Genomic DNA, 72,089 nt, shown 5'->3' on the forward strand with positions numbered 1-72,089 from the left:
CGATACGGATACACCACGACCTACGGGCGTGGGCAGACACCACTAGTGGGCGGCATGAGATGGTACCCCGGACGCGGGAGGCCTGGACGTGGGCTAAAATTATTGATTATCACACCGTTCCGGCATGGACGGGCATCTTGCATATGATGCATGCATGTCATGAAGATGAGTATGAGTAAGATAGCATGCATTACTTCATTTATGATTATCAGTCAGATCCAGATGTCTCATGTTGATGTTATCCTCATATTATTGATGTTTCCTTGAATTATGTACGCCTCTCATACTCGGCACAATATTTGTACTGACGTCCTTTTTTCGGACGATGTGTTCATGCCCATAGGTAGACAGGGAGGAGCGCTTGGCCCGAGTCCCCAGTAGCTGTCAGCCGGTAGATAGCACTCCATTGTTCGGAGGTGCTTATGACTATTCTTTTGATGTACATTCATACATGCATATTTTGGGCATGATGGAGTCTTGTTCCGTCCATGTATTCATTATGTTAGTAGAGGCTCGTAGATACGCAGTGTGGGTTAGATGGTCTCACAAGATGTTTTCATATGTATGTATGTATGTTATTTTGATGGCCAAGGGGCAAATGTATATAAAGCATTTATATTATGATTAAATATGATTTTCCTACAATTGGTATGTAAATTGATAAAAGAGTATTAAATGAGCGAGACAAGCAGTAGAGTAAGCGGTGCTCGGTAATTGCTCCGGGTACCCGTCGCGGCCCCTAGCTGGGTCGTGACAATTAAGTTATGCAGATATTGAAATTAGATGTCGTATTAAGCAGTCATTTATAGCAAGATATCACACAGAAGCCGGCAAGGCTGGCGGAAAACACATCGCCCGAATATATATATACATCCATACACACACATATGGGCCGTTTCGGCCATCACAGCAAACGGGACGACTTAAGACACAAATCACAGACATGACCACACAATGATGACCCATGACCCATATATATGTCTACAGGCCTCTACAAACCACAACAGAAACATATGACGGGACAGGGCCCCGCCGTACCCCAAATAGTCATATATATACAGAAACATGTACAACAAACATATGTACCAAAAATATGGGCTTCGGATCAAAGGGAGCGCTCCAAAGTAGCAGAATAGGTATCCTACACTGGCGGGTCACCAGAACGAACGTCTGCACCTGCGGGCATGAAACGCAGCCCCCGAAGAAAGGGGGTCAGTATGAAATATGTACTGAGTATGTAAAGCATGAAATACAGTAATCCAAATCATAACTGAAATAAGGAGTATGGAAAATGATTACAGAATCAGTATATCAAAGTTTGTTCTGAAAACATAGATAATGCAGATAAAAAAAAATCATGCATATGGCTCAGGAACGTGGTCGCCACTCCGATACTGGCGCCATAACACATCATACTCCAGAAGGTTTCAAATCTCCGTACAATCCCGAACATATCGTATCATCATAACATATCACAACATCATAACACATCATATGCCATAACACATCATAATGCCGTATATAAGCGGTACCCGGCCCTATGGCGAGGGACTCGGGAACCATAACACATCATACTGCTGAATATAACATAGTGCGCACGATAACAAAACCGGCCCGGGACTCGGCTGTCACGACCCGACTAGGGGCCGTGACGAGTACTCGATACTTGTACCGAGCACCCCTTATCTGTCATATTACCTTTACTTCATGGCAAGCCGTGTAAACAGATCCATATATTTTTTTTTTCTTTCTGAACATTAACATTAGCAGCGTCACCATAAACATAAGTAGTAAGCTTTCCGCTATCGCGTTATACCGGGACGCGAACAATTCAAAATACAAAACATTTAACTTTACATAGCTGACTGTGCATATCTGTCTACGAGACTCTAGACATAGTACACTTATACATAGAAAGGGCCGAGTACTGTCGTGCCCGAATGTACATACACAAAATAGTATCGCTGGAGTGAGGCTCCGAAACAACTGGAGCGCTGTCAAGTGTGGCTGGTAGAGCTTCTAGGAATCACGTCCACCTGTCTGCTGACCTGCGCAGCATGAAACGCAGCGTCCACAAGAAGGGACGTCAGTACGAATAGTGTACCGAGTATGTAAGGCATAAAAGATAATATAAACAGTAACATAGAGTACGATTAACAATATCATGGAGTCATAGGACATATAACGGGGCAGGAAAGTAACCTGTACGTGGGAAGGCCTCTGTTTCAGGTCGGCTATCATGTAGGCTTGTCCTTTTCTCTTTGAGACATTTCTTTCTCGTAGACACAGAAAATAGGATTTATATCGTGTCATATTTTATCATATTATGTGCTGCTCTATCATAGCGTGTCGTATCACGTCATGTCGTAGCATCTCATATCATAGTATATCTTGGCATAGCGTATCATGTCATAGCATTGCCCCTTTTTCAGAACACGGTGTCCCTTATTCTCGTATACAGAAAACAGTACAATTCAGTAAACGGTATCTTTTACTCACATTTACAGACGCCGAATACATCGGCTCTCCCAACCCCCCTCCCCAACGGTGTCCCAACACATCATATCATATATATCTTACATCATATATATACAGACGCCGTGTACGGCTCTCCCATATCCCGCGTCCGGGCATCCCGCGTCCGGGCATCCCGCGTCCAGGATGAAATCCAGCTGAATCAGGTGGTGATATAACAGTGGCCCTTCCCCTTTCCCCATATACATATACGTGTACATTTACTTCGCTATTATACATATACATGTCTTATATACAAATACTTGTCCTATATACATATCCATGTCCATACACATATTCCTGTATCATATAACCAGCATGCACGAGAGTCCAAAGAAGTTACGTCTATCGGAGTGACATAAAGTCGGTAACCTCCGATTACATTATAGAATACTCGTGATCGTTTTGTCTCACCTTGAAGGAACGAGTATTTTAAGGTGAGACTATCAACGGAGAATAATATTAAAGTAAACGTAGAATGAAATCGTGGGCATCATAGATGACAGTTCATAGACTTTGAAAGCTTTTGAAAATAAAGTCATAGCTAGGAAATATAAATAGGATTCAAAAATTAGTTTATCATTTTCATGTTTACATAAGATACTTAGCCTAGTCATCTTAGTCATAGAGTCATTCCGGTAGTACGTATCATAGGCATATCCTCTTATCTAACATCATTGGTATCATTATCGTCATGGAAGTGCCCTCGTTAGAGGAGTCATAGTACTTATCATTTGGTAACGAAATCGGGATCAAAGGTTCCCTTTGGATTCACTTCAAGTAAGTCAAGCAAGACTGTAAGGAAAATCTGAGAGTAACGGGCCCACCTCGGGCCGGATGGGGTGGCGTATATGATTTACATATGTTACGTGTCATGTCATTACTTGTGAGGGTTCTAGGGTAATCGGGTCCCACTTATGCAAGTTCTAAGGGTTTAAGAGGTCTTTCCATCATTTGCACACTTTCTAGTTCAATTCTATTGAACAAAAAGTGGAAAACTTTAGGTGCGGATTCCGGGGACTAGGGTTGTCCCCGAGGCTCGTACCCGACTTATTACATCTAAGACATGCCATAGAAAGAAGGGTGAAGCCTTACATACCTCTTTCCGCTCCTTTTGCTATTCCAAATTCACGTCACAATTTCGTCAAAATCTGCAAATTGGTCATTTTTACCAAAACTCTCATTAGTATACTTAGAGTTAGAATCTTAAGGAAACACTTGGCTACCGAAATTTCGGCAGCACTTCCTCTGTAAATACACCATCCTCGACATTCAACATAGCCAAATCCTCATCAACCACAATCCGGGAATTCAAACCCGGCCAAACTATTAACATAATTCAACAACTACACTAGCGATTCACATATTTCATTCAATACACATGATCTCAATTTACCACTTTCTTCAAAGCCTTCCAACTTCAATGAACACGATAGCAAACTTGCAATATATATTCCATCAACATCATACTAATATCATTACATGCTATCCATGCGAGAACATTATTTTTCAATCTACACAATCTTCCAATTGCCAATACTTCACCAAACTTATCAAGTCTTTATTTGCAATATAACATCTACAACACAACAACCAACATACCAAATAAAACTTGCTCACATTCCTTCATGATTCACCAAATATACACGGCTATACATCATGCATATACAACTACAACCTCTCCAAAATCATTCAACTTCCATTATCAACATAACATTCACAACAATAACAACCAATTACTAGATAAAATGATTGAAACATGATTTCTACACACACACATGCTACCTCACGACCACCACCCCCACTTCCATATTCCTCATGAATTTCATCCATTTTAGCATACTACAACACATATAAACCATATATAACACATAAAACAAGATTAAAACTCACCTTTCTTCTTCAACTTCTCACTTGGCTACAACTTGGCAACTTGTATGATTGTGAGTTTTTCTTGCTCCAACAACAACTCCACCTTGTTAAGCACCCTTTACTTGGTAGAAAATAATTTTTGAAGGAATTTTTGCAAATTTTTCTTGTGGGGTTTCACTATGGCCGAATGGCCTTGAAGCTTTTCTCCTTCTTTCTCGTGTTGTTATCTTCTTGAAAACTCTAGAGATTTTTGATGATAAAGATGACTTAGTCATCTTTTTATTGACTAATTTTTTTTATTCAATATGGGCTTGGGCCATAACCATGGCCGGTTGGGCCTCTAATTGTTCTAACAAAAAATATTTCAAGCCCACTTATATTTTGGGCTAGGTCTTGTAATTCTTGAAAACAATTTTTTTCGAATTCCAAATTTGCCCTTCGTCTTTCTTCCATATTCCCACGAGTCATATTGCGAATTTCCCTTTATGCCCTTGACCTTCCTCATTAATTCCACTTCTAAATTTTTCATAAGCAACTCATATGTCAAACAAAATAAAATTATGGCCTTGCTTGTTGTCTTCCCGCGATTGTCTTGAATTATACGATTATTCGAAATGCGGGATATAACATCCTCCCCCCCTTTGGAACATTCGTCCTCGAATGTTAAACTGACCTCGTAGCGTAGTATAATACTTCAGGGAGGTCTCTTTTGTAGATACCTCATGTCACTTAGCATGTCCATATTAGAAGCTTAGGTTGCCCTTTTGCGATCTTTACAGTTGTACTTCCTTCTTCGTGGCGTCTGTCGCGTCTATCCCCTCACTAGACATGTTCCCGTATATCGCCATATCATGGATTTCTTGCATTAGCTAGTGTGGAATCAATATCGGTCTCACCCTGTGACATCTATACTTTTCTCCCTCATCGCATCCCTTAAGCTTTATTCAACTAGCATATTTCGTGTATCACGACACTGGTTGTTAGGGTTCTACGGCCACAAATAAGAAGTCAGGTACACATATACATTTTCCACCATCATGTTACTTACGAACACTCCCAAAAGCTAATCAAACTTCCTTTAACCTCAAAACTCCATTATGTCCCTCTTTCCATTCTGCTTGTCTAACCCACCTTGGCTTACACGACTTCTATAGGGTTCCTAACCACTTTTACACACTTCGATTTACTTCAGACTACCTAAATTCATGCTCGTCTCTTGTTCCCTCACTTTATAAAAATTTGGCATATTTCCCAGGGGGTCACCCATCATGAAATTGCTCCCACCTGAGCACGCTTAACCTTGAAACTCTGGTGCATTTTAATACGCGAACGCTGGTGTAATTTTACCGACTGCCTTGTACGGCCTTTGTCACATTATTTAAAGTAAGTCGGGGTTCTAACAGCTCCCAAAACGTCCTCACGGCGGGTCCCGCTCCTATCTTCACTTTCCTAACCATACAACTACCATATTGCCTCTGCTTAAATCTTCGCTATTTACTCCTATCCATACATATAACTATCTTTTACCGGGGTTTCTAAATTCACACTGGTGGCGGGGACATCTCAGTCGCCATTACTTATAACCGCTAAACCTTTGACCCCTTTTTGAATTTCTACCTGCCATTATTAATTAGTATCCCTGCAGAGGTTACGCATACATAGAAAGTTTTAAAGAAAATCTCATATACCTGTAGCCGATCAATCTCGAGCCTGGCCCGGGGAGCTACCATGTGAAGTATGTTCTTCATTCTCGTCTGTCTGCTCATCGCTCGCCCGACCCTCGTCATTTCTCGCGTCCGAATCCGAAGAGAATAGCGGTGATTCCTGGTTCTCTGATGGCCGGAACAAGGGACAGGAGAAATCGGTAGCACTCTCCGAGGTGGCCGGACTGGCACAGTCCTCCATCACGGGGGTAACTGGCGTACCCCCGGAAGCCTCCTCATCCGTCATCCCAGAAGAGTGCTCTGACGGGTCTGTGCCATGACTATCCTCCTCCCTGGAGGTAAGAAGCTCTGGGGGAGTCATCGTCGAATCCTCTGAGGGATCTGTATCATGGCCACTGTCTGTGGAGTCCCCTGACCTAGGGGTCAGAATCTCTGGAGGAATTGTCGCTGGGTCCTCCGACGGGTCTGACTCAATCGAATAGCCGAGGCTCCCCCTACTCGGCTCTAGAGATACTATAGGGGCCTTGCTGGTGCCCCCATCATCTGAAGCTGATCTCTTCATCGACAGTACTGAAACCATAGCATAGGATTAGGAAAGGAATGTGGAAACCTGGTAGCATAGCTCTATCGCACGATCTTAGAGGAAGGTCGTATTTCCTAAATGCCTTGTAGCCTCCTGTTTATAAGTGTGGCGCGCTACACACCCATAAACAGGACTCTACTAGACACGACTCGTAGACAATCCCCTAGGACCGAACTGCTCTAATACCACTTCTGTCACGACCCGACTAGGGTCCGTGACGAGTACCCGATACTTGTACCGAGCACCCCTTATCTGTCATATTACCTTTACTTCATGGCAAGCCGTGTAAACAGAGCCATATATTTTTTTTTCTTTCTGAACATTAACATTAGCAGCGTCACCATAAACATAAGTAGTAAGTTTTCCGCTATCGCGTTATACCGGGACGCGAACAATTCAAAATACAACACATCTAACTGTGCATAGCTGACTGTGCATATCTGTCTACGAGCCTCTAGACATATTACACTTATACATAGAAAGGGCCGAGTACTGTCGTGCCCGAATGTACATACACAAAATAGTACCGCTGGAGTGAGGCTCCGAAACAACTGGAGCGCTGTCAAGTGTGGCTGGTAGAGCTTCTAAGGATCACGTCCACCTGTCTGCTGACCTGCGCGGCATGAAACGCAGCGTCCACAAGAAGGGACGTCAGTACGAATAGTGTACCGAGTATGTAAGGCATAAAAGATAATATAAACAGTAACATAGAGTACAATTAACAATATCATGGAGTCATAGGACATATAACGGGGCAGGAAAGTAACCTGTACGTGGGAAGGCCTCTGTTTCAGGCTGGCTATCATGTAGGCTTGTCCTTTTCTCTTTGAGACATTTCTTTCTCGTAGACACAGAAAATAGGATTTATATCGTGTCATATTTTATCATATTATGTGCTGCTCTATCATAGCGTGTCGTATCACGTCATGTCGTAGCATCTCATATCATAGTATATCTTGGCCTAGCGTATCATGTCATAGCATTGCCCCTTTTTCAGAACACGGTGTCCCTTATTCTCGTATACAGAAAACAGTACAATTCAGTAAACGGTATCTTTTACTCACATTTACAGACGCCGAATACATCGGCTCTCCCAACCCCCTCCCCAACGGTGTCCCAACACATCATATCATATATATCATACATCATATATATACAGACGCCGCGTACGGCTCTCCCATATCCCGCGTCCGGGCATCCCGCGTCCAGGATGAAATCCAGCTGAATCAGGTGGTGATATAACAGTGGCCCTTCCCCTTTCCCCATATACATATACGTGTACATTTACTTCGCTATTATACATATACATGTCTTGTATACAAATACTTGTCCTATATACATATACATGTCCATACACATATCCCTGTATCATATAACCAGCATGCACGGGAGTCCAAAGAAGTTACGTCTATCGGAGTGACATAAAGTCGGTAACCTCCGATTACATTATAGAATACTCGTGATCGTTTTATCTCACCTTGAAGGAACGAGTATTTTAAGGTGAGACTATCAACGGAGAATAATATTAAAGTAAACGTAGAATGAAATCGTGGGCATCATAGATGACAGTTCATAGACTTTGAAATCTTTTGAAAATAAAGTCATAGCTAGGAAATATAAATAGGATTCAAAAATTAGTTTATCATTTTCATGTTTACATAAGATACTTAGCCTAGTCATCTTAGTCATAGAGTCGTTCCGGTAGTACGTATCATAGGCATATCCTCTTATCTAACATCATTGGTATCATTATCGTCATGGAAGTGCCCTCGTTAGAGGAGTCATAGTACTTATCATTTGGTAACGAAATCGGGATCAAAGGTTCCCTTTGGATTCACTTCAAGTAAGTCAAGCAAGACTGTAAGGAAAATCTGAGAGTAACGGGCCCACCTCGGGCCGGATGGGGTGGCGTATATGATTTACATATGTTACGTGTCATGTCATTACTTGTGAGGGTTCTAGGGTAATCGGGTCCCACTTATGCAAGTTCTAAGGGTTTAAGAGGTCTTTCCATCATTTGCACACTTTCTAGTTCAATTCTATTGAACAAAAAGTAGAAAACTTTAGGTGCGGATTCCGGGGACTAGGGTTGTCCCCGAGGCTCGTACCCGACTTATTACATCTAATACATGCCATAGAAAGAAGGGTGAAGCCTTACATACCTCTTTCCGCTCCTTTTGCTATTCCAAATTCGCGTCACAATTTCGTCAAAATCTGCAAATTGGTCATTTTTACCAAAACTCTCATTAGTATACTTAGAGTTAGAATCTTAAGGAAACACTTGGCTACCGAAATTTCGGCAGCACTTCCTCTGTAAATACACCATCCTCGACATTCAACATAGCTAAATCCTCATCAACCACAATCCGGGAATTCAAACCCGGCCAAACTATTAACATAATTCAACAACTACACTAGCGATTCACATATTTCATTCAATACACATGATCTCAATTTACCACTTTCTTCAAAGCCTTCCAACTTCAATGAACACGATAGCAAACTTGCAATATATATTCCATCAACATCATACTAATATCATTACATGCTATCCATGCAAGAACATTATTTTTCAATATACACAATCTTCCAATTGCCAATACTTCACCAAACTTATAAGGTCTTTATTTGCGATATAACATCTACAACACAACAACCAACATACCAAATAAAACTTGCTCACATTCCTTCATGATTCACCAAATATACACGGCTATACATCATGCATATACAACTACAACCTCTCCAAAATCATTCAACTTCCATTATCAACATAACATTCACAACAATAACAACCAATTACTAGATAAAATGATTGAAACATGATTTCTACACACACACATGCTACCTCACGGCCACCACCCCCACTTCCATATTCCTCATGAATTTCATCTATTTTAGCATACTACAACACATATAAACCATATATAACACATAAAACAAGATTAAAACTCACCTTTCTTCTTCAACTTCTCACTTGGCTACAACTTGGCAACTTGTATGATTGTGAGTTTTTCTTGCTCCAACAACAACTCCACCTTGTTAAGCACCCTTTACTTGGTAGAAAAAGATTTTTGAAGGAATTTTTGCAAATTTTTCTTGTGGGGCTTCACTATGGCCGAATGGCCTTGAAGCTTTTCTCCTTCTTTCTCTTGTTGTTATCTTCTTGAAAACTCTAGAGATTTTTGATGATAAAGATGACTTAGTCATCTTTTTATTGACTAATTTTTTTTATTCAATATGGGCTTGGGCCATAACCATGGCCGGTTGGGCCTCTAATTGTTCTAACAAAAACTATTTCAAGCCCACTTATATTTTGGGCTAGGTCTTGTAATTCTTGTAAGCAATTTTTTCCGAATTCCAAATTTGCCCTTCGTCTTTCTTCCATATTCCCACGATTCATATTGCGAATTTCCCTTTATGCCCTTGACCTTCCTCATTAATTCCACTTCTAAATTTTTCATAAGCAACTCATATGTCAAACAAAATAAAATTATGGCCTTGCTTGTTGTCTTCCCGCGATTGTCTTGAATTATACGATTATTCGAAATGCGGGATATAACATCGGCGAACGATATAATAGTAGTGTGCACGAGCGGAGTAGTGAGAAACCATATGCATATAAATAAATAAATAAATTCCAAGACTCAATGGACAAATATATTTACCGACATCTGAAAGCTCAGAAACAAGTATCGGGTCAATTGGAATTAGTATACGAAAGTTATAAGCCTTTGAAGTACAGAACCTTCTAAAAGCGTTACAGAAGCCATTTTTGGGAAAGTCAAGTAACCATCATATTAGGTACCTTTTGGATATCGTTATGGATCAAACTAAATGGATCTTTTTGAACCATGTGTACGTATCAAAATATGTATCAAAGACTTTAGTCATATTAATCATCTTTTGAACAACATTCGGAAACATATCAACTAGAACTCCAAACATCATAAATACGCATCAAACCATATGGAGTAGCTTATGGAAGTCAAGGATATTAGCCATCCTAATGGCTCTAAGAATAGGATTTTCTTTTAAATCATACATATATGTCATTTGCTCGTTTCATAAGGGTCATGCCAAAGAAAAGAAAGGTTAGGCTTTACATACCTCGCTCGCCTCCTAAGCTAATCCCAACTCAAGTCTCGGGCTCCCCAAGATCTACAATAACGTTATTAATTACCAAACGTTAGCTACAAGTACTTAGAAATTCAATTCTAACTAGCACTTGTCTACAGAAATTTCGGCAGCATCTCCCCTGTAAATACAACAACCCCGAGAATTCAACTCGGCCAAATTTATCAACAACCATACCAACAATCATTTCAAAAATACCAACAATCAATTTGGAACATATTCTAACATTAGTAACCCGCACAACATTCAAAACAATCCCACCAACTCCGCTCCACCCGAAACTATACAAATGCAACAAAAGCCACAACAATACATTTTCTTCCTCCAAATTCATAAACTACAACAACAATTCACACTTTAGCAACTTCACTTCTCACAATTACATAAAATCATATTAAAATCACATTAATTCCTACAACAACTCACAACAAATTTCAATGCCGACTTAAACCATTAAACCTTCATTTACATCATAAAGGCCACAACAACACAACTAACATGCTAAATAAAATTAATTCATCTTTCCTCCACCATACAACACCACACGGCCACAATCACACACACACACCCACACGGCCCACACACAACACATAATATTTCCATGATTTTCATTCATTTCTACATACTGCAACATACATAAACCTTCCATAACCTTTAAAAGAAGAGAAATTCTTACCTTTTTCCTCAATTTCCCACTTGACTAAAATTTTTGGACTTGCCACCAAGAGTAGTTTTCTTGCTTCAACAATTATACCACGTTAAAGAGGACCTTTGAATTAGTAGGAATACTAGAAGAATTAATTTTTTTGGATCAAAGATTGAAGGCTTCAAATTTTTCTTTTTTTTTTCTTGGCCGAGAGGCCCTTCTCTCTTGCTCTCCAATTTCTTTTTCTTGAAAGTTCTTGAATTGATGAATAATAGTGGCCCTTTTCTCTTTTTATTTACTCAATTTAGCTTCTACCTGGGCCTTGGCCCATTCCCCCTTTGGCCGGCCACCTTGGGCCTCTTCTTTTTTTTTTTTTTTTCCAAGCCCAATTATTCATGACTAATTTTTTTGTAATTCATGAAACTATTTTCCAAATTTCCAATTTTGCCCTTAGCCTTCCTCAATATTTTCGCATCAATATTTTCATGAACAACTTATGTATTAAATAAGATCAAAAATATTTCCTTATCTCTTACTAGTCACAATTATCTCAAATTATCCAAATGTGCAAATTACGAGATATAACACTTATGATCGGTATAAATATCCACATGGACACCATATAAATAATGTCTCCATATCTTTAATGCACGAACCACTGCAGCCAATTCTAAATCGTGGGTCGGATAATTCTGCTCATGTTTCCGCAGTTGCCTTGAAGCATATGCAACCACTTTACCGTGCTGCATCAATACACAGCCTAGCCCAACACCTGAAGCATCACAATAAACAACATATCCTTCCAATCCCTCTGAAAGTGTCAAGACTGGTGCAGAAGTCAACCTATCTTTCAACTCTTGGAAACTACGTTCGCAAGCATCTGTCCACTGAAACTTTGCCAATTTCTGGGTCAATCTTGTAAGTGGGGCAGAAATAGAAGAAAAACCCTCAACGAATCTCCTGTAATAACCTGCTAAGCCCAGAAAGCTACGTACCTCCGTAGGAGTTGTGGGCCGTGGCCAAGTATTCACAGCCTCAATCTTTTGGCTATCTACTCGAATACCATCGGCTGCAACAATATGCCCAAGGAATGCCACTGAGTTCAACCAGAACTCGCATTTGGAAAACTTTGCAAACAACTCTCGAGTTCGAAGAACTCCAAGGACAATACGCAAATAATCCACATGTTTTGCCTCGGATCTAGAATACACCAAGATATCGTCGATGAACACAATCACAAATAAATCCAGGAAGGGCCTGAACACATTATTCATCAAATCCATAAATACTGTCGGCGCGTTCGTTAGCCCAAATGACATCACCCGGAATTCAAAATGACCATATCTTGTTCTGAAGGCTGTCTTAGGGATATCTTTCTCCCTAACTCTCACTTGATGATACCCGTACCTCAAATCGATCTTTGAAAACCATTTGGCACCTTGCAACTAATCAAATAAATCATCAATCCTCGGAAGAGGATATTTGTTCTTAATCGTCACTTTATTCAATTGTCGATAATCAATGCACATTCTCAACGAACCATCTTTCTTTCGGACAAACAATATGGGTGCTCCCCACGGGGATGAAATAGGCCTAATGAAGCCTTTATCAAGCAAATCTTCCAATTGCTCCTTCAACTCTTTCAATTCTGCGGGAGCCATTCTATAGGGAGGAATAGATATAGGCTTAGTGTCTGGCAACACCTCAATAGAAAAATCAATCTCCCGCTCGGGAGGAAGGCCTGGAAGCTCTTCCGGGAACACATCAGCGACTCAGCTTCTACATCTTAAACTCGCACCAGATGATAAATACACCCTTTTGTGATCATTTTCCTTGCCTTTAGATAGGAAATAAACCTACCTTTTGGTGATGCCGTATTTCCTTTCCATTCTAAAACTGGTTCTCCCAGAAACTGGAAACGAGCCATCTTCATCCGGCAATCAACATTGGCATAACAAGAAGCCAACCAATCCATACCCATAATGACATCAAAATCTACCATCTTTAGTTCATGCAAGTCAACTATAGTACGACAGTCACATATCACAACTACACAATCTATATATACTCGGCTAGCTATTACCGATTCACCCACGGGTGTAGACACCTCAAAAGGTTTGATCGACTCCGGCTCAATTTTAAATTGACCCGCTATATAGGGAGTAACATATGACAATGTGGAGCTCGGATCAATCAAAGCATATACATCATGAGAGAATACCGATAATATACCTATGCCCACGTCAGGAGAAGACTCAAGATCTTGGTGTCCAGCCAAAGCATAAATACGGTGCTGAGGACCGCTAGAAGTGGGAGCTCTCCCTCTGCCTCTACCATGGCCGACTGGCGCATGTGAACCTGGCCCCGTAGGGCGTGCAGATGCTGAAGATCCGGCTGCCGACCCTGATGGTTGGGTCCTACCTCCACCATGTACTGAGGGGCAATCACGCATGATATGGCCTGGTCGACCACATGAATAGCAACCATCTGTGCCCAATCGGCATCGACCCCAATGCAACTTCCCACACTGGGAACATCGTGGTACAGGTGGCCTTGACTAGCTTGAATCATCTCTTAACTGAGGTCCTGAATAACTCGGACTCGGCCCTAAACGAGCAGATCTATCAAGGCTCTGGCCTGAAAACCGTGGAGATGCACTGGTCATAGAATAGCTTGAATGTCTAGGGAACTGCTGCCTATGTCCGCCACTGGACTCACTTATCGGGCCTGAAGATCTGGCCCCCTTGCTATGACCCCTATCCTGCTCGCGTTCACTTCTCCGCTGCTGTAGGCTTTCTTCTAAGTTCTGAGCATGTGCCTGAATGCGTGCAATATCCATACCGTCCTGAAGGGAAGCAGCAAGCATCTATCCATCAAGTATGGTCCTAAGCACTTCAAAAATCTGTGTACCCGGTCACCCATATCCGCTACCATGGCCGAAGCATACCTGGCCAAGGAATTGAAGCGGAGACTGTACTATAGAGCACTCATGCTACCCTGCCTCAAATTTAAGAATTTATCGGCCCTAGCTCGCCGAACTTCTGGAGGCATATAATGACGGAGAAAAGAATCAACAAACTCTTGCCATACTGGGGGAGGTGCATTGGCTCCCCGTGAAGCCATCCAGACTGTATACCACTGGATCGAGACATCTCTCAATCTATATGACGCTAACTCCACCGACTCGGTGTCTGAAGCATGTATCAATCGAAGCGTCCTCAACATACCATCAATAAAGTCCTGGGGGTCCTCATCCGGCTTTTACCCAAAGAATTCCGGAGGGCTTAAAGTAATGAAGTCACGGGCCCTTGCACTAACAGCCCTGTCACCCTGCCCTGTACTTTGCCGCTGAGTCTGAGCAGCAACCAACTGTGTAAGCAAATGTATGGCCTCTTTTACATCTTGGCCAGAAGAATCCGGTGGGGGAGCTGGAGGTGCTGGAGCTGGGGCTAAGGCTCCCTCACGCTCCTCAGTAAGAGGCACTGTCTGGGAGGACTGAGATTGAGCCGCACTCTGGGACTCATTTTCCTCTACTACCGGTGGCGGTGCCCTTTCAGCCCGCTTTTCTGCCACCGTCTTGCCCTTTTGGGCTGCTGTAGTCTTTCTCTTTACAGGCATTCTCTAAAATACACAACACACGATTTAGGAACAAGAATTTCTTACATCATATCTCTATCGCACGATTCTTATGAAGAAAGAAGGTCATTTATTCCTAAATGTCCGCAGCTTCCTGTTTATAAGTGTGGCGCGCAACACACCCATAACCAAGACTCTACTAGACACGGCTCATAGACACACCCTAGGACTGAACTCCTCTGATACCACTTTTGTCACGAACCGAATAGGGGGCCGCGACGAGCACCCGGTGCTAGCCCACCCGGGCACCCCTTAGCTTACACTTATGCTTACATTTAGGTGAGTCACATAATTAGACATACATTTCCTTTCATCCATCAAACTAGTCCCATTTGGACAACAACATCTTTATATCATCATAGGCATCTATGCCACATCAATGTACATGGGCCGACAAGGCCAACAAAATGACATACAAAAAAAAAATATAGGCCGACAGGGCCAAATACATCTAACCACATACACATGTCTACAAGCCTCTAAGAAGGTTATAACATATCACATGAGCGGGACAGGACCCCGCTATGCCCATAATTATGTACACAAAAGAATAAGTACCCAAAAGCTATAGCTCCGAATGAAATGGAGCTCCGCTATGTAGTCCCTGAAAATACAGCTATGGATCAAGCCTGTCTCCCTATGCACCTGCGGGCATGACGCAGCGTCCACAAACAAAAGGACGTCAGTACGAAGAATGTACTAAGTATGTAAGGCATGATCAATATCAATATGAAAGCTTAAGAGTCAACATATGAGATAGCATAACATGGGAGATAATAATATCGTCGTCATAGCACTTACTCGCTTTCCACAAGGACATTCCATTCACATTGCGTGTCCGTGTACATACATCCACATCCGTATTTATTTACCTTCACATTCATTTTCATAAAATATTCGTACTCATATTGATGTCATATACACACACATATATATATATATACTTATAGCCTTTTATAGCTTTTGTATAGCGTACCCGACCATAAAGGATCGGTGTGTCATACATACTTGGCCAACCAAGGCTCAAGGTCATACATACCTGGCCCTACCAAGGCTTCAGGGTTATCCGTACCTTCTGCAGAAGTGCGCGCGCATTTCATAATCATATACATACTCTATACATATTCATATACATACATTCTACCCGACATCATAAGCTCGGGGTCTTATCATAGCCCTTCATAGGCACACATACATACAATAGCCCATAGGCATCTTAATCATCACATTACTCTCATCATTATTACTATCATTATCACTATCTTCGTTGTTATCATTACATCTATCTTACAGGCCTACTCGTCATACGAGGAACTTAGTACTATCGTAGCACATCAAGCATCGTGAGCTTATTAGCTCGGAAGGTCAATCATTTGAAGAAATCATAGACTTATAGAAGATTTAGACGTTAGGCCAAACAACCATGCCTTATGAAAGAAGGGTTAGCCTTACATACCTTTTCGTTCAACTATATAGCACTTGCATGTTCTCTTTCAATACTTGCGTTTATACCTTCATTAAGGTCATACCATCGTTAGAATCGACAACTAGCATAAATGGCTAAAGCTAGAGAAAATCGGACAGCATCTCCTTTATTTATATAACATTCCTCCATATCGTAATTCAACTCCCAAACGTCAACAATACATTTACAATATCATAACAATAGCCTTTAGTCATTTACATTATCCATATTCTCAATTCACTTCCAATTTTCCATATTCAAGACCATAACACACGATTTTGTCCATTCACATACAATGCCTATTTCATGATCCTAACTTCATTTATAACCCATTCATGTCACAACACAACAACAATCATGATTCAATTCAAACTATTTCTCAAAACGTCACTATTCATCATTCATGACCCATTTTGCTATACTCTTCTAAAATCCAAGCATTTAAACTTCCAAATACCTTAAGCAACATATAAATACCATAAATCTTACCTTATATGTTGTAGGAACAAGCCTTAGTTGATAATACCCCACTTGAGAAAAAACCCTAGTTTTTCTCCATTTGGATTTCTTGACTTGAATGATCTTTAATGGGTTTGCTTACACTTGATTCACTTATTTTGTGTTGTTGATCACTAAAAACTCTTGAAAACTTGTATAATATATGTAGAGAGATGTTTTAGAGAGAAGGGGTGTCAAGGGAAATGAAGTGAAATAACCTTGGTCCCTTACATTTATTGAGCCAAAATCTGTCCCGGCCAAATATACGGACCAATATACGTTCCGTATAAATTGTACGGGCCGTATGTTTGGTCGTACAATTGGTCCAGAGATTTTGTCCAATCTGGGTGGATTATACGGTCCCAAACATACGGACCGTATAAATTATACGGCCAGTATGTTTGGCCGTATAATCCCCAGTGATCCCGAAGTTCGTTTCGTCGTCTCGTTTGATCTTTAATCCTTATGGAACCATCTTAACATTTGTTCAACACTTCAATACCAATCCAAGGGACGTTATCACTCTTCTCCAAGACATCATTAAGCCCTTACTAACTCGTTACTCGTATTTCCTTTCCGTTACTTATCAAATACTTTGCCTTCTCTTGGCAACCCTCTTCCCCCATCTCTAACATCTTTGAACCCTCATCTAGAATCACCGAATGTCATCGCTCGCTCATGAAAACATCGTATACTCATACTCCTCAGTAGTTCATTCACTTGCGTACCAACGGAAGATTTTCCGAGGTGTAACATATACAGTCAACTAATCAAAGTCTAACTCAAGTAAACCAAAACCTACCTCAGGTGTAGAACTGGAACAATGCAAGCTACTCCGCTAGATCTTTCCCCTTTCGTAACACCTCGGAACGCTCAAAGTCTAGCAATGTAACACTAAGTGAGTAATAGACCATCTAAACAAAGTAAGAACAAAAATTGGGAAAGAATACCCAAAATGCTCCTAACCTTTTCGAATGGGTGAAACCACAATTTAAGGATGAATTTATCCTACCCTCAATCTCAACAATAATAGTCTTCCAATTCATGAGTTTTCTAATCACTTTAACCCTTTCAAATCAGATTTTAGGCAAAACTCCCATTTGGGTGGAACCCTAAGTTTCAATACATAATTCTCACCATAATTAATCAGTTTTCCATCCTAGAAAGTGATAACCCACACTTCTAGATAATAAAAACAGTACTAAATTCAACAATCCACCATTCAATAAAGGGTTTCATAACTTAGGGTTCTAGGACTTTCTTCCAACATTAGATAACCTAGAACTAGCATATGCACTTAAAAAGGAAAAGGAGATGAACAACATAAAGGTTAGGACTTACCCTCAAAAGTGCTTTCACCAAACAATGGAATAAATCGCCTCTTATCTCCCTTGGGAACTGTTTTTGGAGTTATGTGACTAATGATTCGAAATTGCAATATAAAAGTGGGTTTGTGCCTCCCATCGACCGCTGCAGCAGTCACTAGGTTCACTGCAACGGTCTCTCTGGAGCGGCCTTACCACTGTTATATCCCGTATTTTGCACCCTCGGATAATTTGAGAAAATTGTGACTAGTAAGAGATAAGGCAATATTTTAATTTTATTTAATATATAAGTTGTTCATGAAAAATATTGATGCGGAAATATTGAGGAAGGCTAAGGGCAAAATTGGAAATTTGAAAAATAGTTTCGTGAATTACAAAAATTTGTCATGAAATAAAATGGGCTTGGAATAAAAAGAAAAAAAATGGGCTTGAAAAATCGCCAAGAGTGGCCTGCCAACTTGGTATGGGCCAAGGCCTATATGAGAGTTAATATATCCCACTAAAAGATGATAAAATTCTTCAACCCAAAGAAAAATCAAGAAGCTTTGAGAGAAAAGAAAACCACCCCATTTTCGGACAAGAACAAGAAAAAAAAAGAAAACAAATTGAAGCCTTTCATCTTGATCCAAAAAATATAATCTTCTAGTATTCCTACTAATTCAAAGGTCCTCTTTAACGTGGTATAATTGTTGGAGCAAGAAGACTACTCTTTGTGGCAAGTCCAAGATTCTAGTCAAGTGGGAAGTTAAGGAAAAAGGTAAGAATTACTCTTCTTTTATATGTTATGGAAGGTTTATGTATGTTGTAGTATGTAGAAATGAATGAAAATCATGAAAATAAGGTGTGTTGTGTGTGGTCGTGTGGGTGTGTGTGTGTAGCTGTGTGGATGTGTGTGTTGTATGGTGGAGAAGAGATGAATTAATTTACTTAGTATGTTAGTTGTGTTGTTGTGGACTTTATGATGCAAATGAAAGTTTAAGGGTTTCAAGTTGGCATTGAAATTGGTTATGGGTTGTTGTCGAAAATAATGTGATTTTAATATGGTTTTATGTAATTATGAAAATGGAGTTGCTAAAGTGTAAATTGTTGGTATAGTTCATGAATTTGGAAGAAGAAAATGTATTGTTGTTGTTCTTGTTGAATTTGAAAGGTTTCGGGTAGTATGTTGGTTTGGCCGTTTGGAATGTAAGGCGGATTGTTGAAGTGTTCGTGAATATTGTTTGAATGGTGGCGGGTTAGTACTTGCATATGTAGGTGATTATGAATTGAACGTAGATGGAAAGTCGTCAACGTTTATAGAAAGAAGTTGCCAAAGCTAGTATGCGTTTTGAATCGATTGTGGATATTGTTAGAATAATTGTTCGTATTGTTATTGATATTTTGGCCGAGTTAAATTCTCGGATTTGTTGTTGTATTTTTGGCCGAGTTGAATTCTCGGGGATGGTGGATTTACAGGGGAAATGCTGCCGAAATTTCTGTAAATAAAGTGTTGGTTTAGAATTGGACTCTTAAGCGTTTATGGCTAATGTTTGGTATGTACGAATATTGTTGTAGATCTTGCGAGCCAAAGACTCAAATTCGGATTTGCGTAGAAAGCGGGAAAGGTATGTAAGTCTTACCTTTTCTTTCTTTTGGCATGATCTTTGTGAAACGAACATACGATGTGTATATGATTCCAAAGAAACTCCTATTTTTAGAGCCACTGGGATGGCTAACGTTCTTGATTTCCATAAGTTGTTTCATGTGGTTTTGATGCCTATCTATGATGTCCAAAGTTTGGTTGATATGTTTCCGAATGGAATTCGAAAGATAGTTGATATGACTAATGTCTTAGTTTTCCAAATGATGGCACGTTTGATCATCCCATCGGGTCTTTGAAACATTTTGATACGTACATATGGTTCCAAAAGCTCTATTTGATTTGATCCATAACGATATCCGAAAGTTACTTGATATGATTGTTGCTTCGATTTTCCAAAAACGGCTTCTGAAACGTTCGTAAGAGGTTCTGTACTTCAAACGCTCCTAACTTTCTTATACTAAATCCGATTGACCCGAAACTTGTTTCTGAGCCTTCAGGGGTCTGTGAGTATACTTGTCCATCGAGTCTTAGAATTGGTTTATATACATGTGGTTCTCACTACTCCGCTCGTGCGTGCTACTATTATATCATCCGCCGAGCCTCGGGCCGGTTATGTCATTGTGTGCACTATGTTATACTCGCCACTAACATGTTATGTTATATATGGATCGGATCCGACGCCTCAGCAACATGATATGTTCTGTTTTCTGTATATATATGAACAATATATGTTTTTCAAAAGAAGTATTACTATGGATATGTATATGTTATATGTATGGATCGGGCTGCACGTTCCGCAGCAGTATATATTATATTTATGGATCGGGCCGAACGTTCCTCGGCAGTATATATTATATTTATGGATCGGGCCGAACGTTCCTCGGCAGTATATATTATATTTATGGATCGGGCCGAACGTTCCTCGGCAGTATATATTATATTTATGGATCGGGCCGAACGTTCCTCGGCAGTATATGTTATGTATATATATATGGATCGGGTCGTACGTTCCTCGGCACTATCATATTCGTATGGATCGGTACATGTATATGTATATGGAGACATATGATGTCAGCACGTATGATTTGTGTTTGGAAAGTAAGTGTGTTGGTACTCTGGATGATTCACTCATTTTCGGTACTTTTCTGACACATGACATCGGTAAGCATGATGTACGTTTGGAAAATAAGCACCTTAGTATTCTGATTAATGTACTTACTTTCTTGTACCGTTGTTCCGGATATGTTTCTATTTTCTGTATTCCATGCCTTACATACTCGGTACATATTCCGTACTAACCCCCTTTCTTCGGGGGCTGCGTTTCATACCCGCAGGTACAGACGCGCACGTGAGTGGTCCATCAGCTTAGGACATCCATTTTGCTGTGTTGAAGAGATCCCTCGTTCCGGAGCCCATATTTTTGGTACAGATCCTTCTGTTGTACATATTTAAGTATATATGACTATTTAGGGATACGGCGGGGCCCTGTCCCGTCATATGGTTCTGTTATGTTTGTTAGAGGCCTGTAGACATGTATGTGGGTCATGGGTCGTTGTGGTTTAGTTATGTCTGTGTGGCGTACGCCTAAGCGGTCCCATTTGCTATGATGGCCTTACGGCTTGTATGTATGTATACATATATGTGGGGGTTATGTATGATCTGTATGTTACAGGTGATCGCTTACGACGACGTTTGTTCTCAGTATCAGTATAAACTAATATATGTTGGATATGGATAAGTTATGGATATGTCGATTTGGGCAAGTAGGTGTGTATGGGTGTCCATCTCGGGCACTAGTCACGGCCCACGAGGTTGGGTCGTGACACCCACCGCTACGGCGGATCTCATTAATTGGCCAGACCCGCCATAGCGGTCAAAACCGTGTTGTAGCGGTCCCGCTATGGAGGTCTGCCACCCGCTATAGCATCTCTCCCTAAAACCCTAGTACCGTGTTGGAGCCAGCGCCCTGCTACAGCGGTCCAACGTCGTTGCGATGGTCTCACCAGAACCAGAGAGGTCTGGTTTTTCACCAAGTTTTTCATCCAAAATTCCAACATCAATCTGAGGCCCTACGTACACAACCCAGACATGCACACATATGTAACAACACGCTACGAACTCACCCGTGGCCTCGAAATTCCAAACGGAGGTCTAACTTACTAAGTCAACTCCCCAACGGAAATAAAAAAAAAAGTTTTCAACATGTGCACATAATACAATCAAATGCCTTCACTTTAGGATTCTAATTCTTTAAGTCTTCACTAAACTAGCTCTAGCCTCGGAAATGAACCGGCAGAGATAAAATGGTCAGAACGCACATAACGACCTAGCGGGTCGTTACATCTTCCTTGTAATTAGTTTCCAATTATATCATAACAATTTCAAAACCCACTTTCAACATTAGACTAATAAAAGGATTCCTACATTTAAAAGAGATTGAGAATGGAACGATTTTTTATTTTTATTTTATTTTTTTATTTTTGGGGAATAAGACTCCTTAACTGTCACACCCCACCCTTGGTAAGGTGTGATTGGCACCCGGCACCTTACAGGAACTGAGCAAACCTGTCACGACCCGCCTAGGGGGCCGCGACGAGCACCCGATGCTAGTCCACCCGGGCACCCTTTAACTTATACTTATGCTTGCATCTAGGTGATCCACATCATTAATCAAACATCTCTAAGCATCAATCATACTAGTCCCATTGGACGACAACATCTTTAATCATCATAGGCAGCTATGCCACAACAATGTACATGGGCCGACGAGGCCAACAAAATGATATACAAAATATAGGCCGACAAGGCCAGACATAACTAACCACATACACGTGACTACGAGCCTCTAAGTGTATAACATATCACATGAGCGGGACAGGACCCCGCTATGCCCATAACTATGTACACAAAAGAATAAGTACCCAAAATCTATGGCTCCGAATGAGATGGAGCTCTGCTATGCAATCTCTGAATAAACAACTATGAGTCCAGTCTGTCTCCCTGTGCACCTGCGGGCATGACGCAGCGTCCACAAACAAAAGGACGTCAGTACGAAGAATGTACTGAGTATGTAAAGCATGATCAACATCAATATAGAAGCATAATAGACAACTTAGGCAGTAACATAAGAGGGGAGACAACAATATCATCATCATGGCACTTACTTGCTTTCCATAGGGCCATTCCATTTCTACTGCGTATCCGTATACATACATCCACATCCGTACGTAATTACTCTCATAATCATTTACATCTCATATACATAACGTACTCACATATATACATACATATACATAACTTGCCCGACCATGAAGGTTCGGTGTTTCATACATACTTGGCCAACCAAGGCTCAAGGTCATACATACCTGGCCCTACCAAGGCATCAGGGTTATTCGTACCATCTGCAGAGGTGTGCACGCGTTACGTAATCATATACATACTTTATACATATTCATATACATATATTCTACCCGGCGTTATAAGCTCGGGGTCTCAGTATAGCCCTTCATAGGCACACATACATATAATAGCCCATAGGCACCTTTAGCATCATTATCATTATCGTTACGTCTACATTATAGGCCTACTTGTCATGTGAGGAGCGTAGTACAATCGTAGCACATATCAAGGATCGTGGGCTTATGAGCTCGGAATATCAACCATGTGAAGACAACATACTCATATAGAGGAATTAGGAATTTGGCCAAGAATATGCCTTATGAAAGAAGGGTTAGCCTTACATACCTTCTCGTCAGACTATTATACACTTGCACGCTCCCTTCCAATGTTAGCGTTTCTACCTTCATTAATATCATAACAATGGCCATTAGTCATCCACATTATCCACATTGTCTAGGTTTCTCAATTTGCTTCTAATTTACCCATATTCAAGGTCATAACACTCAGCTTCGTCCATTCGCCTAAAGTATCTAGTTCATGATCTTAATACCATTTATAACACATTCATATCACGACACAACAACATTCATGATTAAACTCAAACTAATCCTCAAAATGTCACTATTCATCATTCATGACCCATTTTACCATATTTTCTACAATCCATGTATTTTGACTCTCCAATACCTTAAACAACATATAAATAGCATGAATCTTACCTTAGATGTTGTAGGGACGAGCCTTAGTTGAAAATATTCCACTTTGAGTAAAACCCTAGCTTTTCTCCATTTGGATTTCTTGACTTTAGATGATCCTTGATGGGTTCTTACTCTTGATTCACTTATTTAATGTTGTTGATGGCTTATAATCCTTGAAAACTTGTATAATAAATGTAGAGAGATGTTTTAGAGAGAGGAAGGAAATGTTGAAATGATTTCATGAACTTGGTCCTTTATTTAATAACATTTCACTGATCTGTTGGGTTCCATTATACGGTCCGTATAATGGTTATACGGTCCGTATAATAGACCGTGTAATAGGTCTTCCTGCAGCCCTTCACTGTGACCATTTGACGGTCCGTTATACGGTCCGTATAAATTTATACGGTCCGTATAACTGACCGTAAAATTCCACCAGCAACCAACCTCCACTGTGATGGTTTTACGGTCCATTATACGGTCCGTAAAACATTATACGGTTCGTATAATTAGCCGTAAAACTCATCAGTTCACTGAACTTATTCTCATCACTTCGTTTGATCTCCGATCCTTGCGGAACCTTCTTAACACTTGTTCAACACTTCAATACCAATCTAAGGGACGTTATAACTCTTCTCCAAGACATCACTAAGTCCTGGCCAACTCGTTGCTCGTAATCCCTTTCCGATACTTATCAAATACTTTTGCCTTCTCTTGGAAAACCTCTTCCCTCATCTCTAACATCTTTAGAATCTCAACTAGGGTCATCAAATGCCATTCCTCACTAGTTCGTTTACTTGCGTGCCAACGGAACATTTTCCGAGGTGTAACAAAACCAACTTATAACCTACATCCTTCGTGTCTCAAATGGAAACAATATGATCAAGAGGCTAAATATGTGTCACACCCCGACTTTACTAGGGTGTGATGGGCACCAGACCCTTACTTAGGGCCGAGCGAACCCACTGACTCTTATCACATACTTAAAAAATATTTTTGAACCTCTAAATCAAGTATGCATAATAAAGCTTACTGAAATATTCTTTTGTTGCTTTCAAATCAAATAAAATTCGTAACTGTGTAAAACTTATATCATAATACAAACTGACACATCGGCTGATGGAGCCGCTGACAGACTGACTCCCGATACCCACGACTCTGTCTGCAAAGTCTCTAACTTCGAACAAAGCGTCATAGCACATATACTCTGACTCGGCAGCACTCCAGGACAAGTGGAGCCTACCAACTCCGCTGGAACATCTTCTATGCTAGCTTCAGCTCATCTGGGTGTACCTGCCCGGCATGAAACGCAGCCCCCGAAGAAAAGGGGTCAGTACGAGCAATGTACTGAGTATGTAAGGCATGAATAGAAACATAGTAAGAGATGAATATATGAATATTAACTGTATGGAAACATAGAACATATCTAAGATAAGGGAATAACCTGTACATGTGAGTGCCTCTGAGGGCGGATGCCATGCATGCTTATCTTTTCCTTTGAGAACATATCATATCATATCTTTACTTTTGAAAACATATCATATCATATCTTTACTTTTGAAAACATATCATATCATATCTTTACTTTTGAAAACATATCATATCATATCATAGCGCCGAAATACGTCGGCTCCCCCACATATGGTCCGCGTCCGGGCATCCCGCGTCCGGGCATCCCGCGTCCGGGCATCCCGCGTCCGGGACGATATCATGTCATACAGTGCCAACTGATCAGGTGGATAGCGTCTATAGCGCTCTGCCCTTTTCCCCATCTTCCCCATATACATATACATATACATATATCATATAGCAGCATGCAGGAGAGCCCAAAGAAAGTCATGTATCCATCGGAGTGACGTAAGGTCGGTAACCTCCGATTATATTATGGAATAACCGTGGGCGTCGTGTCTTACCTTGAAGGGACAATTAATATAAGGCAAGACTATCAATGGAGAGTAACATCATGCGGAAACATAGAACAGGATCATAAGACATCGTTTCATATACTTGAAATCTTTAAAATAGCCATTATCCATAAATAGAGTTGAGAAATCAAGAAATAGCTTAACATATTCATATTTTCATATTCATGGTAGGAACATATCCCCGACATATTCGTCATGAACATTTTCTCATATTTGACGTCATCGTGGTCATTATAAAATCATATTCGTCGTTTTAGTCACAAAAGCTTTCAACCTCTTAAAACTTGGTTTTTGGAAAATATGGGCATTTAAAAAAAACAGTTATGAACTATTAGGAAAAGACTTATACCTTGGAGTCATAGACTTCTAACTATTGCAAGCTAGGAAGATGTAAAAACATTTAAGACATTATAACGTGGGGATCATGCCTTTGAAAGAAAAGAGACGAGCCTTACATACCTGTGTCGCGCCTTACTAGCTACGCTTATTCGTCCAACTTGTTAGTCTACATTCAAGAAAGTTGACGCAATCATTAGATCATTGTCACATACACTTGTCTTAGTCCTTTAATTAAATTCACTTATGACCTGCCGAAATTTCGGCAGCATCTCCCCTGTAAACATACCACCCCCGAGAATCTAACTCGGCTCAAATCATCAATCAACAATACCAACAATCTTGCCAATACATCAGCAACCCATTCAAGACACATTCTAACAATGACAACCTTTGTCATACAATTCAACAACATTCTTTTTATTTTCAATTCAATTCAATTCAATTCACATAGCTTTCAAAAACGATTCAATCAACATACTACTTCGTCCAACACTTTCCAATTTCAACAAGAACAATAACAACTTAATTCCTTCTTCCAAATTTAATTACAACAACCCAACTTACAATCTTCCAAACTCAACAAGAACAATGGCAACACATTTCTTTCTTCCAAATTTATAAACTACATCAACATCCCACACATTGACAACATTAACCACAATATTACAAGAACTATATGAAAATTACATTATCTTCTCCAACAACCTACAAACAATTCCAACTTCAATTTAAATCATTAAACCTTCATTTTCATCATAGAATCCACACAACAACAACAACCAAAAATATTAAATAAAATTAGTTCATCATTCCAACATGACCACCCCCTACACGGCCCAATTTCAACATTCCCAATTCGTGGTTTTCATTCATTTTTACATTATGGCATCCACAACACATCAATCAAACTACTTAAATAAAATCATTTCATCTTTTCTACACCACCCACCCTATTCGGCCAAACACCAACACCATGAATTCATGAATTTCATCCATTTCCACATTTCACAACATATACAAATCATGCATAACATATGAAAATGGAAGTTGAATTCTTACCTTTTCCACTCATCTTCCTTCTTAGCTAAAATTGTGAATTGCAAGAATAAGTGTTTATCTTACTCCAATAAGTACTCCACTTTGCTAGAGACCTTCCAATTGGTAGAAAAATAATTTTTGAACAAATTTTTTCTCAAGGCCTCTTGCTCTACAAGCTTGGCCGAATGGCCCCTTTATATTGCTCTTCCTCTTTCTTTGTTTTCTCCTTCTCCAACTCTCTTGAACTAAAATGAAGACTTCTCACTTATATATATATATATATATATATATATATATATATATATATATATATATATATATATATATATATATATATATATATATATATATATATGTCTCTTCCAAGTCATGTGAGGGGCACATGCCCTCTCTCTCTAGAAATTTCTTAAATTTCTAGGAAAAGATGACTTATTTTGGTCATCTTTTTTTTTTTTCTAGACTTTTCTTCTTTTTTCTTGAATTTTCCTAAAATGGTCAAAGAAGACTAAGTGTCTTCTTAAGGAAGCTTTGGCCCATGTATTTTTATTATTCATAATTAGCCCCCCATTTAATAAAATTGTGGACATATACCATCCATGCCACACGACCATCTTAGAAATTTCAAGAATTTTCTTGAATATTTGTGAAATCTCCATTTTGCCCCTAGCCTTCCACAATATTACCATGTACTGTTTTGTGAATTTTCCTTTTTGCCCTTAGTCTCTTCTCAATATTTCCATACTAGTAATATTCATAAATGGCATTCATAACCAACTTGTACATTAAAATAAATTTGGAAAATGGTCATCCCCTTAACTTACCACGACTTTCTTAAAATGTCCGAATGTATCAAATACGGGATATAACAATATGAACATAATATCATGCATAAATATATGTACAATGGACCCATGATGCCGACATTACTACTGTCACACTATGACTAAGCTGTACATAGGAATTGTCTGCAAAGCCTCTATGAACATGACTGAAGTATATAAGTCAGGACAAAGCCCCCGGCATACCCTCTTGTCACAAAAAAAACATATGCAACTCGGACTCGGCAATGCTCCAGGAAGAAGTGGAGCTCACCAATCAACACTGGTACCTGAAGGTAGCCTACGATGAAAGATCCTCGTCTCGTCTATCCACACCTGCGGGCATGAACGTAGCGTCCACAAGAAGGGACGTCAGTACGAACAATGTATTGAGTATGTAAGGCATGAATAGTAGTATGATATCAGAATGAAGATAACATAAGGTAAAGTAAGTAATTATACCTCGTATTCCTCTTAAGATCTCTGTCATGTAAACTACTCGTCTACAGGAAAACATTTCATACACATCCATACATACATATGCATTCACATACACTTACTATACATACATCTGTCATATCCGTACCCGACCCTTTCGGGACTCGGTGTTATCTTGCCCGGTCATATAGGCGCGGTAATATATATAGCGTCTTGCCCGACCATTAAGGCACGGTAATATATATAGCATCTTGCCCGACTATTAAGGCACGGTGTTGTCTTGCCCGGCTATATAGACGCGGTGTTATCTTGCCCGGCCATATAGGCGGGTGTTATCTTGCCCGGCCATATAGGCGCGGTGTTATCTTGCCCGGCCATATAAGCACGGTATTATCTCCAGCTGATCAGTGGGATGCAATGCATACATACATACACACATATAAAATTATATAAATGAAATCAACATCATCATTAGCATTACTATTGTCACTATATCATTCCTTGAAGAATCATCCATCGTAAGATGAAATCGATAATGTCACGGGAGTCTCGAGAATAATGAACTTAGACAACACTGGAAATAGAATCATTATCTTCGCTATATCTCACCTCGAAGGAACGAGTAACATGAGGTGAGACCATCAATAATAAGTAAAATCAAGGGATTCATGGAATGGCTCAATGATCTCATAATGCTCTCAAATCATAGCTTCGGAGTTGCTAGAGGAGAATCATCATCATTGTCACAATCATCATAGAACATATTTCATTTAACATCATAAGAAGCTTTAAGAGTCATGAACTTCTAGCTTTTGAAAACAAGGAGGTTATGAAAACATTTATGGGATCATAACTTAGGAATCATGCCTTTGAAAGAAAGGACGAGCCTTAACATACCTTCTTGGTCGCCTTAACTTTAACTACTCAACACTTGTCTTAGTCCTTCAAATAAATCTTTCTAGAATCTGCCGAAATTTCGGCAGCATCTCCCCTGTTTACATGTCTAGCCCAAAATCGTAATTCAGCAACCAACAACAACAACATCAATGCCAACATTAATCATAATACTCTCAACACCAAAATACTCCATAAACATCCCATATGGGGTTTATCCCATATTTCTACCAACAAAACTATTATACGGCTATTTGACAGTTTTATCTCATAAATAAACCAAAATTAACATTAATAATAGGAGATTCATACCTTACTCCTGATAATATCGCCATATCTTCACTTTTTTCACCTTAAACTTGAACCACACTCGTCGCTATATGATTCTATACTCACAACTATACGTTGCCTGAACTGGAATTCGGGAATTATAGCTTATTTAGGCTTGAAATTTGGGTTTGAGAGTTGGGGAACTTTCTAGAGGATTTTGGAGTTGTTTGGACGAAATTTTGGCTGAAAAAAGAGGGGCAAGCCCCTTTTATATTGGTTCAAATTCGGGTCGGATCACTGTAGCAGTACTGTAGTAGGTCGGTACTGTAGCAGTTATTGTAGCACGCGTTTCTGCTTTGTCAGCCGAACTTGTAACGTCCATAATTCTCTACTCCGATGCCCTATCGCCGAGCAGTTTGTTGGGTTGAAAATTAGACTCGACGAACTTCATTTTAGGCTTTTGAAACACCTTGAAACTCTTAATATACTAGGAGATATACCCCTCCAAAGTTGACCCAAAATTCGGTCAACTTTTTTCAAATTTTCGACAAATGTATTTTCTTCGATTTGCTTGGTCCCGGAGTTTCCTATAGCTTATTATATGAATGTAAACAGTCATGACCATAGAATTAGTTCGTATAATATCATATATCCTTGAAGGGAACTCCAGTATCCATACTTAGAACGTCCAATACTTATAAATTTCCACGTACAAAACTACGGGGTGTAACATTAACCTGAAAGATATGGAAAGAAACACTAAATTTTAGGGATATAATTAAATGTATAAATAAATAATAATTTGAGAAAAATAGTAAATGACTATTTTGTCTATTGTAGAGTCTTTTAATAAAGGGCAAAAAGTTCAATCAATATTTTTAAAGCCCTTCGTGCTTTTAATATAGTACTAGTTTCTCGGCACGTGCGCTGCACGTGTATTCCATTTCATTTAGTTCAAAATTATGATTAACCATAGAAGATTATTAATTAAACATATATTAAGTAACAATAAAAAAAATAAAAGATAAAATACAATTTCTTGAAAATAATGAATATGATCATTAGGTCGATGACTCGGTAATTAAAGCTCAAACTATTTGGATATTGCTGAACTTGAACCGGCAAAGATAAACAATCAAATAGTTAGTCACATCATATGTAATTAAGTAACTTTTGATTTGGGAGGTACTAACACATAATTTAATGCATGCCCACAAATTAATAGGAGAAAATTTAACATCTTACTTTGCCCGCAAGTATTTTAGTTAGTATGTCATAATAATTCTTATTAGAAAAATGCTGAAGTAGAGTAATCAAATCAACTTGCTATTAGAGTTCAAATCAAATTTATTTTTGATGCAATATTAAATTTGTAAGAAAAACGGCAATAATAATGAAAGTTCATTCCAATCTAACACCAAACATTGCAAGTATATGATTAACTTAAGTTAAACAATAATTCTATTACCGAGTAAAATAGTCTCCCCATATATAAAATATTGACTAAAAGAGTCAAGTTTTTTTAAAAAAAATGACAAACATTTTACGACAAAGCGATCCAAGGACTCACATTGAACAATAAATATTCTACATATTTGTAATCTTTTCATTTTTTTGTCTATTTAGTTATTGTTTCGCTTTATTTGGAAATGCATATCTGCTGATTTTGTCTTCCCATTAATTGTGCATACTTTCACTAATGTGAACGCTTCATTCGTGTCTTGCGTTATCACTTTTCACTTTAGACATGGAATAATTTTTATACACAAAATAAATCATATAGGGTTTAAAATTTGAATCGTCATAATACAACTATCAGAACAACTTCACCCTTGAGTTCTAAATCATTATGACATAAGCAATATAATCAATACAAAATTATCATAAATTTATACGAAATTTCACTCTTTTTTTCAGCGTCAATCTATGGTAGTGCAAAATTTCATATAATAAAAGTATTGTGAACACATTAAAGTTTGACGTTAGTAACCATTTTAAAATTATATCTTGTTTGTGACTAATATCTTTATCAACTGGGTGACAACTACTATTAATTTGATTTTTTAATGATAAGATATTTGTCACAACAATATTCATCAAAATATTTTTCTACCATATTTATTTTTTGCAAAATTTTCACCATCAGAATTTAAGGCTTTGAATAAAGATTGTTGTTTACATATAATTAGTGCAAAAATTATCCTACACGCTAAATTGGAAATAATGATAATAAAATGTTAAAACTACCTAAAAACAAAAAGAATACCAAGAAATTCAAAAAAGTAATATAAATAGAATCTTGGTATTTCGATTGTATACCAAGGAGGCAAGGAATGCTCTTCTAGCATCTTCCAACATCACTTCACTATATGATTAAGTACATCAAAGTAAGAAAATTAGAGAACACCACAGAAATTATTTGGCAGCGCAAGAACAAAATTCTTCTTTAATTCCTTACGAATGGTCATCAATTATCAATTACATGAACAACACAAACGATTCCACAGCATTACAAGTAACACAAATCCCTTTTAACTAATCAAGGTAATTAATTAGCAAAATTAGTGAATTATAGAATAATACATGAATTACCCGGGCATGACAAGTAACGTAAATCTTCTTCAATTAATTAAGCAAAAAAATAATGCATGTACCCATTGATTAAAAATTAGAAGATAACGGACCTGGCAGGCGATAAGCGCCTGCTTGTTGTGGCATGCATTAATAACCTTATCACTTCTTCTCTCGATAGCATGTCACCGAAAAATAGCCTAACAAAAGAAAATTAGGATATGAGGAATGTAAACACACATTTAAAGAGGACAAATGTTAAGGGAAGAGTGACAAAATAACGTTGCCCAAAAGAATTTAAATGGATGAGGGCCAAGGTTTTAAATCGAATTTAAATCTGGTCATTACCTTTGAAGGAGAGGCTTCGGAAGGTGATCGTTGGTGTAATGGTGTCTGTAGCAGAACTTTTGTAGCGAGGGGTCTCTTCAAGCAGTCGCCAGTGCCGTGTAGCATGTATATGTAGGTTTTTTCTTTTTTTCTTTTTTTTTCAAAGTAAATAGGATAAGGGTATTTACGTAATTTAACTTTCAAGTTAGGGAGTTCATGCTTTTAATATAGTATAGAAGATAGATAGATTATCTATACGTAGTTCCATATGCGTGCACTTTTATTTCAGATTCTATCTTCTTCCTTTTCTTCTATTGTTACAAGGCATGGTGTTCTGGTGGATTTGAATAGCACTTTTATTTCAGATTCTATCTTCTTCTTTTTATCTTCTATTGTTATAAGGCATGGTGTTCTGGTGGATTTGAATACCAGCACTTCTATTTCAGATTCTATCTTCTTGTTTATTTCTTCTATTGTAAGGCATGGTGTTCTGGTGGATTTGAATACCAGCACTTCTATTTCAGATTCTGTCTTTTTTTTTTCTTCTATTGTTATATACATAAGACATGGTGTTCTGGTGGATTTGAATGTTATGGAAGATAAACTATGGATTAACCAAATAAAAAACTTAATTATATCCAAAAGAGGAACGTACGAAATAAGTTTGAAGCATACACAATGAAGAGATGATACTGTATACGGTAAAAATCGGATATATGTTAAACCGGTAAGATCGGGGACCGAGGGAAGAAAGGGACAAGCACGTGCACGAAGACCTTCTTTCTGGACCGGAGGAGTGCTTGAACCGAAGAAGGGGAAGAAAATCATTTGGTCCGGCTTCTCCATAGCCGAGTTGGTCGTGGTCGTTGGTCCGTTTGATCGTGGCCGTTGGTCCGGGTGTTCCGTTACACAATTGTCACGCGTCAATACCGTTCTGCCACATTGTGCTGCCAATCGTACGGGTGTCAGACCGTACGACCAACCTTATCCATTTTAGGGTTATTCTTTATTCTTTAGGGTCTTATGTTGTATGAAGTCCATGAGGCAAAACTATAAATAGAGGTCATTACCCTACTTTTAGGGGTTGGCTCCTCAGATCTAGAACATATTGTAATAGCAAAATATAACATTCTCCTACTTATTATCTGATTTGGGTCCAGATTCATTGTGTGATTCTTAGATTTGTTCAATAAAGCAATATCATATATTATTTAATACACGCATTATTACAAGCCATCATCACTATTCAGATTACATAGCTCATCTTAAACCATTTTTTCTCAATCAAGAATAGATTAAAGTTCAACCACATATCTTATACCTCACTCATAAATTTAATTGATTATCCAAATTTAGGATAAACAGATACCTTTAGGCTTTAGCTATACAAAAAATTTCTAGTTAATCATGCGTAAGAAATAAGAAAAATATATCAAGAAGTTTGACACAGAACCCAATCTCTTTTTGGTTTTTAATGAACAAACTATGTTTAGAAGTAGTTCTGTTTGTAGTTCAGAATGCAAATGCATCAGGGTCTACAAGCCTCTCTAACTTTATAATCAGCGAACTAAAATCGAGTCTCAAATTATGTTAGGCAAATCTTTGTGACTTGTGATAATAAAGCAGCATTCACAGTTCTCTAAATACAGTGCAATAACGGAATTACTTTTACGAAAACTGGAATCCACTACAAAAACAAGCCTAAATTCCACGAAAGGAAGCAAAGCCCTTCTAGCAGGGGATTTAACTTAAAACTTGCCAGCCTCTTAATTGCCATGGTATTACATTCAAGCAAAGTCTAATGAAGCTTGTTTTTATACCAAAAGACTCCCTTGTTCTGGTCACCTTCATCTCGCTCAACGTAAACACATTCTTTTGCTTCTCTATACATGGCCTTCCAAACCGACGTCCCATCAAATTGATAGTACTCGCCTAATATTGGTTTTATAGCCTTTGTAGCCTCCATTGCGTGATAGTGTGGCATGGTTGAGAAGAGATGGTGTGCCACATGAGTGTCCGTAATGTTATGGAATACCTTGTTGAGAATGCCGTAGTCTCTGTCAACAGTGGCAAGAGCACCCCTCAACCAGTCCCATTCGGAGGAGTCATAATGAGGCAATGAAGGGTGTGTGTGCTGCAAATATGTGATCAATACGAGGAATCCGTTGACAATGAGCAATGGACATCCATAAAAACAGGCAACCCAAGCAAGTCCTTTTGCTGCCACAAGGCTGTAAAGTCCATAGAGTACAGCAAATATACCAGCATCTGATACGAAGATCTGAAGGCGCTCACGATCTGTGTAGATAGGGCTATTGGGATCAAAGTGGCAAGCAAACCGGTCATAGGGTCTCCCTGAAACATTAAACATGAGGTATAGAGGCCAGCCTAGAGTGAGCTGGACAACAAGTACAAGGATTCTGCCTGGTGGGTTGTTGAGATAAGTGGAGAACCATTTCATACCCGACTTCAATTTTGGTACAAATACTTCATCACGATCCAATGAACCAGTATTGGAATGGTGGCGACGATGACTATATTTCCAAGAGAAATAGGGGACAAGGAGAGAAGAGTGTAGGACAAGGCCAACAGTGTCATCAAGCCATTGATAGTCACTGAAGGCATGGTGACCGCATTCGTGGGCTATGACCCAAACTCCTGTTAGATTACATCCCTGGCAGATCCAGTAAAGCGGCCAGGCTACGTAGCAGAGATTGTAAGGCAGGAGATGGAAATAGTTGGTTGCAGCATAGTAGAGGAGAAAGGCTATTGTGAGGTCATAAAAGACGTAGGAGAAAGAGTGTAGGACAGATCGCTTGAAACAATGGGGTGGGATGGCTTTCTTGATCTCACCGACTGTGAAGGGTGGTTTTGAATGGGGAACTCTTTGGAGGACATCACACTCGGACTTCTTGCCCTCAGAGGGAGCCGACATTCGACCTCCTGCACCCATTGTTCAGTAACCTGCAATAAGAGAAACTCTTCATGTTTTGGAAGGTCATATAAATAGGTATCAAAATTTAAAGATGTACAAGATCTAAGGACATGGACTACCCTATTATCAATTCAAAGACAACAAAGTCAGTAAGAACAAGTGCATTAACAAAAAAATTGTAAAAGGTAGATGATACCAGGCATCCCAAATGAAACAACTCTGAGAAAGAGGTTAATATATGCATTGAACTCATCAGGCTACAACAAGCAGTATGCATATGAATTGTACGAGATGGTACCTCCCAATATCTACAAAAAACAGTATGCAATATCAAGTCAAGATATTAAGAGATGGTACCTCTTAATATCTCCAACTCTGGCAGATACCTACTACAAGAACTTGCATATAAATAAGACGAACTTCGTTAAAATGAACTCCCCACCCCCTTAAACCCAAATGGAAAAAAAAAAAACTAACAGTCATGGCTGACCGTGCAAGTTGATTCATTCAAAACAAAAGAATAACAGCCGACTTTGAGCATGGACAATAAGGAAAGAGACAAGCAACAACAACAACAACAACAACCCAGTGAAATCCCACATCGTAGGGTCTGGGGAGGGTAGAGTGTACGCAGACCTGACTCCTACCAAGGAAAGAGACAAGCAGCAAACATTAAATAAGAAAGAACAGAGTAAAAAACAGCTTATTCACGCTAAAGATACTTCTCCTTCAAGACTGCTTTTTTTGACTTTGTGACGCATTAAGTATTCCTTAATATTGTCAAGTAGCCTTAGGCGTCAAATTTTAAGATTGTTAATCAATGAGAATGGTTCTTATAATCAGCCAGTATTTAACTTATTCACTACTTTGAACTTCAACCCGAGCTACAGAAGACGTAATTCAAAGTTTCATTTAAATGAACAATTTTGTATTCTTCTTTCCCCATTCAACAACCAAATACAGCCGCTTGAAGGAAAATAATCCATCAACTTGGTTTCTTCTTGAGTAGGTTAATTATATCAACGTAATAAACTGAAACATTATTTAAAAAAGAATAGGATATTTTTCTTCGTTTTGCAAGCCTGCATTAATCGGGTCAAAACTTTCTGGAGAGCAAACTACATAGACGACAAGTTTATCAATTAAATACTCCCTCCATCCATTTTTACTTATCATGTATACTAAAAATACATGTGTCTTTTACTTGTCCGGTTGGGAAATCCAAAAGATAATTTATTATTTTATATCTATTTTATCCTTATTATTAATAATTGAGTTGGAAACTTCAAATAACTGTATCGCTGCACAACTTATTATCAGAGGTAGGTGATAATAGTAAAATTATCAATCTATTTATGACTCTTTAAGGGGTGTGGTAAATCCATACAGGACAAGTACAAGTAAAGATGGACGGAGGGAGTAAAGCACAAGGATCAAATACTTTCTCGCCTCACAATAATTAATCAGTCAAGGAAAATAAAGAACCTACGTGGGCGGTAATTAACTATCGTGAGCTACAAAGCTTCAGCAAGACAAACAAATTAAAAACAGTGGTGGACCACATAATCTGGTGAGAATAGACAGAGGTAAGCAGAAGCAGCCAAGTACCAGCTAATTTAATATAAGTTGGCCAATTTTATGCAAGAAAATTTAATGAACATGTTATACAAGGTCACATCAGATCCACTGAGCATGCCATGAGAAAATCTAAAATTCAATACGCAGTATGTTCACAAATATATTCTACTTAAAACCATAAAATGATTTATTTATTTTTGATAAGTATAAAATAAAGTTCTATACAACAACAACAACAACAACAACCCAGTGAAATCCCACATCGTAGGGTCTGGGGAGGGTAGAGTGTACGCAGACCTGACTCCTACCAAGGTAGGACGGCTGTTTCCGAAAGACCCCCGACTCAATAAAAGCATAAAACGAAGTCAGATACGGTTAGATAAGGTTAAGAGATTCGGATAAGAGATTTAAAGCGATATGGAAATGAAATAATGCAAGCGACACAGATAATACAGGATAATCAGAGCACAGAAAATAACCGATAATAGCAGAAATCAGAGCAGATGACACAGGATAACCAAAGCACAGGAAATAACACATAATAACAGATAATAGCAGAAATCGGAGCACAAGAAATTATATTGCAATAATGCGACTACTAATAAGAACGGATAACGAGACTATCTAATAGCCTTCTACCCTAATTTGGGTCCTCCAAACCCTCCTATCTAAGGTCATGTCCTCGGTAAGCTGTAATTGCGTCATGTCGTGTCTAATTACCTCTCCCCAATACTTCTTCGGCCTACCCCTACCTCGTCTGAAACCATCCATGGCCAACCTCTCACACCTCCGCACTGGGGCATCTGTATCTCTCCTCTTCACATGCCCAAACCATCTCAATCTCGCTTCTCGCATCTTGTCTTCCACCGAGGCCACCCCCACCTTATCCCGAATATCCTCATTCCTAATCCTGTCACTCCTGGTGTGGCCACACATCCATCTCAACATTCTCATCTCGGCAACTTTCATCTTTTGAACGTGAGAGATCTTAACTGGCCAACACTCCGCCCCATACAGCATAGTCGGTCTAACCACCACTTTGTAGAACTTGCCCTTAAGTTTTGGTGGCACCTTTTTGTCACATAGCACTCCGGAAGCAAGCCTCCATTTCATCCACCCTGCCCCAATACGATGTGTGACATCATCGTCAATCTCCCCGCTGCCTTGCACAATAGACCCAAGGTACTTGAAACTACTTTTCTTCTGGATGGCCTGGGTACCAAGCCTTACTTCCAAGTCAGTCTGCTGAGTTGCTTCACTGAACTTACACTCCAAGTACTCTGTCTTGGTCCTACTCAGCGTAAACCCTTTAGACTCCAGAGTATGTCTCCAACACTCCAGCTTAGCGTTAACTCCGCTACGAGTCTCGTCAATCAGGACTATGTCGTCCGCGAAAAGCATACACCATGGCACCTCACCTTGAATTTGCCGTGTCAATCCATCCATCACCAAGGCAAATAAAAACGGACTAAGAGCTGATCCTTGATGCAACCCCATCACAACTGGAAAGTGCTCTGAGTCTCCTCCTACTGTCCTCACCCTGGTTTTGGCTCCCTCATACATGTCCTTGATCACCCTAATGTACGCCACAGGTACACTTTTAGCCTCCAAGCATTTCCATAGGATTTGTCTTGGAACTTTGTCATAAGCCTTTTCTAGGTCGATGAATACCATGTGTAAGTCCCTCTTCCTCTCCCTATACTGCTCCACCAACCTTCTCATAAGATGGATGGCTTCTGTAGTTGAACGTCCCGGCATAAATCCGAACTGGTTTTCTGAAATAGACACACCTCTCCTCACCCTCATCTCCACCACCCTTTCCCACACTTTCATAGTATGGCTTAGCAGCTTGATACCTCTATAGTTGTTGCAACTCTGGATATCTCCCTTATTCTTGTATAGAGGGATCATTACACTCGCCCTCCATACTTCGGGCATCAATGCCGTCTTAAAGATGACATTAAACAACCTAGTCAGCCATTCCAAACCTTCTGGGGCCGCGCTCTTCCAAAATTCCCCCGGAATCTCATCAGGTCCGGTTGCTCTTCCCCTGCGCATCCTACGAACAGCACCCTTAACCTCGTCAACCTTAATACTCCTGCAATAGCCAAAGTCGCGACGCCTTTCTGTATGTTCTAAATCACCCAACACAATGTCTCTGTCCCCTTCTTCATTCAAGAGTTTGGAGAAGTATGACTGCCATCTCCGTCTAATGACAGTTTCCTCTAGCAATACTTTGCCATGCTCGTCCTTGATGCATTTTACTTGATCCACATCACGTGCCTTTCTCTCCCTTGCCTTGGCTAGCCTGAACAATTTCTGTTCCCCTCCTTTCTCTTCTAGGTCAGCATACATGCGTTCAAAAGCTGCCGTTTTTGCCGTCGAAACCGCCAACTTCGCCTCCTTCCTCGCCATCTTATAAAGTTTTGTATTCGTCCACTTCTCCACCTCATCCTTGCTTTCTATCAACTTCGCATACGCCACCTTCTTTGCTTCCACCTTCCCTTGAACTTCTCCATTCCACCACCAGTCCCCTCGATGCTGACCACGACTACCTGTCGAGACCCCCAACACTTCCCTTGCTACGACCCTAATGCAATTAGCCGTCTTATCCCACATACTGGTCGCATCCCCACTACTATCCCAGGCCCCCATATCCTTCAATTTGTCTCCCATCTCCAGGGCACTAATAGTGGTCAAACTCCCCCATCTGATCTTAGGTCGGTCCTCCACGACCCTCTTCTTCCTCGTCATTTTGATTGCTAAATCCATCACCAAGAGCTTATGTCGGGTTGTAAGATATTCGCTCGGGATGACCTTACAATCCTTGCACAGACCTTTATCATCCTTCCTAAGGAGTAAAAAGTCAATTTGAGTCTTAGCCACCGAACTACGGAAGGTTACCAAGTGTTCCTCCTTCTTTGGGAAACTCGAATTGGCTATCACCAATCCAAAAGCTCTTGCAAAATCCAAAAGTGAGACTCCTCCTCCATTCCTGTCCCCGAAGCCAAAGCCTCCATGCACATCATCATAACCTCCCGAAATAGGTCCGATGTGTCCATTGAAATCACCTCCCACGAATAGCTTCTCAGTAGGCGGTATGCCTCCCACTAATTCGTCCAAATCCTCCCAAAAGCGCCTCTTCTCCTCGTCGCCTAAGCCCGTTTGCGGCGCATATACACTAATAATGTTCAAAGTGAGTCCTTCAACGACCACCTTAATCGACATCATCCTATCAGTGACTCTCCTAACCTCTACCACCTGATCCCTTAATTCACTATCTACTAAAATGCCCACCCCATTTCTATACTTCGACCTACCAGAGAACCACAACTTATACCCGTCTACCTCCTTAGCTTTAGGACCTACCCATTTGGTCTCTTGGATACAAGCTATATTAATCTTCCTCTTCTGAAGAATCTTAACTAGCTCTATGGACTTCCCCGTTAACGTTCCAATGTTCCAAGATCCTACTCTCAACCTAGACGCTCCTTCAACCCACTTACCCCTCCTAACCCTCGCCCCCGTCCCTGAACGAGAACTTTAGGTTCTATGGCCACCTAAAATTATTAGGCAATTAGCAGCCCATAATCACAGAACAATAATTATGGCACAATTGCCCTTAACAATAGGAAGTGCCTCTCAATTTGGTCCTCCTGGAAGTTAACCAGACCTACAAAGTAATACTGTCTATCATGTGACTAGACAAGATCTGAGATGGGCAAACTGCAAAGCAGATTATTAAACAAATAAAACAGAGATCTGTTCCATTTAGACCCTGCCCTGACAGTGCAATTAGTTTTATAAAAACAAAGATTAAACATAGTAGGGGAAATTTCTCAAACTGAGCTCACCAAATATACACTTGAATTTGGAAACAGGAACCTCTATAAGGACTCAAGCAAGAAAATGAAGTTATGTCGCTCAGGCCTTCTTCCCTTTGTTTGGGAAGAGGGAGGGGTAGTTGCAGATCCAAAATTTAAGCATTGTGGGATCTAAATTGCGAGAGTAAGTTCTGAAACGCATGTCTAACTTTATCTATTTTTGCTTTCCGCACATATATATCTGTGGAGAGTTTGGCCTCAAAGCACAGTGGTGGAGCTACTTAGATCGAAGGGTGGTTAGATGAACACCTTCATCAGAAGATTATATTTTGTGTAGAGAAAATTACTATTGCATCTATAGATCAAAACTACTTTTTATACGTACATGCTACTCCATCTGTCCTAATTTTAGTGTCTTACTTTCTCGTTTGGTACGTTCAAAAAGAGTCTCTTTATATATTTAGTAAGTTGACAATTTAAAGGACAATTTAGTAAATTATACACATCTTTAATTTAAAAACACAAGATTCAAAAGTTTTTTTTTATTACTTAAATTTTGTGTCCGATTAAACTAAAACACTTAAAATTGCGAAAGGGGGAGTATTAAATTTTGAACACCTTAACGAAATTTCTAATTTCGCCGCTGTTAAACCACGGGTTCCACTGAACCTGCGAACCCGTGGTTGGTTCGGCCACGGGGGTGGGGTCACTTAAGTTGTGTCCTTCAAGATCTGTGAGTAGGAATAATATTCTTTTAAGCATGGGTAAGCAATTCTGGACCACTTCATAAAGTCGAGATTCGCTCCCCTTTCACTGGCCAGGATACACAGTAACTATACCCAAATTCAACAGTAAAGGCTCATGGTGAAAACAATCACACCTTATATTCACCCACTCGGAAAAAAAAAAAGACTTTCTATTTACATAACCCAAGCTAAAACAGATTAATACAGATCTCAAATCCTATAAACATAAACAAACACGTGTCTCACTAGATCTTGTTCCATCCAAATCGGACAATCAGTACATTGAATCATTGCATAGAAGAAGAACACAGGAGTATAAGGTTTTTTTATACCTTATTCTTTCAGGTTTGAGCCTACATGTGTGTGATAATGCAAGCATGTATAAAAAATGATATAAAAGAATCATAAAGCATGGATATAAGAAGCACTAGACACCATAGATCCATAGCTATTGAATACAAAATGCATTCAAAACAGAGCCTTTACAAATACGTCCTTACCTTCCATGAAGACTCAAATTCTTAAGTGCCAAATGCAAAATTCAAATCAGATGGGAAAAAATATAAAAATTGGATGTAATTAGCAGTATATAAAACCGATCCAGAGCTGATTTTCACTAATACCTATGCAAACACATCACATACCGCCATCAGATTCATGAATTTTCACAATGAAAACAAGCATCAAGATCACCAAAAACAGAAAGTGAAAATAATATATATAGTCCATCAAGAATGTATATACATATGGAAAGTACCTGACACGACTTTAATTCCTCTCTCTCTCTCGCTCTTCAGAGGCTCCAAAGGCCGGAGCTTTCTCTGATGTATTTGAGGAATGAGAGGAGAGGAGAGATCGCTATTTAAGCTTTTTCAGTTTCCCTCCTCCGTAATGAGTGGGAGTTCCACAAAAAATGAAAATAAAAATAATGGGGCCCATCCACTTGCCATTTTTCACAGGAGATCATGGGATTTTCCTAGCACCCACTCCTTGTATAGAGTTTGTAGGCTATAATTGACTTTTTCTTACTAAAAATATTTTTAGTGAAATGACAGCTTTCTCCTCCTCAATGGATATTTGCAGTAACCTCTTTTACTAACTTCCTCATTTATGAAACTATATATAATCGGAAATAAATAAGAAAAACAAACCAATAACTTTGTAGAGAGGAGAGAAGAATTATATCATCATCTTTTCTTGATATTACAAATGAGAAGGCAAAGCTCTTTATTTATAGAAGAACTTTGCCTCTCAACCTACAATATCCAACTTGTGCAAGTTGATGGATATAATTTGGTACAACTAAGATACAACTTGCAAGTGTAAGTTGTATAATCATTAATAATACATCCAAAATACAACTAGACAAATAGTTTATAACACTCCCCCTTGGATGTTTATTAATAGATAATGTGTCTCGTTAAAACCTTATTAGGAAAAACCCAGTGAAAAAAACCTAATGAAGGAAAAAGAGTACACATATCTGGTAATACGCATTTTCGGATGCCTCAGTAAAAATCTTACCAAGAAAACCCAATGGGCCAAAACCTTGGTAAGGAAAAAAGACTGCAGCGCGTATTTTACTCCCTTTGATTAAAGCATTGATTGATCCTTGACGATGATATACTACGATCTTGAATATCAACTTATTGTATGTTGAGGTTGACAGTACCTTTATGATCAAATCTTTCAAATCATCATTTGAACGAACTGGTTGATCACCTATGCCACCATCTCTTGATAGAGTTGTATCGTTGTCATATAATATTGTTGGAACCACATCAAAACTATTCCTGGCTTGCTTTACAAATTGTTTCTATCTTGTCATGTGGAACATGGTATGAAAGTGTCACGCCCCGAAACTCACCCTAGACGTGACCAGCATCCGACATCATGAACAACATCGGAAGAACCTAAACGACACAATAATAACACTTGAACCCGCCAGGTTCAACATTCGCCTCCAACATTTTATAAAATAAAGGTAAACAAATCATAAGTATATGGATTAAATCAGCGAAAGTCTTTATAATTTAAACAATTCAACCAAAACATGATAGTGTGCCCAAAAGAGTTAAACAACAACTCTTCGTCTACCCACATTCGAATGTATACTAAGGAGCTTCTAAGAATAAGGAATAATGTCTAACCCATCGGGACGCAGCCCAAAAACTAATATAATTAAATGGAATTAAATAAATAGAGTGTCCCACGAATGAATGTGTGGGCTCACCAAATCAGCAGCAACCGCAAGTCCTTCCTAAACGCCCGGAGTATCAAGAACCTGCTCTTCACCGTTACCTAACTTACCATCAAAAACAACAATGGTATGCCTGAGTACTTCGTACTCGTGAGTGCCTCGGGGACAACAAGTAATATGAAAATAAAGTACAATAATACATAAAGAAATCAGTCCTGAAAATCATGTGAAACTAATGTAAGAACAGTTATTCAGTTTCTGTATCTCAATATGGATTATCAAAACCGATTATAAGGCCTCTTGTCAACACACAACTTCAAATATGCCTTTCCATTGATCATAATTAACAACAACAATTCCATGAGAAAATAAGAATATCACACATGTCAATACAAGCCTAAGAATCAAGCACATCGAAGGGGTGACCGTAGAGGTTCCCTTGTCACAGCGTACCACACCGGAATATAAAATTCAGCGGTGGCTATCCTTCCTCCAGAATAGCTAGGCATAATCACACCCCAGGTAGCAAACCCGGAAGTGGCCACTCTTCCTCCCGAATGGCTAGGCATTATCACACTAGGATCCATAGTGGCTACCCTTTCTCCCGAGTGGCTAGGCAAAACACAAGAACCAGTTTTCATAGCATAGAAGCCAATTTATAATTCATTTGTAATGTAGTCACATCATCAATTGTCATTGAGGTTCATTATGCCATATTGAAAGAATAAGTCATTTCAATTAATGTTTTGAAAATGTTTAACTTCTTTACGAAAGATTTTCATGTCCTAATTCGTCAATGAGAATATCATTACCAACCCTTAACCATCATTATTAAGCATCTCTTATAGAGGAAAACGTTCATAATATCATATACATATATAGGGTTTGTTACAATCTAGGTTTAATGTGGGTTTGTCCCCTCAAACACATTAACCACCATTTAGACATGAATTAGAGTTCAAGAAACATAAAAACATTACTTTTCCTTTCATTCATTAAAGAACCTTCAATGAAATTTATACTTCCAACAATAGTTTCAAAAAGTGATTTTCATCCGAAATAAGTTTTCAAAAGAGAGACATACCTTAAATCCTGCTAAAAGCTAGCAAAACGGAATTCCCAAGGTTCAACAATCAATCTACAATGGAGTTAGATGAGAAAGATTAAACCTTTAATCTAATTCTACCGATATACCCCCTTTATAGAAAAACTAGGGTTTTCATGTCTAGAACGTGTTCTTGAACACTTCCATGAATCACTAGCGGATTCTAATCTTGTAGAACTTTCTACTCTAACCCAAACTTAACAATGAACTTAGAAAACTTAGAAGTCTTACCTTTTAGATGAATCTCACACACCTCTCTTCTTCCTCTTCTTGAATTTTCAAGAACCTAGGGTTTGGGGAGATGATTTATGATCAAGAAGAGATGAACTTTGGTGTATGATTGATGGAGATTGAGTATAGACTCACCTTAGGGTTAGAGAGGCTTCTTTGGTGTTCTTTTCCTCAGAAAAATAGGTTTAAAACGAAGTGGGAGTGAATATAACGAAGTTAGGCTTTTAAAACAACGTTTTCGGTGCGCGGCCGCGCAGCTGGAAGCCCACTTCGCGCAGCTGATCGCGCAGCGAAGGTAGTAACACTGCCTCTGGTGCGCGATCGCGCACCTAAAGGGCACTTCGCGCAGACTGCGCAGCGTCTAGTAAAACGGGCATAACTTCTAGTACAGAGCTCCGTTTGAGCTCCATAATATATGGTTGGAAAGAAATTTCAAAGACCTAAAACTTTTATGTTTTGAGTTTTCTCAAATTCCTAACAAACATACCAGACAACCGGCCACAAGTACAGACTGTCTCAGACATAGACGAATTTAGAAGGCCTGAAAAACTTCACTTTTTGGTTTGACTTCAAAACGACTATTTATCTCACGAATTCATCCCAAATGGATTCATATGGCGAAAATATCAACTTAATACTGGTTTTCATACATTCCCACCTAACTCAGATTTACGGGATGTGACATTATCCCCCCCCCCCCCCTTAAGATCATTCGTCCTCGAATGAGAATCGTATTCTAGGAAGGTCACTAACCACCACGAATTTTAACTGCACAATCACCTTGCGAATGAATAGCTCGAAACTTAACTCATACCTGAAATAGGGAACAAGTGAAGATATCTCTTCTTCATGTCCTCTTCCGCTTCCCAGGTAGCTTCTTCAGTATTATGATTTCGCCACAACACTTTAACCGACGCAACATCCTTTGTTCTCAACCTTCTAACTTGGATCTCCAAAATCTGAATTGGTTCTTCTTCATAGTTCATAAGCCAAGGATTCATCAATCTCAACCTCTTCATAGTTCAATACATGAGAAGGGTCAGGTTTATACAACCTCAACATCGAAATGTGAAGCACCGGATGAACCATGGACATCTCAGCCGATAATCTCAACTCATAAGCTACGTTCCCAACTCTTCTAGTAATCTCATAAAGACCAATGTAACGAGGACTAAGTTTGCCCTTTCTGCCAAAACGCATTACCCCCTTCATAGGTGACACTTTCAAGAAAACCTTGTTACCAACAGCATATTCCAATTCCCTGCGCCTCACATCCGTATAAGACTTTTGTCTACTCTGAGTGGCCTTCAGTCGCTGCACAATACGATTTACCTTCTCAATCGCCTCATGAACTGAATCGGGACCCAACAACTCCACTTCCGTTGGTTCAAACCAACCAATTAGAGACCGACAACGCCTCCCATAAAGAGCCTCATAAGGAGCCATCTGAATACTCGCTTGATAACTATTGTTGTAAGCGAATTCCACCATAGGTAGGTGTTCTACCCAACTTCCTCCAAAATCGATTGCACAAGCACGCAACATATCCTCCAAAGTTTGAATAGTTCTCTCTGCTTTCCCGTCAGTTTGAGAATGAAAGGTAGTGCTCAATTTCACTCTAGTCCCCAAACCTTCTTGAAACGTCTGCCAGAAGTGAACAGTAAATTGTGTACCTCTGTCAGATATGATGGATGCCAGAACACCGTGCAACCTAACGATCACCTTCAAATATAACTTGCCGTACTCCGTTGCGGCATATGATGTCTTCACAGGGAGAAAATGAGCACACTTTGTGAGTCTATCCACGATCACCCAAATCGAATCAAATTTGTCCTTTGTGTGGGGTAAACCCACAACGAAATCCATATTGATCACCTCCCACTTCCAGTACCGAATCTCGATATTCTGAGCCAGGCCCCCAGGCCTTTGATGTTCAGCTTTCACCTGTTGACAATTTAAACACTTAGCCACAAAGTTAGAAATATCAGCCATGCTCTTCCACCAATAGTGTTGTTTCAAATCCTTATACATCTTGGTGGATCCCGGATGAACTGAATACTTGGAACTATGAGCTTCCATCGTTAATTCTTGTTGAAGACCATCAATATCAAGAACACACAATCACTAGTACCAACAATAAACGAAGTGTACTCACCCCTTTCCACTCCATCTCTCAGCTTTGCCAAAGGTTCATCACCATATTGCTTGGATTTTATCCTTTCCACCACATTAGACCGTGATGGCGTGATTCCCACTAACTTCCCATCTTCGGTTTCATCGAGTCTGACACCAAGACTAGCAAGTCTTCGAATTTCTCTTCCCATAGGCATGTCATGTGCACGCAAATACGCCAACGTGCCCATGGACTTCCTACTCAAAGCATCAGCAACCACATTGACCTTGCCAAGATGATACAAAATATTCAAGTCATAATCTTTTAACAACTCCAACCACCTCCTTTGCTTGAGGTTCAACTCTCACTGCTTGAAGATATATTGTAGACTCTTGTGATCAGTAAAAACATCGCAATGCTCATAATACAAATAATGACGCCAAATTTTTAAAGCAAAAACCACAGCAGCCAACTCCAAGTCATGAGTTGGGTAATTCTTCTCATGCTTTTTCAACTGTCGCGAAGCATAAGCAATCACCTTGCCATTCTGCATTAACACGCAACCCAAACCAATTCTAGAAGCATCACAATACACCACATATCCGCCAGACCCAGAAGGTAGAGTCAAAATAGGAGCCGAAGTCAATCTTGCCTTAAGCTCTTGGAAACTCTTTTCACAAGCTTCGGACCACTGAAACTTAGCAGTCTTCTGCGTCAACTTAGTCAACGGCGAGGCAATAGATGAAAAACCTTCCACGAACTTTCTGTAGTAATTTGCCAAACCCAAGAAACTACGAATTTCCGTCGCAAGAGCGGGTCTAGGCCAATCCTTAACCGTTGAAATTTTCTGAGGATCTACTTTAATGCCATCACCAGACACTACATGACTCAAGAAAACCACCGACTCAAGCCAGAATTCACACTTAGAGAATTTTGCATAAAGCTTGTTCTCCTCGAGTGTTGTCAAAGTTATTCTCAAATGATTAGCATGATCCTCACGACTCTTAGAATACACCAAGATATCATCGATAAACACAATAATGAAACGATCTAGATAAGGCTTAAACACCCGATTCATCAAATCCATAAATGCAGCAGGCGCATTAGTCAACCCAAAGGACATGACTAGAAACTCAAAGTGCCCATAACGAGTACGGAAAGCGATTTCGGAATATCCTTTTCCTTTACCTTCAATTGGTGATACCCAGACCTTAGGTCAATCTTCGAAAAGAACTTAGCGCCCTGAAGTTGGTCAAATAGATCATCTATCCTAGGCAAAGGATATTTATTCTTAATGGTCGCCTTATTAAGCTGACGGTAATCAACGCACATTCTAAGGGAACCATCTTTCTTTCTAACAAACAAAACTGGAGCACCCCAGGGTGAGGAACTCGGTCGGATGAAACCTTTATCCAACAAGTCCTTCAACTGATCCTTTAACTCCCTTAGCTCCGCTGGAGCCATACGATAAAGTGGAATAGAAATAGGTTGGGTGTCGGGAATAACATCAATCTCAAAATCAATAACTCTATCAGGAGGGATACCAGGGAAATCCTCGGGAAACACTTTGGGGTAATCACCAACTATGGGAACAAATGCAAATTCAGGTACTACGGCTTTTGTATCATTAACAGCAACCAAATGGTAAATACACCCCTTAGTAATCATCTTCTGAGCCTTAAGATAAGAAATAAATCTACCCTTTGGCTTAGCAATTTCACCCTCCCACACAATAACAGGCTCCTCGGGAAAGGCGAAGCCAACTAACTTATGGCGACAATCCACATTAGCATAACACGTGGACAACTAGTCCATTCCCATAACTACATCAAAATCCACCATCTCAAATTCATACAAATCAGCCACGGTCTCACGACCTTTAATCGCGACAACACAATTTCTATACACTCTAGAAGCAATAACAGGAACACCCGAAGGTGTATCAATAGCAAAGGGTTCCAACAATGGTTCGGGTTTCATACCCATATCAAGAGCAAAATAAGGAGTCACATAGTATAAATTTAAACCCGGATCAATCAATGAGTAAGCATCATGAGAACAGATGGTAAAAATACCTGTAACCACAGCGTCAGAAGCCTCAGCTGCCTCCCTACAAGTCAGCCCATAAAGTCGAGTTGTCCCTCCGCTAAAAGTGTTAGCAACTTCTTTACCTTTACCATTATTACGGGCATTCTGATTATTATTGTTCGCATTACCAGCAGGCGAATTTCTAGCAGATGCAGAAGCAGGCGAATCATTCTTTAGGTTATTCATAACAGCCATCTCACGTAGCCACTTTCTACATTCCCTCTTGATGTAGCCTCTAATCCCACAATGATGACAGATACGCTCTTCCCACCCTGGCGGATGACTACTTCCCTGCGAAAACTTACTATTATTATTGTTATTATTATTATTATTATTATTATTATTATTAGTATTATTATTATTATTATTATTATTATTATTATTATTATTATTATTATTATTATTATTATTATTATTATTATTATTATTATTTTGGCCTTGCCTACCAGATGGCACACTAGCATGGGAATAAGCGCCAGACTGAGCAGGTGCAGAATACCCTTTACTCTGTCCTCCCTTATAATTATTACCACTGAAACCACCCGCCGAACAGGCCTTCTTGTTTTGATCTCGATCTACCCTCTCCTCATTTTTTCAACTCTCTTGTTGCTCAGCAAACCCAACTAAAGATGAGAAAGTACGAGTAGGAGAAATAGCAACATCAGCATATGCAGACTTGATACGTGGTACCAAGCCTTTAACAAAACGAGTCAACTTATGCTTTTTTCAGTCTGAATCATGTATAAAGCATACTTTGACAGACGGTGAACTCCAAACTATACTCACGAACTGACTTGTTACCCTGATCTAGCTTTTCAAACTTCGTAGCCATAGTAATTCTTTCCTCATCAGACAAGAACCTTTCCATGAACGCCTCTTCAAATTCAGCCCACGTCGGAGCTAAAGCAGCCTCACCCCTCTTAGATTCCCACATCTCAAACCATACGTGAGCAACATTCTTTAACTTATAAGAAGCAAGCCTTACGGCTTCGGAATCCTGGGCATCCATTGCCCTCAATGCCTTGAAGGTCTCATCTAAAAAGTGTTGGGGGTCATCCACCTCTCGTGACCCAAAGAACTCAGGTGACTGAATTGCTTAAGTCTGCCTCCACCATAAGGTCCCACACCTCCACGCTGCTGCTGAACCGCAACCAATGCAGTCAACATTTGAATAGCAGTTTGCATAGTACTAATCTCACGCACAGCCGCAACAGGAATAGCAGGAGCATGCGGTGTTGGGGGTGCTACTTGATTTCCAGCATTATTTCCATTAACAGCATTCGCACCCCCAAGATTTTGGTTAGCTTTCGCGGGTTGTGCTCGGTTACCATTTTTAGATCACGTTAGAGCTATTTCTGCAAGGCACGAATTAACGAGTGAATTAGAATGATCCTAAAAGGACTTGAAGCTCTACAGCACAATCTAGAATCAAGAATAATAGGAAACACCTATAAATGTCCTAGGAGTTTCTCAGTCATGCAGGTGATCAAGCTGCACAAGGAAAACTCCACTAGACACAGCTCCACACTCACCGAACATAATCCTATGACGTATTTAAACCTAGGCTCTGATACCAAGCTTGTCACGTCCCGAAACCCACCCTAGATGTGATCGGCATCCGACGTCCTGAACAACATCGGAAGAACCTAAACGACACAATAATAACACTTGAACCCGCCAGGTTCAACATTCTTCTCCAACAGTTTATAAAATAAAGGTAAACAAATCAAAAGTATATGGATTAAATCAGCGGAAGTCTTTATGATTTAAACAATTCAACCAAAACATGATAGTGTGCCCGAAAGAGTTAAATAACAACTCTTCTTCTACCCACATTCGAATGTATACTAAGGAGCTTCTAAGAATAAGGAATAATGTCTAACCTATCGGGACGCAGCCCGGAAACTAATATAATTAAATGGAATTAAATAAATAGAGTGTCCCACGAATGAATGTGTGGGTTCACCAAATCAGTAGCAACCGCAAGTCCTTCCTAAACACCCGAAGTATCAAGAACCTGCTCTTCACCGTTACCTAACATACCATTAAAAATAACAATGGTATGCCTGAGTACTTCGTACTCAGTGCGTGCCTCGGGGACAACAAGTAATATGAAAATAAAGTACAATAATACATAAAGAAATCAGTCCTGAAAATCATGTGAAACCAATGTAAGAACAATTATTCAGTTTCTGTATCTCAATATGGATTATCAAAACCGATTATAAGGCCTCTTATCAAGACACAACTTCAAATATGCCATTCAATTGATAATAATTAACAACAACAATTACATGAGAAAATAAGAATATCACACATGCCAATACAAGCCTAAGAATCAAGCACATCGAAGGGGTGACCGTAGAGGTTCCCTTGTCACAGCGCACCACACCGGAATATAAAATTCAGCGGTGGCTATCCTTCCTCCCGAATAGCTAGGCATAATCACACCCTAGGTAGTGAACCCGGAAGTGGCCACTCTTCCTCCCGAATGGCTAGGCATTATCACACTAGGATCCATAGTGGCTACCCTTTCTCCCGAGTGGCTAGGCAAAACACAAGAACCAGTTTTCATAGCATAGAAGCCAATTTATAATTCATTTGTAATGTAGTCACATCATCAATTGTCATTGAGGTTCATTATGCCATATTGAAAGAATAAGTCATTTCAATTAATGTTTTGAAAATGTTTAACTTCTTTACGAAAGATTTTCATGTCCTAATTCGTCAATGAGAATATCATTACCAACCCTTAACCATCATTATTAAGCATCTCTTATAGAGGAAAACGTTCATAATATCATATGCATATATAGGGTTTGTTACAATCTAGGTTTAATGTGGGTTTGTCCCCTCAAACACATTAACCACCATTTAGACATGAATTAGAGTTCAAGAAACATAAAAACATTACTTTTCCTTTCATTCATTAAAGAACCTTCAATGAAATTTATACTTCCAACAATAGTTTCAAAAAGTGATTTTCATCCGAAATAAGTTTTCAAAAGAGAGACATACCTTAAATCCTGCTAAAAGCTAGCAAAACGGAATTCCCAAGGTTCAACAATCAATCTACAATGGAGTTAGATGAGAAAGATTAAAGCTTTAATCTAATTCTACCGATATACCCCCTTTATAGAAAAACTAGGGTTTTCATGTCTAGAACGTGTTCTTGAACACTTCCATGAATCACTAGCGGATTCTAATCTTGTAGAACTTTCTAATCTAACCCAAACTTAACAATGAACTTAGAAAACTTAGAAGTCTTACCTTTTAGATGAATCGCACACACCTCTCTTCTTCCTCTTCTTGAATTTTCAAGAACCTAGGGTTTGGGGAGATGATATATGATCAAGAAGAGATGAACTTTGGTGTATGATTGATGGAGATTGAGTATAGACTCACCTTAGGGTTAGAGAGACTTATTTGGTGTTCTTTTCCTTAGAAAAATAGGTTTAAAACGAAGTGGGAGTGAATATAACGAAGTTAGGCTTTTAAAACAACGTTTTCGGTGCGCGGCCACGCAGCTGGAAGCCCACTTCGTGCAGCTGATCGCGCAGCGAAGGCAGTAACACTGCCTCTGGTGCGCGATTGCGCACCTAAAGGGCACTTCGCGCAGACTGCGCAACGTCTAGTAAAACGGGCATAACTTCTAGTACAGAGCTCCGTTTGAGCTCCATAATATATGGTTGGAAAGAAATTTCAAAGACCTACAACTTTTATGTTTTGAGTTTTCTCAAATTTCTAACAAACATACCAGACCACCGGCCACAAGTACAGACTATCTCAGACTTAGACGAATTTAGAAGGCCTTAAAAACTTCACTTTTTGGTTTGACTTCAAAACGACTTTTTATCTCCCGAATTCATCCCAAATGGATTCATATGGCGAAAATATCAACTTAATACTGGTTTTCATACATTCCCACCTAACTCGGATTTACGGGATGTTACAGAAAGTAATAACATGTTTAGATCAAACATTTACGTGATCATATGAATAACCCGTACATTCAAAAGCTTGACAATTTTTTTTTAATTATTTTAAAAAAAAATATGGGTTAGAATAAACATATTCATGTTGGGACTTTCATTTGCAAGATGCAATTGATCTTACTTTAATAGCTCCATGTTGGAGTAAAAAACTATATCATGTCCATAGTTATAGCAAGATATTTAAATGCATTAATTGCACAAAAGATATGATACTTCAGGACCAATTTAATTTTCTAGTTCTTTTAGCAGATAGTCTACTGCTTTTAGAAACTCTTCAAGAGCTCAATAATATTCAAGTCATCAACTTTGCAGAACAATATGAAAGATTTTGATTATTATAAAGAGACAAGGGTATACAGAATCATCTTTGTACCCTTCGTAAATGAATATTCATTAAGGTGATTCCAATATATCGACCTTGATTCATTTAGTTCATATTAAAGGATTATAAACAAATTTTTCAAAAACTTGTATATGCTTCAGGCATTTTGAATCCTAAATTTTTCAAATGAATATTCATTAAGGTGATTCCAATATATCGACCTTGATTCATTTAGTTCATATTAAAGGATTATAAACAAATTTTTCAAAAACTTGTATATGCTTCAGGCATTTTGAATCCTAAATTTTTCATATAAATTTTGTCAAGTCAGCCATATAGGTTGTGACATCTTCTATTTAGTGTTTAAATGACGTGACATCTTCTGATGCCTGGACTGCAGGTCCATTAAACTTTACACTTATCAGGATGCATCATGCCACTTGAAAATCATTTCGACGTCAGTATGCTATTACAAACGTAGAATTTAGATCCTCACAATTTTCTATAATATTGTGCACTATATTGTCTCAAATATATCGTCAATGAGATATCATTCGTATCGGTTCGCAATTCGGCATAACTTACTGAGATCTCATCACTTCATTATTTTCAGTTACCTGGACCTCCCATAAGGTTTCATGAAGTGTTGTGTCATAGGCTCTTCAAGAGCACATTGCCTTCTTATTATGATCCTTTAAATCATTTGCGCCTCACCTTTTTCAAAGGATATTGTAGTTGGTACCAATTCCTCTACCATGCTTTATGCATGTTGTAGACTGTCCTTCAGGGACATTCAATAGGAGCATTTGCAGTAGAAATATGAGATTAACTTTGGGTCAGCAAATGCTTCCTATTTGACTTGAATTATCTTTTGAATGAGGAACATACTGATGATAATTCACAACATATTTAGTAACTACGTATATATCTCCCATTCATGTTAGAAAAACTAACATATATCCCCATGTTATTCGGAGAACCATCTGTGTGGATCGTGGTAGATCTATTAATCACATACCACACATCAAAACTTATTAGATGGACAATCACAGTTCCTGACTCTAAACTAATTAAGAGTGCGTAATTAATCATAATTTACTGATTTGTTGTATATAAGTGTTGTTGTATGCAATATATCATTTCTCAAACCAACACATGAAAACTTGTTCTCATAAGTAATGGTTTAGCCATTTATTAGAGGCATTCAACACTAAACCAGCTTTGATATAAACCAACATTATCAAGATGAATTATCTTGATTACATAATCTGAAAATTGTGCTCTTAACTCAATTATTTTGAGCAAGAAACTTTGTAAATGTCAAACTGTCGGTTGACGATAAACGCACACGTGACTATCTCATAGATGCATCTATTTAATACATCACATTGCAGGTGAACGGGCCCATATTCACCTTTTATACTTTCCAGAATTTAGGGGATTCAATCTCAACATTAGCTGGTGTAATCAACTTATCATGAGAACAAGCAATCACAAAAGAAATCTTGAAGAATCTTCTAGTTCTTCAATATATTCACCGAATACTCAATTAGCACATCAAATTCAAATCAGTACAACCATGTCATGTCAACCGGTAAAATTATCTATACTCCAAGTTTACTATGACATTGTTATTTAGTTTAGTAAACTTTTGATTTACTATTGCATGAGGTTTTATATCAATAAACTCTAGTTTATGACGGTATGTGAGATCTTAACATGCTTGGGTAACGTTTCACATACGTATTTCTTATCCAGGGTAACTTGAAGATATTCAATCTTCCAATCATTTGTCATCTCATTATGATAGCCATTTTTATTGCAAGTAAACTACATGTTTACTTTAATTTATGTTTTGATAATACCAGTTACGATCTAAGATGAATGGTGTTGTCATATATAACCTCTTCAAGAGACTTTAATTTACTTACCATAATCAGATATTATTTGGAGACTATTGGTTTCATGAATCTTGTAAAGAAACAATTAGCTCTTCTGAAGCCCTTGATAATTAGTTTTTTTTATTACCAAATATTGCTTAGATACTGCTGGTACCATGAAAGAAAATTTGGTTAGTCGCTACTGGTAATCGTGAAAGAAAACAATAATCAAATGGAAATTTAAAGACAATTTAAATTTATAAATTACAAAAAGTAAACGTTTAGTTCTAAACTTAAGTATTTAAAATATCTCCTGCAAAGAGATTAACCATTAACATCTGAATATTTTGTATCAAATCGGAAATCACATACTAACCACATCCTTCATGAAAAGATACATTAATTATTATTTCCTTCGAGGAAATCACTAACAACTAACCATAATGTATCAATGTGCTCGTAGTAGAAACATTCTACTCTGCTTTCTTTTGCATTAAAATGATACTTACTACATTTATTTGAGATATTCTACGTACGATAGGTACGTGTTGCAATGGCTTTTATATACATGTATTTCCTTTGTTATTTTATCTCTACAGGAGGTAGATTGTGGTACATTTTCATTAGCTTCGAGAAGTGAAACTAAATTATTCGAATGTGCATGATAAAAGATGTTCATATATAGCTCATTATTTTGCTCAAGCACAAGAAGTCATTGCTTCAGAATATTTCTCAACTATTTTATCAATTCTTTCTGCTTCAGGAGTAAAGTTTAAAGTTTTACCATTTCAGGAATAAAGTTTAAAGGCTTACTACTTCGAGAGTAAATCTTAAGGTCTTACTACTTCAAGAGTAAATTTTAAAGTTCTACTACTTCGGGAGTAGTTTGAGACCTTAACTCTTTCGGGAGTATATTTCAGAGCTTAACTCTTTTGGGAGTAGATTTCATAATAGTTACTACTTCGGGAGCAGATCTCAGAGTTCTACTACTTTAGGAGTAGATCTCATAGTTTTACTACTTCGGGGGTAGAATTTAGAGTCTTACTACTTTGGGAGCAGTGATAAAGTTTACTATGTAGAGTTCAAAGTTCTACTACTTTTGGAGTAGAGTTCAAAGCTTGCTACTTTGGGAGCAACTTTCTGAGTTTGCTACTTCAGGAGCAGATTTCGGAGTTACTACTTCGGGAGTAAAACATAGAATATTTAGATTTTTTTTCTCAATTATTCTACCTCTTCCCGAGGTGAGTCGTGACATCTTCACAATCAAGAGCACGTCCATATTTATAAGCTTTACTACACATTGTCACATTCACTTCAGAGAATGGAGCTGCATTTGTAATATTTATCAAAAGTTCTCATTTTTCAGGAATGGAACATATTTGAACGTGCCTTAAGCATATCAAAATATGATAGCTTAGAACCTCTTTTGAGATATTGCTACTTTAGGAGCAAACTGAGGCATACATATAATGGAGAATTTTTCTCTAACATATCTTTAGTTGTAATCACAATAAGCCTGTGAAATTATTACCACTTCTGGTGGTCATAGGCGTAACTTTTAAGTCTTAAGCGGACTATGACTATATCACCACTTCGGGTGGTTGTAAACGTAAATCTTAGTCATAATGAGCTTCCAAAATAAATTGAAAACAAAAGATAGACAGTAATTTAATAAATTTCTAAAAGGTTAAATCAAATGAGAATGGTGTGATAATAATCGTTTGCCACATCAGTACTTGATCATAGCGTTGGCAATAGAATTGTGGCTATATCACTCGATAATCATATAGTAATTACTACCATAACTATGGTCGTAGTGATTTAATATCCTGTCACGCCCCAAAATCCACCCTAGACGTGACCGGCATCCGATGTCATGAACAACATTGGAAGAACCTTATAAATCAATAACGTCAAGCCTTTTTTTCGGTATCTTTCATTATTTAATTAAACAAGCGATAAATAACTAAATAAAATTTAAGATCACAATTATGGAATAAAAACAGCGGAAGTCTAATATAAATGAATAGTTATGAACGTGGCAAACACCTCAAAAAAAGTCATAAGAGACTTCAACATCTACCCACAGTATGACGCTTGTCTATGGAGCTTCTAAGAAAAATAAACTAACTCAGGACACAGCTCGAAACTTCTAAGGAGTAATATTTGACACAATGAAAACCTATGAACAAATGTGTGGGCTCACCAACAATTTGAAAAGCAGCAAGAACTCCTAATCCGCGAGATCTGTCTGTACGTGCTCTTCTTCGTTACCTAACATACCATCAAAAACAACAATGGTATGCCTGAGTACTGAGTACTCAATGAGTGCCTCGGGGACAATAAGTAATATAGAAAAATATGTATTTATATAAGATCCGTGATACAATTTCAACGACAAACAGTTGAAATCCATATATAAGAATAGACCAACAACTTCACAACCATCAATAGAGAGACCATAAATCGGTATATAATTCAGTTCCAACTCATTATGTCATTAAGTACAATTCTAGTCTTTCCAGTCCTTAGTGAAAATAGTTCCAATAGAATAGTTTGAAACCAAAGACAAGATCAATCGTACAACTCATCATTATCAATAGAAACCTATCAAGACACACACACACACACACACACACACACACACACACACACACACACACATATATATATATATATATATATATATATATCTTTTCCGATTCATTATACCAGTTATTACCCTTTGAGTCTTTTCAATTTGAGGCCAATATCATCAACAAGTCACTCAAAGGCAAACAGGTTCATTATTATCAATAAGCAACTCACAGGCCAACAAGTTCATTATTACCAATAAGCCACTCACAGGCAACAAGATATGAAACAAGCCACTCACAGGCTAATCAAAGTATAACACATGCCAATACAAGCCCAAACAAGTGAAACGAAGGGATGACCACTTAAGGTTCCCTAAACCAGCATAGAAGCACCACATCGGGGTTGTCACCCTCGAAGGCTATCCTTCCTCCCGAATAGCTAGGAAAAACCACATCGAAGTTATGAACTCTCGACGACCACTCTTTCTCCCGAATGGCTAGGCAGATACAACACGTGGGCGTGTAACCCACGATGACCACTCTTCCTCCCGAATGGCTAGGCAAACCCCATTAGGATCCATAGTGACTACCCTTCCTCCCGAGTAACTAGGCCAAACACAAACAATATAAATCATGGAAAAAGAGCCAAATCACTCTAATCATGGCACGGAAGCCGAATCACATGTCATATCATGATAGTCACATTATTCATTAAGGATCATGTTCATCATCCCATTATAGGGGTACATCAAGTCATTCAATTTTAGAAATCGGGTTCACTTCTTTAAACAAGTTTCAAGTTCAACACAATCCATTATAGAGCATTCACATGAGATAGTCAAGCTTTTTAATTATCAAGTTTAAACAGCCCTTATGGGGTAATTCAAGTTCGAAAACCAAAACTTTATATCTCAATTTTTCAATCATCCTTTAGAGAGGAAAAACAATCATGAATACATATATTTAATATAGTACAAACAAGGTTTAATGTGGGCTTGTCCCTCACGTACACAAACCACAACCAAAGCGTTCATAAAAACCGTTCGAAAGAGTATGTTCAAAAAGAGACATATCTCAAATCCCGTTATAAGCTAGAAATCAGATTTCTTCCAAGTTCAACAATCACACTACAATGGTTATTAATAACAAAGTTTATAACTTTATCCAATTCTAGGAATTTCTACCCTTATGCTAAAAACTAGGGTTTTTTCTAGCCTTAATTCTTGTTCTTGAATCCGTATGTGAATCATTAGTGAATTCTAATCTTGAAGTATGCTCCACACCAATCCAAAACTTATTAATAAACTCAAAAAATCAAAAGTCTTACCTCTTAAACAAACTCCACACACCCTTATCTCCTTCTTCTCGAGTTTTCAAGAATCTAGGGTTTGGAGAGATGAACTAGTGTCAAGAAGAGGTGAATTTAGTGTAGAATCAATGTAGATGGAATAGGAACTCACCTTAGAGGTTTGGGGAGGCCTTAGGGTTGATTTTTCGTGATTAGAGATGTTTAGGAACTAACCCCATGCTTAAATAGGAACAAAAACGCGAAAATCTGATTTTTGACCCGAAAATTTGTCGTTCCCGCGTTGGGCACGCGATGCATGGCCGATGCCTGAACGTTCCTGGTCAGAGAGGTGTTTATCCACGATGAACCCATGATGTGGGTCCCGTGCACGCGCCTCACGCGCGACGCGAAGCCGACACGGGTAGTCCGTGTTGATTTCTGCGCAGTGTTTTTGTAATATGCATAAGTTCTTGTATAGAGCTCTATTTGGTCTACACAATATACCGTTGGAAAGGTATTGCAAATATCTACAACTTTCATGTTTTAAGTTTTATCAAATTCCCAATGAAAATACCATAAAACTGGCCATAAGTGCAGATTATCTCAGATATAGACGAATTTAGAAACCCTTAAGAACTCCACTTTTTGTTTGACTTCAAAATGACTGTTTATCACCCGAATTCATCCTGAATGGATTCATATGGCTAAAATAGCATCTTAATACTAGTTTTACACATTCACACCTAACCCAAATTTACAGGGTGTTGCATATCCTTACATGTATAATAGTCCGCATGTCCATGTTCTGGAAAAACATGTATTTAAACAGAAATTTTCCAGTATTTTATTATTAATATGTATTCAAAAAGATATCAAAGTAGTGCAACACACATAACTTAATTGGGAAGATCACTTACCTTGGTATCATATTTAGATTTGAAATATATCAGTAAACATACTACTTTGATAACCAAACCTGGAAAACTTAAGTAACAGAGAAGTTCTGCACCCTGTTCGAAGCTCAATATTTGGAGGGTATTAGTTCTTTTGGCTAGAGGCTCGTGCTGATAACGTGTTATGAAACTATATATAATTGGAAATAAATAAGAGAAACAAACCAATAACTTTGTAGAGAGGATGGAGAGATTATATTATCATCTTTTCTTGATGTTACAAATGAGAAGGCAAAGTTCTTTACTTATAGAAGAACTTTGCCTCTCAACCTACAATATACAACTTGTGCAAGTTGATGGATACAACTTGATATAACTAAGAAACAACTAAGATACAACTTGCAAGTGCAAGTTGTATAATCATTAATAATACATCCAAAATACAACTTAACAAATATTTTATAACACTCATGAGTTTGTTTCTCATCAAATTGCTTTCCTTTCTTTAGCAAATTTCTTTTTTGTTTGTTTCATCTCAGTGAAGCATGTTACTTGGTTCATTCCAATATAATGATGTGTTATTTCTGAAGCTGTCCAATGGGGCGGGACGTCCCGGTACTGTACCGATATCGGTAAGGTGGGTGTGGGGGTGGGATGTGTTTAGGGTTAAGGGGCCCGTGAAATGGGACATCAACCGGTCCATTATCGTCCCAGTTGGACCGGGCCAACTAGATCTAATTTTTTTTATTTTTTATTTTTTTGAAAAAGAGAAAATTACGTGGGGTCACTACTATAGGATCAATATTACCTAGGGGCGTCAATGGTCTTAAAAAAATCGACTTAACCGACCGAACAGTATCGTACCGACCCGATTTTACGTTTTTTTTTAATAAAACCTACATTTTTATATAAATTTATAACCATACCGAATAATTAGGTTGGTTTTTAATTTTATAAAAATAAACTGAAAAAATACCTAACCGTACCGAATAAGTTTATATGTGTAACATATATTCTATATATTAAATTTAAATATAATAAAATATTAAAATTTTGGCCTTGGGTTCGGGATGATGAAAACAACTACAAGCCGACAGCATAATTAACACCTAAAGTTCCAATGTTGAAACCTATTATACTACTCCTATTGAAATTAAATTAGTTCGAGCTTCTCGAGTAGTAACTAGCTTGTAAGCTACAAGGTATTCCAACGATCTTAGATAGAAAGCTACAAAGAATTAGATATCTTTCTTCTCGTATGATTTTAAATTTATCTTATTGGATACTTAATTTTATTAGACTCCGTTCATGAGCCCCATCTTGACTGATTTTTGCCCCATCGTGTGATATAAATTATACTTTTTGTCTTTGCTTAATATTGTTTTACACTATCGTAAATAGTGCGATCAATCTTTATTCTTGCGATCTTTCATGTTTTCTTGATTCATCACCCTTTAAATCGTAAAAATGTCTAGAGAGTTTTTGCCAAAGTCCTATAGAAATATGCATGATATTGTGTCTTTAACTTTTACTAGTGACTATAACATGATGTTCTTTTTCTAAAAAAAAAAAAAAAAACCGAAAATTAATCGAACCGTACCGATACCGAAGAGAAACCAAAATGATGGGACGGTTTCAAAAAGTCTAATTTTGGTTCTACAAAATCAAATAACCGAAAATTTGGTATGGTATAAATTTTATAAAATAACCGCCTGAACTGTACCATTGACACACCTAATTACCACTGTTACCTATACTATTAAATATTTACAAATATTACCAATAATTTACCAGTTGTACCAAAAATTGAATTTTCATCCATCTCCCCTTTTTTAACCTAATTAAGTGGAAAATATAGTTACAGGTATATTTTATTGTATTTACTTTCTGTAAATGCCTTTTAATTACGTTATACACACAGATTTTTTTTTTTTGATTTTTTTAATCATTTCACGAAGATTTTAAAATTTTGTAATTTTTTCGTCTCAGTTACATCATTCTTATGGTATGTTAACTCCATTTTCACATTATTTATATCTAGCTTTGACTTTGTATTTTTCCTGTATTTTTTGTATGTACAGATAATAGGTTCATTTCTTTGGCATTGAAATATATATATTTTTTTATTTTGTATTTTATGTTGTAGCTACTGATGTATTTTTAATGTATTTTTTTTGTATGTACAAATAATAGGTTCATTTCTTTGGCATTGAAATATATATATTTTTATTTTGTATTTTTATTGTATTTTATGTTGTAGCTACTGTGTATTTTTAATGTATTTTTTTGTATGTACAAATAATAGGTTCATTTCTTTGGCATTAGAATATATATTCTTATTTTGTATTTTCATTGTACTTATGTTGTACAATATATATATTTTAATTTTGTATTTTCACTGTATTTATGTTGTACAATAAATATTTTTATTTTGTATTTTTCATCTATCTATTGTATGTTCATTGTTTTTATAGAAGAGTATTTATAGGGGTGTTTTGTATATTTAATATATATTGTTGTATATTAAACACAGTATTTATGTCGTACAATATATATATATTTATTTTGTATTTTTCATCTATCTATTGTATATTCATTGTTTTTATAGAAGAGTATTTATAGGTGTGTTTTGTATTTTTAATATATCTTGTTGTATATTAAACACATGTCAATATGTTCTTGGACAGTGGAATCTTTGAATGGCAAAAGAAGGAAAATGTAACGGCATTTCCTCTAAATAATGCATTATTGGGGGACTTCTATTCAAGGTAAATTGATATCCTACTCATATTTACCCTATTTTGATAGTTTTGGTAATCAGACTACCGTTATTTTAAGTAAATTTAATTTTAATGGTACTATAGGTAAATAACACTATAATATTACATGTACAAGAAATTTTCCCAAAAAGAACTAGCTGTTACCAACGACTATTTTTGCAAAAATTATACTTATGCATAACTAGGAGCCAATCATGTGTATTTGGTTGGCTCGTGTCGCATACATATGAAAAGGACAAAAATGGTCCCTTAACTATGATAGTAGGTTTAAAATAGTCCCTTAACTATGCACTTAACGGTTTTAGTCCTTTAAGTTTGTTACAAGATAACAAAAATGGTCTCTTAACTATGAGAGTAGGTTCAAAATAGTCCCTTAACTATGCACTTAACGCTTTTGGTCCTTTAAGTTTGCCATAAGTTGACAAAATGGTCCCTTAACTATGAGGGTTGGCTAAAAATAGTCCCTTAAGTATGCACTTAACGGTTTTGTTCCTTAAGTTCACCAAAAGTTAACAGTTTTAGTCTCTGACAAACTATTCATCGAACTCTGTTCGTTAGATTTGACTAGAACTGTAAAAAAAAGGAAAAAATTAGGGAGAACTCACATCTAGAGGTACACATTATTAAAGAAATGGTCAAATGCCTCGGGACAAAATTGACGGACGTCAGTCGGTTATAGGAAAAAACCTACAGACTTGATAATGTCAGAAAATGGTGTCTCGAAACACAAAGACCGACGGACTCTATCGATTAAAACTGAGGGAATCCATCGACTAAATAAAATACACTAGACTTTAGAAATAAATTAGAAATAGCAGAAACTAAAAAAGTTGTCACTACCAAAAACAAGAGAAAAAAACGATGGATGGAAACCGATGGATAAACTCGAGGGACACTATTTTATTTTATTTTTATTTTTATTGTTTTTTACGAAAACCAACGGAAGTCCATCGGTTATTTTTGAGGAAAAATGCGCGGAAACTATTTAAAAAAAAAAAGAATCACTACACTGGAAGTATTTAGTTTTCTTTAGTTTTCAGTAAAAACGAATCTAGTGTATTTTACTTAGCGAATGGACTCCTTCGATTTTAATCGACAGAATCCGTCGGTCTTTGTGCTCCGAGACACTATTTTTTGACATTATCAAGTCTGTAGGTTTTTCCTCAGTTTTTTCCTATAACCGACTAACGTCCGTCAGTTTTGTCCCGAGTTATTTGACCGATCTAGAGTTCTCACTAATTTTCCCTTTTTTTTTATAGTTCTCGTCAAATCTAACAAATAGAATTCGATGAATATTTTGTCGAGACTAAAACTGTCAACTTATGGCAAACTTAAAGGACCAAAACCATTAAGTGCATAGTTAAGGGACTATTTTGAACCTACTCTCATAGTTAAGGGACCGTTTTTGTTAACTTGTAACAAACTTAAATGACTAAAACCGTTAAGTGCATAGTTAAGGGACTATTTTGAACCTACTATCATAGTTAAGGGACCATTTTTGTCCTTTTCTCGCATACATATCATATTATATTATATTGTACTTGTGCATAACTAATTATGTTGTATCTTTGCATCTCATCTCATGCTAATTATGTTTATTATCTGTCAAAGATCATATGTTATGTGTACAGGTTCATTAAGTATCTCAAACCAACCATTGCTTCTACTTTGTTGTGAGGAGGTTGATGATACTTATTGAGTGTGTGCTGATTATTATATTCATGTTATACTTGCTCCATGTGGCCTTGGGTGCTGATCGGAGACTGTCGTGGTGAGTTGTTGCTTCTGCAACATCTTGGAGTTTTCTTGTATTCTGTTATCTTTACCATTTCTATCATTCAAGAGTATTTGTATCTTGAGGTCAATTTTACTTACTCTTTCTAGTCGCTTAATACTTGTAGCACTAGTTTTTGGGGAGGTTTATGGTATTTCTATCGTTTATGACTTTAAATCCTTGTTTTTAATTTATTACTTGATTTCAAACTTATTACTGTCTTTTCATAATTGAAATGGGACTTAGCATGCTATCGGGTTCACCTAACGGGTTGGGGTTAAGTACCATTGCGTCTTAGGTTTATTGAAATCCTGATCCTATCAAATTACCTAATCTTACACTATGCCCTACACATGGAACTCGCCTCACAATTCGTATGAAATCGTGTGTATTTAACCTTGTAAATTCTCAAAAATTCATTAATTGACCTTTAGCTCTTAATAATCCTTCTTCATCTATCATATCTCAAAAGTTAATAATACTACGAGTAGAAACAGGAGACCCAATATCATGATTTCATACTTTTATCTATTAGATACCACATTGGTTGTATAAAATCCAGGATAAGCAATACATTGTTGGGTTACATTTTTTATATTTGCATCAGATAAATAATAGTATATGTAGGAGTATAAGTTATGCATGAATTTATGCATTTATTATGTAAGATAATTAAGTGCTTAACGAAAATATAAAATTAATAATACATGGATTAAAATAACTAAAATGACCGAAATAACCCTCATGTGTTAAACAATAGTTTTCTAAAATCTATCGTGCAAAAAACAATACTCACATTATTAACCTTTCTATTACAATTCATGCATTATGAATTTTATATTATTAATTCATCTATTACTAAGCTTTATATTAAAATTTCTGCATTATTTTAATCTATACATTACAATTCTGATATTATTAATCAAAGAATAACAATGTCTTCTCAACCAAACGTCATGTACTAGAGGCGCTACAGCACAAGCCCAATAATTGAATATTAACATATACACTATATTTCATGTTTTCCACTTATAAATACGTAAAAATTACTATTAATTAGTGTAGTGTTTGATTATTCTCATAAATATTATGGGGGAATTTGTGTATTATATTATATATATACAATCCTCGCATTATTAATTAATAAATGCATCACATGAATTCTTACATTACTAATTCCTGCATTATAGTTCCCACTAATACCTACAATATTTATCCCTATATAATTTATCTTTTAACCAAACAACCCCTTAACTAACCACTCAGTTTAAGGTCTTGATGAAATGTGCATCCTACTTTAAGTCTTTGTAAATTCTATGAGTAAAGTAGAATAATATATCTAAAACTTGATTACAGGGAAAAAATATTTCGTTATGTGAATATTCAATTGTTTTATTGTTTTGACACAGAGAGCTTTGTGAAGAGTATTTGTTTTCTAAATTTCCAACAGTTTCAGTCTTTAGAAGGTAAAGTCCCATTTTAGACCATGGAAATTTTATCTTAGTTATTAACAGTTTTCCTAGAAGGCTAAAATTTATCTCAAGTAAATATGGGGCTGAAATCGCCCTTTTTTACTATTTCTCCAAGCTATCAAAAAAAAAAATAAAAAAAAATAAAGGTGAGGTGAGAGAGAACAGATACCACCAAAGCGGCCATGAAATCAAAGGCTTGCAAAAGTTAAATAAATGGGTCCACGATTCAAAAAGTTGTATTTGCATTCCTAAAAGGACAAATCAGTCCACAACTCCAAGAATTTAAACGGCAGCTACAGTAACTTCTTTTGCTAGCCAATTAAATTACTTCATTTTGAAAAGTATTAATATATCCTTTATGACCCAAATGTAATAAATTAGTTGTTACTCCCTCCGTTTCATAATACTTCCTTCGGATAAAAAGAAAGTGTCCATTTTTTTTTTAATAAAAAAAAAGTATTCACTTATCAAATCAAGCCAAAAATTAACTTTATTTTTTTTAGATTTACCCCTATTAAGTGTTATATAATCAAATTCCAATGCCTATTTAATTAGGGGTATTTTAGTCAAATTATCTATTTTTGTCTAGAAATTAGTATTTTCTTAAGGAGTGTGCAAATGGCAGTGGACCATTTTTTTTATACGGAGGGAGCAAATGATTTTTTTAGGCTCATGCACATCCCTTAAGAAATTGCTCACTCCTAGAATATTAGGAGTGTTTTAACTAACTTACCTCTAATCAAGTTTTACTATTTTCTAGAAAAAAAAAGGTAGCTAATGAATCTTGACTATTTAAATAAGAGTAATCTTAGAAGAATCTGTCCAAAGTCTTCTTGAATCCTAAAGCACTACTTATTATAAAAAAATTAAAAAGCTTAAAAAATCACTTATTATGGAGAAAGTGTGATTTTTAGGTAAATTAACATGTACGGGAAGCTCCTCTGTTTGCCTCTTATTAATAGTAATAGTATAGTACTAGAAAGGATTTTCCCGTGCAAGCACGGGCCCAAGCACTATGTCTAACATGATTTTTTTTCCCGCTAATTTTTGGTGTCACGAATAAATAATTAAGGAACAAATTTAAAATTTGGCAGAAGCCTACAACTGATTCATAGATAAAATGTTAATGACTAGTCTACCTTCTTTTGAATTTGAACGTCCCATTTTGCTATATATTGTGAATTATGTATTTGTAATGTATTGTTTTTGGCTCTACAAATAAACTATGCATTAATAAAATACTCCTATATTTGATTTTTAATACATAAAGTAGTGGATTCAACTATTAATATGAAATAGAGCATTCTTTTAGAATTTAAAATAACACTTAGCAACTTTGTGTTTGTGGATTATGTTTTGTTATTTTATTAATTAGTCACTGTATTATTTTTTTAATGTAAAATGTTAATTGTAAAAAGAAAGCAAAGGGGAAAAATTAAATCCCCAGCTCGAAGATTTTTTTTTTTTAAAATCAAAGCAACCAACATGATGCTGATTGAGTTTTATTAAATCAAAATAGTCTGTACAGAGGAAAATTGGCCAAAAGTGCCTACAATATGACTAGCAAAACAAATACAAAAGCAAAGAAAAAACATGCTGCTGCTTATGCTTCAACCTTGGATTGATGCCACTTCAAGTCACCTCAAAGCTCTCACCAGGTGCTTATGGAATCAAAAAACCAAATGGAGAATCCTTCAAGTTGAAGCTAGGCTGTAGTTGTCATCCTGCTTCTGTTTTTGCTACTAACTTCCTTTATGTCAATGCTTTTTGAATATGCATCAGTGTCACACCAACAAACTAAGCTACTAAGGAGATTCTTCCAATAGAATAAACCAAAAGGTTGATACCACACATTGGATAGAACATCCCTAGTAACTAAGTATTAGGCATGAGACTAATTCTGCTCTTCTACTGCTGCATTTTGTCACGACCCTACTAGGGGCCATGACAGGTACCCGGAGCTTACTACCGAGCACCACTCTTTCTATTACTCACCATGCTTATCCTGCATTCGTTTGCTAACTCTCATACTTTTAATCATAGGAAAACTCATTATCACTTCCACAACATATATATTTTCATATACATGAGCCTCTCAGGCTATCAAGATAATATGCAAATATACAACGTAGTCATCATGGGACATCTACTACCCACACGAACGTATCTACGAGCCTCTACTAGAGTACTATAAATGAGGACGGGACAGGACCCCGTCATGCCCAAAACCTATGTACACAGAATAATATAACAAAATAGCACCTCCGGAATAATGGGGTGCTCTTGTAAGTCCGTTGATCAGCTACTATGAATATGGGTCACCTCCCTGTCTACCTGTGGGCATGAACAACGTCCAAAAAGAAAGGACGTCAGTACGAATATTGTACTGAGTATGTAAGGCATGAATAATAATAGCATAATAATGAAACAATAAAATATGAGCTGGAGATATAGCCTGCTTAACCTTTAAAGGAAAACACATGCATGCATATCATATATATATATACCATCGTCGTTGACCCGCGTTTGGGTAACCATCATACGCCGCTCACTAGTGGTGTTATGTCCGGCCCTTTAGGCACGGTGTAATCATAAGCAGCCCGCATTAGTGGTGTTATAGCCCGTCTTTTGTATGTTTGGATGTTTCGGGGTAGTCGTGGTAAATTAAGGGCAAGACCATTTTCCAAAATTATTTTAATGTACAAGTTGTTATGAATATTATTTATGAATATTATTAGTATGGAAATATTGAGAAAGGCTAAGGGTAAAAAGGAAAATTCATAAGATGGCTCATGGTAATATTGAGGAAGGCTAGGGGTAAGAAGGACATTTCACAAGAATTCAAGAAGGGTCAAGAATATTCCACCATGGCCGTGTGGTGTATATGGGACCCACCCATGGCCATGTGTTCATATTTCTATTTGTGGGACTCAAGTGTATATATATATGCATGAGGTGGCAAATAATACATATGCATTCTTTAAATTAAGAAGCTTGGAGAAGAAGAGAAAGGGAGGAGAAAGAGTAAGAAGTATTCGGCCACCATGGCCAAAATTTGAGCCGTGGATATTGATCAAGAAAAATTATTTCCTCCTAGTATTCCAACCAATTGGAACGTTCTCTTTAACATGGGATGGTTGTTGGAGCAAGCAAACCATTCAATGGTGCAATTCACAACCCTAGCCAAGTTGAAGAGATAAGAGGAAAAGGTAAGGTTTAACTCTCTTTCATATGTTATGGATGGTCTATGCATGTTGTTGAGTGTTGTAGTATGTGGAAAAGGGCGAAATTCATAAAATATGTGTGTATGTGGTATGGCCGAATAGGGTGGTGTTGTGTAGAAAAGATGAAATGATTTTATTTAGTAGTTTGATTGTTGTGTTATAGATGTGGATTCCATGATGAAAATGAAGGTTTGGTGGATTGAAATGAATTTGTAATCGTTATGGGATTGTTGAAGAAGATAACGTGACCCTAGAATGGTTTCTTATGATTATAAGAATGAATGATGTTGTGGATGTGTAGATTGTTGGTGATGTTCATAAATTTGGAAGAAAGTAATGTGTGGTTGTCTTTGATGGTGTTGAGAGACTTCGGGTGGAAGTGTGCATTAATTGGGTTGTTTGAATATTGTGTGAATTGATTAAAGTGTTCTTGAATCATGTTAGAATGTATGTTGAAATAATTGTTGAAGTTGGAGATATGATTGTTGGTATTATTGTTGATAATTTGGCCGAGTTGAATTCTCGGATTGTTGTTGATAAAAATTGGCCGAGTTAGATTCTCGGGGATGGTGTGTTTACAGGGGAAATGCTGCCGAAATTTCGGCAGATTATAAGTAAAATTATTTGAGAAGCTAAGGCAAGTGAATGACAATGAATCTAATGATTATGTGAATTCTTTTGTATGTAGACTAGCAAGCTTGGATACATAAGCGTAGCTAATAGGACGGGGAGCAGGTATGTAAGGCTTACCCTTTCTTTCTTTCTTTCTTTCTTTTGGCATGATCTTTGTGAAACCAATATGACAAAGTATATTTATAATTTCAAAGAAACTCCCATTCTTAGAGCCACTAGGATGGCTAACGTTCTTGATTTCCATAAGCTGTTTCGTATGGTTCTGATGTTTACCCATGATGTCCGAAGTCCCGTTTGATATGTTTCCGAATGACATTCGAAGGATAATTAATATGACTAAAGTTTTGATTTCAAATGAAAATACGTTTGATTATTCCATTGAGTTTTTGGTATATTTTGATACATACATATATATATATATATATGATTCCAAAGGCTCTATTTGATTCGATCCATAACGATGTCCGAGAAGTACTTGACATGATTATGACCTTGATTTTCCAAAAAAAAATGGCTTCTGAAACGCTTATAGAATGTTCTGTACTCCAAACGCTCATAACTTTCTCATACTAAGTCGGATTGACCCGAAACTCGTTTCTGAGCCTTCAGAGGCTGGTAAGTGTGCCTATCCATTGAGTCTTGATTTATGTGCATTTAGTTTCTCACTACTCTGCTCGTGCATGTGTCATTACTTTTGTTACGCGGCGCCTTCTTGAGACTTCTTAGAAGGGCGACGTAAGGCTAAGCAACCGATGATTCGAAGGTTACTGTCCGCCAACCGGGGTCCCCTCCGCACGCTAGACGAGACTGTCAGTGCCGTGCGGGAAAACCAATGTCAAGAGCAATTGAGAGAACAGGAAAGTGAATTGAGAAAATAGTTGTTTGCATTAATGAAAGCTATTACAAAGAAAGCAAGCGGTGTCGAGGGGGAGAGACATCAGTACAGAGAATTGATTGCTTGCTTGAAAGTTTTGATTGCTTGATCCCCCCTAATAATGCTTTAAAAATAAAAACCCAAGTCATAGAACTAGACATAGACTTGCTAGAGAATCACAACCAAAAATACATAAAGTAAACTACTCTATAATTACAACAAAAGAGACCTAACTAGAGCAGGTCCATGTGCACCCTTGGTCGGGGCACTGTCGTGCGCGCGCGCACTGGGGCGCAGGCACTAGGCGCTGAGCGCTGGCACTGTAGCAGAGCTGCATTGTCACTGGGCGCTGGGCACGCGTTGAGGCACGGCCAGCGCAGGGGCGCGAGCGAGGGACATTGATGGGGTGACATTGGCAGAAGCAACCTTGTCACTTGGGGCGTCCGAGACCACGGGGCCGTCCATGGCGCTAGGCGCTGAGAGGCTTGCCATGGCGCCATGGGGCGCGCCCAAGGGGTCATGGGGCACTGCTGGAAAGCCGCCCATGACATTCTCCCCCACCTGAGTTGGCGACGTCCTCGGCACCTTACTTGCAAGATAGTCATCGATCAGGTGCTTGTAGGCTTTGAGGCTGGTGCCTCTCTCCCACGTATTCTCTTCAGCATCACATCCCAGCCATTTCACCAGGAACTCTTGGTGATCTTTCCTTGAGGCATGTATGACTCGATCGTTGAGGATGGCTTCTACTACCCTTTTCCCACTTGCTTGTGGGCCTCGAATATTGGGTATTGTGAGCTGGCTGCGTGAAGGGTCTTCTGTGTCTTCTCGAAAAGGCTTTAAAAGACTGACATGGAACACATGATGAATCTTCCACCAAGCTAGGGTATCCACCCGGTATGCTACCTTCCCGATGCGCCTC

The 72,089-nt window shown here is 38.0% G+C and overlaps 1 protein-coding gene across 1 annotated transcript; it reads right to left on the reverse strand.

Annotated features, from left to right (window-relative positions):
* Positions 1-34,224: 34,224 nt before the first annotated feature.
* LOC132635573 (delta(12)-fatty-acid desaturase FAD2-like) lies at positions 34,225-42,645 on the reverse strand. The gene is made up of 2 exons (XM_060352012.1): positions 42,480-42,645; positions 34,225-35,603 (listed from the first exon to the last, which is right to left on the reverse strand). Exon 2 carries the CDS (start codon positions 35,590-35,592, stop codon positions 34,438-34,440), a length of 1,155 nt encoding a protein of 384 aa, XP_060207995.1. The 5' UTR covers positions 35,593-35,603; positions 42,480-42,645; the 3' UTR covers positions 34,225-34,437.
* Between the last annotated feature and the right edge of the window lie 29,444 nt (positions 42,646-72,089).

The sequence above is a fragment of the Lycium barbarum genome, chromosome 1, assembly GCF_019175385.1.
Source record: "Lycium barbarum isolate Lr01 chromosome 1, ASM1917538v2, whole genome shotgun sequence".
In the NCBI taxonomy this organism is placed as follows: domain Eukaryota; kingdom Viridiplantae; phylum Streptophyta; class Magnoliopsida; order Solanales; family Solanaceae; genus Lycium; species Lycium barbarum.

Coding starts and splice junctions, on each gene's coding strand:
- LOC132635573 (XM_060352012.1), bottom strand. CDS start 35,592: ATGGGTGCAGGAGGTCGAATGTCGGCTCCCTCTGAGGGCAAGAAGTCC.